Genomic DNA, 72,089 nt, shown 5'->3' on the forward strand with positions numbered 1-72,089 from the left:
AATTTCTTGTTCATAAGAAACAAATAGTTAAACTAAGGATAGGTTTTACTGTACAGTTGCTTTTATGTGAATATTCAAATAATATTACTAATTTTATTATATTCTAAATAGCAATCAAAGTTACTTAGTACTTTAACTAATTAAACAGCATTAGGTTTATTATCATTTTCACCTTTTGTTACTTAATTATCTGCAACAGGTACATTATATTGTCAATAAACAGAAGTAAACGTTTAATACCTATTAAGTAACGTCCAATAGATTTAATGATCCAATAAATTACATATACGATTAGCACTATTTATACTAATGGTTTTTGGTAGTAATAAATGTAACTGAATAAACTACAACTGCAAAAAATAAAGTTGGATTTATCAAGTATAACTTTTTTAAGCTTAACCTCATAATATATCTGTGATTAAAAGCAGGAGAGTTATGATCTGTATTATCAGTAAGAGGTTTTACACCGTCCTCTGAAGAAGTCATTTAAGGTCATCATAACACCTTTGTGAATGATGATTATTGGGAGAATGGAATCTTTTTACCAGCATTTATTGTACAAATTACACAATTTAAGCGATTTCCTAAAAAGTTTTTTTAAATATTACATTTTTAGCGGTAAATTTTTTAATCTATAAAAATTACAATTCTGGGATTAATATTAAAAACATTTATTATAAGTTAAAATACGAATAATATCAGCCAAAACTATTACAAAACAAACTTTCTGTTGTATTCAGTAGTGCTATGCACTATGGAAATTTTAAGTTTAAGAAATATAAACAGTTATTTAACAGGAGTGTACTGCCTTAATTTAGAAATAAATATTATACGTTACAACAAGCAAGTTGATGTAACAAACGTTTAGCTTACATTATATAAACTACTCAACAATTAAATATTATTTAACTAAGCTTTATCTGAAAGAAATAAGCATAGTTATTAAAATATTTGAAAATAAATTAACGTTGTGATGAGAATTTGTCTTATGTCTTCTAAAATAAGATGGAACAATACTTATAATAGTATTTTGTTTAAATCCTAATATAATTTATTTTACAGTCTCAAGGATGTAACATGTCTTACAGTGTGTTCAAGGATAGCTTTGGGGTGATGGGCGGTGCCATAATGTCTACCACATCGGGTACACTTGATTTATGGCACCACTCCCTGGGAGTGTCAACAATACTCGTACATTGTTGACCTACGAACAAAGCCTGGAGATTTCTGGTAAGTTCGTTTTATGTGAATTATCATAGTTAGTTATATCAGCACTATAATTTTAATAAGTTTTTTTAAATATTGCAGTTAAAATTCTAATTTTCTGATTTCTGTGAAGAACACCCCCCAAGTAAGTAGTTAAACTTCGGAATTACATTCTCTGGAAAGCCGAAATATACTTATTACAAATCAGACTTCGTTTTGCGATGTATCAAATTAGTTAAAAATTTATATATAAAGATAAATATTTATAATCTTGATCATTTACATAACTACCAGGATAATATTCTAGTGGGAGCGCATAATAGCAATGGAGTTATATCTCGCATTCTATTTATTTCACAAATAAAAATAGTATTAACAACCTATGTGGGAAATAAAAAGCAACTTAAGCCTCAAAATAATATAGTTGAGTAAAAAACCTAATAAAAGTTTATAATAATATTTAAACAATATGGTGATAATTAAGCTTATGTCTTCTAAAATCGGATTAATGTTACTTATAATAGTTTGTTGTAAGAAAAATAGTATAAGGAAACTATATGGAAAATGAAAAGTAATTCAACTCGTAAAATAATAAATTTTGTTCAATTATAAAATTAAACAAGCATTATTACTAGTGACAACATATTTTTTGTTTTATCCATTGTTCATTAGTTACTCATCCTTTGTTGATATTACAACTTTTGTGACCATGCATAATTTACATTGTAATTTCTACAAATTTAATTATTTTTAACCAATGTCAACATAATATTTATACATTTATGAAGAGTCAGTAACTTATACAACACAATATATGATTGTAATATAACACATTAAGTAGATGATGCTGGTTTTTTTGTTTTTTTTTTTTATTATTATTTCTAGCAATTCTAAAATGGCTCAAATCGAACATTGTATACATTTTTCAATTGATAACCTTTAAGCTTTAGCACCCGCTGCATATTAGTGTAAAAATATGTAACGATGCGTGATTAAAGCGTTGGAATATGGATGTGGTTACTCCTGTTACCACAATAGTACTGCAGTATCATTGGTTATATTTTGTTTTATGTGAATCTGTTTGTTTATTGAAGCACATGTAGATTGTTAGTTAAATATAAAAATTGCAGTAGTTCGAAAGTATCCTCCCATCAGTTACACGATGGTTATAGGCATGTGTGGAGATTATCAATCTATGACAATGAGGTAGGTTTGGGTGTAGTATAAAGGTTTCAAATGTTTTAGGAACCGATGGAAGAAAATCTTATAACACTTCCAAAGTTGTGTACAAATATTCTTGTACTGCAATATATTATTTTCAGTTTTGAGGTAAGTGGAACCAATAAATGAACGCAAAACTTGTAAATACGTTGCAATGACACTACATAATCCTTCCAAGTTCCAGTTATACACGAAGCGACCACTAGGTATGCCAGAACGCTGGTTAATTGTTAAACTGAACAAATTGTTGTTTAGTCACATGGAACGGATCTAATAGTTCTATAGTTCTTTAGGACTCTTCTGAGACTAACACAACTTGACAAAACCATTTTTGTGCTTGCATAATCTTTTCCTACGTTTAAATTACAAACGATTCCTTAGTTTCCCGCTCTCATGTCCCGCAAATCAGTTACAAATATTTATTATATTTATAATTTATTTTCATGCACAATTATTGCGTGATTAATAGTATGACAGCTCAACGAATCATGCTCATGAATGCTTGTATAGTATTATTTCAATACTGGAGGGTTACGTCTTTATTGTTCATTATAATGGTGACACAAATGCTTAATATGCTTAACATTATAGGACACGTTAAGGTATTTTTAATGATAGTATGGATATTATATAAGCTATATGATTTACTGGAGACTCTTGGAGTAATTGGAAAATACTTATCGGAAAAGTACTGTATTAATTACATTTAGTAGTATCTATATGATTTATGGCTTTTGCTTTACAATTTCAATTTATTAATGCATCACTCATACTGTGTTTATAAACATGGTATCCATTAATGTATTTATTAATATATTTAATATGGAATAATATCACATAATTTGTGTTCAGATTTAAGCAGAAGAAAGAGAATTGTTTAGCTGGTATTAAAGGCTACTATTTTATTATTATATTAAAAAACTACATCAATGAAATGTTTACTATCATAGAATACGGCTTACATTTATAGCAAGCACTTAAACCAAACGTTATTTATTATTTTTTTGATAGCAAAAATACAATACCTTTTTCATATAGATCAGATCCTTTTCTAATGAACCCTTTAGAAAAATTTATATGCCAACTTTCTTAAACAAAACCCTTCAAGTAAATACCCTAAATACCACCCATACTATAACTTATGCATAATCAGCTTAAGTAAGATACCGGACAACATTTAAAATTCAATCTTAATTAAAAATTTGTGTTGTTATTTTGTGAAAAAACGGAGGTATATAGAGCTTATAAAATTTTTAATATATCACATATGTGCTGTGTATAATCGAATATCGTACTGTATTGAACTTAAAATATTTAAATAATGATAATATATTCATTTGAGTTTTAAAATAGATTTCCTGATAAGTAGAAATAACATAACAGTGAAGCGTTATAAGCTATTTCTCTATCATAGGGTTCTAGTTTAACAAATTTCTGGGTAGAGTACGATAAGCGAACCCGGTTTTTTATATCGAAGAATGTAATCGTCGATACCTAATATTCGCATCTCAAATCTAACACTATCGATCGATATGAAAGTATCTATAGTCCTCAATAACAATCATATGTTTTTAAATTAAAAAATGAATTTAATATTTACAGTGATGAAACGTTAAAAAAATTAAAAAGTTAATTAAAAGCTAAAATACTATTTCGCCAAAGGTATAAAAAATCTGTTGTATTCAGTAGTGCTATACACACATGGAAATCTTAATTAATGAGGAAAATAAAAAAAAGATAGAAATAGTATTTTAACAGGAGTGTACTGCCTTAATCTATAAATAAATATTATACGTTACAATATCCAGCTGATAAAGGTAACGTTTCGTTTTACATTATATAAACTACTAAACCATTATATATTTTTTAACTATGCTTTAATGAATGAAATAAATATCGTTATTAAAATTGTTAAACATAAATGAAAATTGTGATATGTCTTCTAAAAAAAGACCTAACAATACTTATAACAGTATTTTGATAAATTTATAATATAACTTATGTTACAGTCTCAAGGATATAACATGTCATACAGTGTGCTCAAGGATAGCTTTGGGGTGATGGGCGGTGCCATATGTATACCACATCGGGTACACTTGATTTATGGCATCACTCCCTAGGGGTGTCAAAAATACTCGTACGTTGTTTACCTACGGACAAAGCCTGGAGATTTCTGGTAAGATCGTTTTATGTGAATTATCATAGTTAATTATATCAGCAGTATAATATTAATATATTTTAAATATTGTGGATAAAATCCTAATTTTATGATTTCTGTGAAGAAAAACCATTAAGTAAGTCGTTGAACTTCGAATAAAATTATCTGGAAAGACGAAATATACGGATTGCAAATCAGACTTTGCTTTGCTATGTATGAAATTTTGTTACAATATATATGAAGGTAAATATTTATAATCTTGATCATTTACATAACTACCAGGATAATATTCTAGTGGGAGCGCATAATAGCAATGGACTTATATCTCGCATTCTGTTGATTTCACAAATAAAAATAGTATAAAACAACCTATGTGGGAAATAAAAAGTAACTGAAGCATCAAAATAATATAGTTGATTAAAAAGCTTAATAAAAGTTTATAATCATATTTAAACAATTTGATGGGAACTAAGAGTAGTAGTAAATTGTAGGTTCTAGGACAGAATGTTATCTCTCTGCGGGGGGTCCTTATCAGTGATAACCTCTGACCTTTTCCGCATTCCAAAGATAAACACGCGCTAGATAACCCCGACCCCAATTAAAAATCAATTAGATAAGGCTTATCAAAGATAACCTTCGACTTTTTCCGGTTTGCCACGCGCCAGATAACCTTGAGCTCAATTAAAAGCAATTGACCTCAATTAAATAACAATTAGATAAGCCCGCGAGGTCGCTACTATTGTTTACGTTTCGTTATCGGCACGCGCCAGTTCGTATCGCGAATCCTTAACCTCTAGGTCACGGAAGTTGATATTATTGTTTACTTTCAGCCCACTTTGGCGGAGAAAAAACATTAAAATGTCAGAAGAACAAAGAAAAGCTCACAATTTAAGAGTTTTGAGAAGAAATAGGTATCAAATATTCTATGAGAGACTTGAAGGTGAACGAATTCGGAGCTCTTTCGTTTCATCTTCGACTTGGACGTGGGGTGATTCAAAACATTACAAAGCACAGGTTTCACGTCCAACGGACACAAAACAACTGCGTACAAGACTCTCAAGTTTCAAGTAGCAGCTAGCTCTAAGGATGAAGATTTGAGACCGGTTACAACTTTTCATAAACTTATAATTGAGAGTAATAATTTTATAATTTTTGTGTTAATGCCTTAATAAAGTTAGAAGAGCAGAAATAATCAACAGTTCAGAAGGTGATTGGTACAATTCATTAGTAAAATTTCAAATGGCAGAGAAAGAAAAAAGATTGTTGAAGATTTACTAGTAAAACAATTTTATGTATATATATATTATATATATATATATATATATGTTTAATATAAAATATAACTTTTTACTGAGGTATTAATTTTATTTGTGTTAACGCCCCAATAAAGATAGAAGTGTGAAAGATTCAACAGTTCAGAATATGATTGGTATAATATTCATTATACTAAGCTTTGATATCAATTGACCTGACCTCTGATAAATGTTTTATCTAACAACCAATTTAATTTTAATGGAAGTGGTATTGTTTGATCCACCGCTAACACTGATTATGCACCGAAACATGATTACAACTTCTGCTCTCCTGATAATATCACATTTTTATTTGTCCTTTATTTACCCTTGTTTACTACATTTTGTCGACACGTGGCCACCTTAAACCATTAGAATGATTAAAACTGCAACTTTCTATCAACACGTGTTCGCCTTTAACCTCAAACGTCAGTTCTGGATGGGTATATAGCGTTCTCCTCCTCAGAGAGTTGATCAAGTTCAATTTTCGACTTCTACTCGTTCGACCGCTCCTCACTTCACAAGTAAGTAGTAATCTTTCACTTTATAGTCAGTGTGATAGAAAATGGAAACCTTGCGGTGTTAACACAAGTTTTTCTATTACACTTTTAAAATAATAATAAGTACTTAGTTTTATAGAGCAGAGAATGGAAAACCTTGCGGTGTTAACGTAAGTTCTCTGTTTATTAGTAATTATTTTAGACCAGTGTGATAGAAAATGGAAACCTTGCGGTGTTAACACAAGTTTTCTATTACACTTTTAATTTTTTAAAGTTTGAAAATTGTTAGCTCTCGGTACATATATTAAATTTTTTAGAACAGTGTGATAGAAAATGGAAATCTTACAGTATTAACACAAGCTCTCTATCACGTTTTTAAAAAATGTTTAGTATCACCTAGTGTAGTGGATCTGAGAACGTAAACCTCACGGTGTGTACTTAAGTTCTCTGCTGTGCAATCCAGAAAGAAATATGAAGTATAAATTATATAAAATCGTAACTTTACTTGAAATAATACGTTGTTTAATTTAGATATTTTTTTTTTCAGTGGAGCAGTTAAAATTAGGGTTCCAACGTCTAACTGAAAAATGCATTTCCTCCACAACGGAGTTCAGCTTCAGCTGCAGGCTTTGACTTAAGAAGTGCATATGATTATATAGTACCGAAATTTGAGAGACAATTAGTTAAGACAGATTTAGCAATTAAATTACCAGATAATTGTTATGGTAGAATAGCACCTAGGTCTGGATTAGCTCTTCATAATTTTATTGATGTTGGAGCAGGTGTAGTTGATAGAGGACTATACAGGAAATGTGTGTGTTCTTCTATTTAACCACTCTAATAAAGACTTTGTTATTAAAAAAAGGAGATAGAATAGCAACAGCTTATTTGTGAAGTAGTATTATATCCAGACTTATATGAGATTGCAAACGTAGGAGAGACTGTGAGGGGATCAAATGGGTTTGGGTCTAGCGGTTTTACAGTAACAATCATTTTAAAAATCATGTATACTTTATAAAAATATATTATTCTAATCAACATTTTTAAAAGTTTAACAGATGAACTAATTCTATTTTTCTTTTTAATATAGAAAAATGGAGCAAATCGTTGAGCAACCAATGGTGGAATCCGATAACGAATCGCAGATTTCCGAAGCCGTAGACCAGAATACAAAGAAATCTACATCTAAAATTGGAGGTGAATTCATCAGTTTGGTAATATTAATACAAAATTTATATGCAATTGGTTTGAGTTCCTTAGAAATGTGGGAGAAGAAGACGATCTACGGGCTTATGAAATGTGAAATATTAAAAAACAATTTCTATGCAATGGCTTTGGTATTCGATCTAAGTCAACTGATGAATGCCTTTCATACTCATGTTCATACCGACTCAATCGACTTAAGTCAGGAAAAGCTTCCTCTACTGGCTGCACAAATAAGACCATACGAGGAAATAATAGCCATTTTAAAACCATTATTAAGTAAGAAACCTCTAAAAGGAAAAAAAATATGCAAGTGAAGTTGTAAATACTGTAATCCATAGCATAAACTTGATTCTTTCAGGCCCTTCTACAGAGGAAGAAGAAAAGATCTCTAATAAGAGAGGAAACTCGAAAACAGCTAAGAAGGAAAAAAATGTTAAAAAAGCTTAAAAAATCTAGATTGAGTTCAATCTCTTCATCCTCTTCTTCTTCTAGTTCCTCATCTTCATCGGACTCATCTAGCGAATCTGATGATGATGATGATGATTTCAGTTCGCTTTTTGAAATTGATAGGAGAAGTAATACAACATACATTAGTCAAGAACTACAGTTCTTGAAAAACAGTAAACGACATAAAATTTTTACCCCTGGCGAACAAGGCTCCCACTTAATCAAAATAGAAATTACATCAACTAAAGATTTTAAAAAGTTGCAAGAGTCCTAAGGACTTTTGGCAGAAGGTTTCGAAAAAAGGAGTGTTTCTTTTGAATACCGAAAATGAAGATGATAGTTCTGCTTTAGACACACTAAATAAATTATTATGTGTTTATGGTAAAAAATTAAAATCAATAAGCAACATTAAAAAAAACGGTTTACAAACCACAACATTTAGGAAAAAGGAAATAAAAGTAGATTATAGCTGAGATTTGGTAACTGATTCCAGAAAACTAGACATGTGTATTTGGGTTTAGAAATAATGTAGTATAATTTAGAATAAGAATTTTAGTTCGAGGTTGTATGACTTACCACAATTTTAGTTAGTTCTATTCAAAAAACACTCCTTTTGTCATAGAATAAGAATTTTAGTTTGTTTTAGAGAAGCAGATTAAGTTCGAAGTTGTAACTTTATGTATTGATTTTCTTTTTTTTTTTTTTATAAATATTCCTCACTTTCAGATTTATTTGTTCGTGACCTTCAGTAACCTAGCCTGCTTATATCCTCATCACAAAAATGTCTAAAAGACCTTTGTCAAGCACTTCAAGAGATGAGTCAATGGAAATTGATTTTCACCGTGAAAGTAGCAGAAAAAAAGCAACGTCTTGAAGCTTGTCACAGTGGTAACGTTTTTGTAGAACTTAAGAGTGCTTTTAGAGGAATTTTGAAAACTTATTACCTCAAAAACGGATGCGATGAGGTAAAAGACAATGCTTTGTTTTTAGAATCACATAAAGTAAAACTTATAGAATTGGTAAATCAACAGTTAAGTGTTAATGGTGCAGTGAAATTTAATCTTGTGTTTGAATGTACGTATATTAAACCACTTAGTGAAGAAACTCAGGCAAGAGCCTTTAAGACTAAGAATAAAAAGATTTTGTATGACTCTTCAATTGATTCAATAGTTAAAAGAATGTACGGAAAGATTTCTCAAGAAGAAAGCGAGTATCTTGACAAAGGAAGTGGTTGGACACTGTATAAAATAGATGGTATTCTCGTAAGATTTAGTAGGTACAGACCTCTCAGAGGTAGTACGTATATTCCACTACCTAAAATCATTGAGAATAAAAAAGCAGTAATAAATCCAAAAAATTTACATGATAATCAGTGTTTTAAGTGGGCCATCATTTCTCGATATGTAAAAGGTTCTCACCGAGAACGTGTAAATAACCGATATCTCAACTTACAGAATAAATTCAATTTTGAAGGAAATAAGTTTTCCCACACCACTTAATCAAGTAAAAAAATTTGAAAAGAATAATCCCAATGTAAGTGTTAATGTTTATAGTTTTCAACGAAAGTGAGGATGTTTATCCATTGAAGGTATGTGACAAGGAGCTTAAGGAAAATTTCGATCTGCTTCTCTTCACAAACAATATAGGTATAAGTCATTACTGTTACATAACTAATTTTTCTAGATTAGTTAGGTCTCAGATAACTAGTCATGAAACACAAGCTTCTTTCTGTAAGAGATGTTTTAAACACTTTCAGGGATCTAATTCTAAAACACAGTTAAAGAATCATATAAAAGATTGTATTTCACATAAACCTATTAAAGTTATTATGCCTGTTGACAGTGATGATTCGGACGAACCGTTGTTTTTATCTTTTTTCTAATTTTCATTACAAATACCCAGTACCTATTGTAGCTTATTGCGATTTTGAATCTATTCTAAAAAAGCCTTTAGCTGAAGAAAAGTTGTCTCAACATGTAACTGTAAAATCTATTCACGAGCCAATGAGCTTTTGTGTGTATTTTGCTTACGATAAAGACAGTCTACCTGATGAAATATTAAATAGCTTACCGAATGAACCATATTTGTATAGAGGACCTAATGCCTCGGCAAAATTTGTAGAATATATAGTAAGCATGGCAAACCTAATTGGTGATTTATTAGATGTAAACAAATCAATGCTACCTCTTACTCAGGAAGAAAAAGAAAGAGTTAAGTCAACCACTCATTGTGAATGCTGCAATTCGGAGTTTACTGAAACTTTTAACCAACCTTGTAAAGATCACTGTCATTTGTCAGGACGTTTTAGATCAGTTTTGTGTTATGCTTGTAACTTTAAAGCGACAAAATCAAAAGTTTCTTCCTGTAGTAATTCACGGAAGTTCAAATTACGATAGTCATTTTATAATAAAAAATCTAGGTTGTGATGAAAGAAAAGTTGAAGTAATTCCGAATAGCAAAGAAAAATACATTTCATTTGTTAAGCATACAGAAAGTGGAATTAAATTAAGATTTGTTGATAGCTTTAGATTTATGGGAAGTAGTTTAAGTTCGCTTGTACAAAATTTAAGCTTAGACCAATTTAATCATACAAAGATGTTTTTTAACAACGAAGACTTGTCATTAGTTACTAGAAAGGGTGTTTATCCATATGAGTTTACAGATGCTTGGGAAAAACTTGATTTAACTCAGTTGCCAAGCAAGGAATGTTTCTATAACACTATAACTCTAAATGACATCAGTGAATCAGATTATGAACATGCTAAAAAGGTTTGGAATAGTTTTCAATGTAAAACACTAGGTGAATATAGTGATCTTTACCTTAAAACTGATGTATTACTTTTGTGTGATGTATTTCAAAACTTTAGATTAGTATGTCAATCAAACTACGATTTGGATCCTGCTCATTACTTAACCTTACCTAGTCTTACTTTTGATGCTATGTTAAAATTTACAAACGTAAAACTTGAACTTATTGAAGGACTATAATCAATATCTTTTCATTGAGAAAGGTATAAGAGGTGGTATTACACAGTGTGTAAAACGCCATGCAAAATCTAATAATAGTTACATGGGTAACGCCTTTTGATCCTGGAAAAGACAGTTCATTTTTAATATATATAGATGTAAACAACTTATATGGATACGCAATGTCAAAAAAACCTATACCAAAAGATTCTTTTAAATGGTTAACCAAAAAAAACAAATTAAGACATTTGATGTTTTGTCTGTACCTGATAATGGGGATGTTGGTTACATAATTGAGTGTGATGTAAAAATATCCTCATCGTTTACATGACAAACACAATGACTTACCGTTCTTGTCAGAAAACAAATGTCCTCCAGGATCAAAGCAAATCAAACTCCTAACTACTTTACAACACAAAAAGAAATACGTTTGTCATTATTTAGTTTTAAAGCAAGCTTTGAATCATGGATTAAAACTAAAGAAAATCCGTAGAGTATTGAAATTTAATCAAAAGCACTTGGTTGAAACCTTATATAGATTTCAATACTAAAAAACGAAAAGAAGCAAACAATAGCTTTGAGAAAGAATTTTATAAGCTTCTTAACAATGCTATGTTTGGAAAAACAATTGAAAATATAAGAAAACGTACTAATCTTGAACTGGTAACTGATTCCAGAAAAGTAGAAAAACTTGTTTCTAAACCTGGGGTTCAAGAACAGAATTGTCTATGGTGAGAATATTTCAGCCATTGAAATGGTAAAGGATAAATTGTATTTTAATAAACCAATCTATATAGGTTTTTACTGTTCTTGAATTATCTAAATTGCATATGTATGATTTTCACTATAATGTAGTTAAACCTTTTTATTCCAATAAGATTGTTAACATACTTTATTTAGATACAGATTCCTTTTTTTATGAAATATTCACTCCTGATGTGTATGAGGATTTCCTCAACCCAAACTTAAAGTGCTTTCTTGATTTGTCCGACTACCCTAAAAGATCATAAATGTTTATGACGAGACAAACAAGAAAACTCTAGGAAAATTCAAAGATGAATGTGTAAGTATTCCTATTTTAGAATTTATAGGTTTGAAACCTAAATTGTACACATATACAACTATGAATAATGAATATCTTACAACAAGTCAGGGTCATAGATTGAAAAAAAGCCAAAGGTATAACAAAATCAGTTGTAGATAAAAAAATTCACTTTAATGATTTCCTGAAACTGTTTGAATAATAAAGTCAATTTAAGATGTGATGTAACATTATTTCAATCAAAAAAACATAATATCAAAACATTATCAGTAAACAAATTGGCATTAAATTATGATGATGACAAAAGGAGTGTTTGTGAAGATGGTATCAATACAATGGCTTATGGACATTACCAACTAAAATGATGTTAACAATATACATTCACCTGTTGTTATGTAAATATTGTAAATAAAACTGATTGTATACTAATAATTATGTGTTGTTATTTTTTTTCCTATTCTAATTTAAGAGTACCAAGGAAATTAAAGAGACAAAAACATTTTAAATAACATTTTGTTTATTATATTTGATTTTTGAATTACATAATTTTCTTTACAATTCCAGACAATGGTAAATATTGAACCAAAGCATCATGTATTATCAAACAATATGCAGCTGTATTAGCAGGTACTTCAGCAGAAGTTTGAATTTCTAGACGTATATCAAGTGATCCAGTCTTTAGTGTTTCTAATTGTTTAGAAAACAGTCTATAACAAATAAAGGAGTATTAGCTAAAAATGTTTTTTTATCGAGACAAGGTTGATCATCACATCCTGAATAATAAGAAGATTGAAATCTTGTATACAAGTCATACATTAGTGATTTATTCCCATTCAAGTTATCATAAGGGTAGTATTTGCTGTTGAGGTACAATTTAACATTTTCCAAACTACAAAAATCAAAATGAGATGCATTTTTAGCAGCATTGTCTTTACGATTTGTTTGAAAAACCTAGTATGACGTAGCGTGGCTTTTCCATAACTGAACTAGTTTTAAACTGTCCATGTTTGAAACTGCGAGGCTGGTAAAGATGGATATTCGTTTAACTGCCATCTTCTAAAAGGAATAGAAATGGGTTGATCTTTATCTACAACTTTTAAAAGAGATAATTTTATATTGTCTTCAACTTGTACGTAAGGTATTTTCCAAAATAACTTTTGTCAAATTTATTTTAAAATCATGTAAAGCAGCTCCACTCTGAATGATGGCATTCTTATCACTTGATGCTCTCAAAAGTACCAATTCCTGTTTAACATTTAATAAAATATGATTATAATCTTCTACAAATCCAAGAAGCAATTTAAGAGGTACACAAAAAGAAAAGTTAGTTCTATCACTTAAATTTTCTACTGATGTAATTTTTCCAACCAGCATTTTCCATCCAGTTGACATCACTTGGGCGAGATGTAAGTATATTTTTCATTGTAGTCGTAATACCAACATTTTTAACTCTATCAATTTTCTGTACCACACAGTTCGTATCGTATTTCATCAAACAAGAATGACATAGCATTATTTACCAACTCCGTAGTTATATCATCAGAATTGTCTGCAACCTTTATAATTTTTCCCTCAATCAGAAGGAAACTTCGACTTGGTAATGTGTATACATCTTGTTGGTGAACTGGAATTCTAATTTCATCACTATTCTTTAATGAATTCGAAGAGTATGGATTGTGAGAATGCCATTCAATATTAATTACTGAATCATCAAAATTTACATTTTCACCAATATCCAGTATCCCATTCATGATGATTTAAATATTCCTAGTGAGTTAAGAAATATGCGGTTCCTCAATGTTAACGGCTTCACTGTTCGAGGAATACTGACATTTGGTGTAGTATGACAGGTTTTAACTAACTTTTTTTTAGAAGATGCAGAGGTTGAGTTAAACACCAAGCCCATAGTTATTTTCCTGCTTTCTCTCTAATGTGAACGCGTAAATTAATGTTTTCACCTCTGAAATTAATTAAATCTCCGTTCTGATCTTCTAGTTTTATGTTAAATTCTGATAAATTATTTTGTTTGTAAATTGGAAGATATTGTACTGATTCAGGTCTTTTCAACAATTTTAAATCCAGGTCCAACCACTGGATAAAATTCATGTAATACGTGTCCTTCGATTCCGTTTCTATATGAACCTCCTACAATATTACAAGTGATTCGTATGATATCAACTTTGTTAATGGCCACTTGACTTGATGATACATGCCATTTATTTGCATCCAATATCTTGATATCTTTATCTATAAACCCAAGTAACGAACCTAAATTGTGAGGTTTCGAAACGTCTATTCTCTTAGAACACCATATTTCACTTTTAAGTGTATTGTTGTTTGCTTTTAACTTGAATGTTGTAGTCGGATCTATTTCTTTCAATTTATTGCTAATATACTTATGAATGTCTTCTATTTCATAAGATCCTGTTGGAAGAGATATTGTATTGGAGCCGATGTAAAGTACGTTATTGATATTTTCTTCAATATTGGGAATTGAATTGTAAGTCATTAACCCTTTTACTGCCGGCCATTTTTTTATTGTACCAGTCAAAATTGCCAAGGGGGGAAAATCGCTGTCGTGCATTCATTTACAAAAAATGCTGTATCTTTTTTATTTTTCATTAGATTTGCATGAATTTTTACTTTATTTACTCATATTTAAATGCTGTTTTTTAAATAATAAAAAGAAATTTTAATTTGAAACAAACTCATTATTTAATTTTAAAAATTATGTAAATAACAAATAAATAAAAAAATAAAAATTGTGTTTGTCATCTGATAATTTATTTTTAAAATTATACTAAAATTTTGAGCATGATATCATTATAAACTAGAGCAATTGCTTAGAACATATACCAAATTTGAAGGTGCTACCTTGAAACATAGCTGCACTATGAGGATTTTCCCAAAACTGGTAGGCCTTCTCTAGGCCTACCAGTGGAAGTTGAAGGTAAAACTTATCTGTGCCACATCCCCCTCACTATCTAATAACTCCTAATTATCTGATGAAGATAAAGTCAGGATCGTCCATCAGTGTCATCCACATCACTTTGATTGTCAACAATAGCCCTAACACTAATATCAGAATCGTTCTCGGCATCTGAATCTGACAAATTCTGAAGGAAATCGTCACTCAGTTCGTCTTGCACTTGTACACCACCATCGATTAGACTGTTAATTATTGTTTCCCTCACTCACAGGAGAGTTAGATGTAACTCTCTTACTCATTTTATCCTTGATCAACAAAAGTAACACTTCAAAAAACTTTCGATAACATTGTAAAACAACAACAATGAACGAAGATTTCAGTAACCTAACCCGATCACCTGGTTTTGACAGCTGTGTAGGTAGTTCGTCAATTCTAGTCAAAGACGAAAATAGAAATCCAAAGTTCTTCAAATGGCTTCTTTCACTATCCTTTCCTCCTAAACAACCAAAATACCGAATATTTCGGCATTTGAACATAACAGTAGCCAGTAACAATAAAAAAAACAGACGTCCGACATATCGGACGTTGGCGTTTTCGGCAAAAATGCCGACGTCCGATATGTCGGACGTCGGCAGTAAAAGGGTTAAATCCAAAAAACCCATTTCCCAGTCATTAGATCTTGATAAATCTAAAGGAGGAAATAACGTACACTTGAGATCAGACGATCTTCCTGTAACACAAATCATTTCTTCACGAACAAAAAGTCTAAACACAAATGACCGCAGTTAAAAGTATTTTCCTTCTGCCTCGGAAAGTAATTGTATTTGATTGTAACGTGATGGGGTCCACTGTTAAAATAATCCTCCAACTCGGTCGGCGGTCTTAAATTACCAAAACTGTCAAAGTATTCTACGTTATATCCACGTTTTCACATAACATACCCAATGTGTACCTTTTCCATTTATACTATCTAAATTAACAACTGCAGATTCATTATCGTTAATTTTAGGTGGTAACAGGTCTCTCATAAATACTCCTCTAAAGTATGGTAACTTTAGAAGCTTAGCACATTTTAAAATGTCAAACTGTGATAGCGGTTTACTTGGAAGCTCATCTATTATTTTCGATGAATATATATTTTTTTTTAATCCTGATCCGGAATACGGTTTTAAATATAACCCCTTTCCCTTTAAGGTTTTTTTTTCATTTGCTTTGTTTTGTTCTTGTTTGTCTTTGTTTTCTTATTTGTTTTCATCTGTTTCCTCTTCTGTACTGCTTTCTTCTTCTTCTTGCTTATTGATCCACCACTTAATTTAGATTTCGCTTTCATAATATTTGTAACTGCCCACGCTGCAGCTTTTTCACCTACACTTGAATCTGATGCTTTAAATCTATTCCAATCCTTTTCAGCTAAGATTCTGTCAGCGTATGCTCTGTGATTAGTATCTTGATATTTTAAGTACGCTATATCATGTTCCTTACAAGCTGCGTCTAAACCGTTAATTCCTGGATCGTTTCTACTTAATCTCTTTTTTAAATCTGTACCAGGACCACAGTACTGATAACCTCCAGGTAAATGTAATTCAAAAGGTAAAATGTCAATTCCTCGATTTATAATAGCACTTGCAGTTTTTTCCAATTGTACTTAACAGTCCGGAGCCACAATAACGACTGAAGCGGTTGTTTCGCACAGCCATTACTTAAATACATCTAAGAGACGTCTTCACTTACTGGGGACTCTACTTTAACTGAAAAAAGATCAAGCCAATTTATGTTTTTATATTTTATAACTTTATTTATCCATTCGGATTTAGTCATCTTGTTCTTACTCCTTTTGTGAATTTGATAATAAATTGCGTAGGTTATGTCGGCAATATTTTCTAGAAAATATAATTTGTTCACAGCATCGTACAGAAACTTAGGTTTAGACAGATTTGATATGGTAGCACTCTTTGCATCAAGTTCTTTAGTTGTTTTATTAAGTATTAATGTGTTATCTCTTAAATATTGCACATTAACAGCATGTTTATTGAAGTATTTTAAATTTACAATGTCATACTCCTCAACCGGTTCACTAGCACTGCATATAACTTTATTTTTCGCATCAAACTTTCCATTTTTAATCCTTAAACAGTCTTCGATGGAATCTTTTAAATATTGCACGTTAACTAAATCTTGTAAATTTGAAGGTTTTCCAACATTTGATATTTTTAGATTTTCTGCATTAAACAAACTCCCATCTTTGGTCCTTAACAGACTATTGTTTTTGATGTAGTTTAAATTTACAGCATCGTTCTTCTCGGTAGGTTCTCTGACATTACACAGTTTCTTATTTTGCATATCATAATTGCCTTCGATAGTAAGTTCGAACCCTTCTCCTTTTGGACCTCTAAGAACCTTAGTCGATCGTGAATGGTGACCAAATTTATCAACACTCATGATACATGTATATCATGTGAGGAATAGAAATAAAATGAACAATATTCAACTTGATAACAATATTTATTTATTTATTCACTACAACGTTTTTTGACAATACAGGTTCTAATTCAAGTAGTTCTTCAATGATTGAGTTGATTTCATTTGAATGACCTGTGTTCCCCGCTTGTTGAGATGCTAAATAATAACCTCAATCGATCTACAAGTTCATTTGGATCGTCAAAATAGACATAATTAGGTGCGGTGTTTGTTAAATTAATACCGCTCCCGGTAGCTTCTTTATTTACCAAATCAGAATATGTTGACATGTGATGGTCTTCAAGTGTTGGTACTCGATTAATCAGAGGAGCAATTATATTTTTATATTTACTTCCTCTGTTAGATCTAATTTTTCCTGTTGCTGAATAATTCACTCTATAAACGTTAGTTTCTCTCAAAATGTCAGCATATGCATTTAAATCCTCTTCAGTATAAATATAATCGTTTGGAATGTTCATAACTATTAATTCATAAAGACCGGGTGTACCTTTATATCTTTTTTCCATCTATTAAAATATCATCAACATGAATATCTATTCGTTTGTCTCCTATCATCCAAGAATCACCATCGATTCGAATACCATAATTATGGTCTAGAGTTTTACCTCCTTGTATAAGTTTTAGAAAATAATCTCTAGCAATTTTCCCCTTAAACTCACGTTCTACAAATTCCTTTGCAAGTTTTTTTTCCTTGGGGTGTTTTTAATAATTCCTGTCCACTTGTTGACTCGTATACCATTTCCTCGTCAAACTGCTTTGGCGGCGGTGGTGTATTCATTTCAATATCGTTATTATCATTTGTTAATTCCAGTTTCCATATAAGAATCATGACTTGCTAATCGTTTTGCAGTAGGAAGCTCTTCACTATTACCATCATCATATTCATAATCACTCTCATAATCAGGTTGAGTTTGGAAGATTTAGGCGAGGCTTTCTCTTAACTCCTTGAGGATGTTGAGGTAAGTAACGTTTCGCAGGTGTTTCTTCATGGTCTTCTAAACTTTTCCTCTTAAGTTCTTTCTTAACTTCTTGCTGCTGTTGTTGAAGCTGTTCACCCTCCTCAACTAGTTTTTGTAACGGTTCTGATATTGGTTTTAATTTGTTTTTCCACATATCTTCAGTTTCTATAAGGTCACGTTTAAGTGTTCTATGTTTTCGTTTTATATATTTTTTCGGAGTTCTGTAATTTCTTTGATAATATCTTCTTTTGTTTTGTTAATTTTTTCATTCTCAATTGGTTCACATTGATCGTCCTCTGTTGCTTCACTCTTCATCTTTACTCCTTGATCGTCAAACATCGACTGAAGGAGTAAATGAGATGCAAAACGATTTGTAACCTCTCCCTTTATAGCGTTACAAACGTATCAAATCCTGATCGATAACGTCCTTTATTAACTTGACTTTCTCTATCGATAACAATAAATTTATTGTTTCCTTGATCCCATACCCTAAAGCAAATGGTTCTAAATGTATCGAAAACTCATGTCAGGGTTTACATGATCATGGTAGATATGTTGCAAGTTACGATCATCTTGTTTGAAAAACAACTATAAAATTAGCATTATCACGTACCAACTGTTTTGGAATGTAACTGTACGTTTGACAAATATAAAACGTATCAACATCATTATGTCTTCCCATGGAGAAGTAATTTTTTATATTAGTTTGTTTACCACAAGCTACATCATCAAAAATCATTATGGAATTCGGTTTCACTTCACTTGGGTGTGGGACTTCATCGTTGTCTGAAAACGAAAAGTATCCAATCTCAGGAAGTTTTTTTAACACACATTTCAAAAACTCATACTTTGATTGATACAATGATTTCGAGAATATATAAATATTCTCAAAAAACAGACCTTGCGGAGAAAATAATAAATTTAACATTAAGTTCGTTTTTCCGCAGTTGGAAGGACCGCAAATTATACATCTTATAGAATTAGGTAATAATTTACCATGATGTTTTTTGTATTCTGAATTCTTCTCCTTTATTATCATATCTAAATTTATAACAGAAAAATTATTTTTTTGTTTTTCAAACTTCATTATAGAAGATCTACTTTATTAATCCAACTGTCATGTGATTTATCAAATCCTAACCAACGCACTAAAACTTTATCACCTTTTTTCCTAACAATCTTTTCTACTAAATACGTTTCTTTGTAATTGGTTTTGCTTAGTTCCTCTTGATAGAATCCTCCTTTAATGACATTTCCTTTATCATCTCTTAATATATATGTAATAGGTTTCGTTAACTGTACTTTATATACAGTATATATTTCATTGCTCCATTGAGGAAAATAACCTTTAGTAAACACTTTAGATTTTTTGCTTACTCTAACTGGATCACCAACTTTGAATCTTTGTTTTAACTGAGGAGTTTTACGGGTTTTAACAATCCTTAATAAAATATCTCTCTCATTTAGATTTGATACATCAACAGGTTTGACTCCTATAGTTATGTGAACAGTATTGTTATATACGTTTACAAGCTTTGGTAATAAACCGAGCCAGCGGTAACTACCTTGTTCACTAAACGCTCTCCACATTTTACTTTTCAGTGTGCGGTTTAAACCTTTCAACGATTACAGCTTTTTTATCTGAGAATGTATGATAATGATTTATGTTATACCTATTTAGTAACGATTTAACTCTAGAATTGAACCATTCAGTTCCTTGGTCAGTCTGAAAATGTTTCATAGGATATTTTAATAATATTGGTTTTAGAGCTTTCTCAATTTCAATTCCCATTTTAGACTTCAACGGTATAGCAATCGCAAATTTACTGAAACAATTAATGATTGTCATTATATATTTAAAACCCTTATTTTGTTTTTGAAATGGAATCATTTCCACCAAATCAGCTTGATACAGATCATTAATACCCTTAAGTTCAACATGACGAGTATGAAAATTCCTACGTGCTTGTTTATGCAATTCTCTTGCTATACCTGCTCTTACGCTTAATGTATTCATCATGAGGTGTATAACAAAAGTGAAAATAATAACGAAATATATTACACATAAATACTATTTATTTTACACTTATGTAACAAGTTTACAAAATGGTGAACCTTTCCTGTGTTCTTCTTGCGGATCATCTTGAGGTGACCAGTGATCCAGTGTAACGCCACAGCTGATACACGTAGTTGCATCACCATCTCCAGTGTAGAATAATCCTGATTGTACCATTTTCTCCACAGAAGGGTAAGATTTAGGCCAACGCATGAAAGTTTCTCTCATCATTTCTTCTGTTTCCAAAACAGATTTCTTATATTTATCATAATTACTATAATCTTCTTTTATAAACTTGCTCATTTCACAGTCAGGATTGTTGATTTTATGTATAAAATTTACATGTCTTATGGTGAGACTTGAGTTATCTGACTGCCACCCGCATCCACAGCAAACAATATATTCAAAACATTTTGATCGGTAAAATCCTGACGTTATTAAATCCTTTTTACTGAAAATTGAACATTCTGCAGCACTCATCGTAGCCGTTTTCTGTCATCGTTGTTTACAATTAGACCGGCAAGCAAATACTGTCAATTATTTCACAATAGAGTTCATTTATCTATGAACTTTGTACAGATGATGATGATGCAACCTTCTTGGTTAGACAATAATTGCAATGCCTTCTCTTCGGAGTGTTTGTATTATCTGGATAATGTTCCGTACACTTCATACTTAATAAAATATCCACATCATATTTCATTTTATCCGGAAGCTTATCATACACGTTTTCCACGTCCTCAGAGTGGTTTACAATAAACTCTTTTGGAAGACACTTGACTAGTTCCACTGTCATATTCTTGTATCCTTTATAGTAACACTCTTTAATAGCCAAATTTACTTTTTCAACTCTTTCCTCCACCAATTTTTGGTTTTTCAACCAATTTAACAAAACATGAACATTAACATAAGCACAGTTGTGAAAGGTATGATTAAAATTACATTGTTTCATCAAGGATGGCTGGAAGAAATAAGATCTTAAAGTTGCTAAACAAGGACAACCGAGATCTTCTAAATTCACAACATTTACATCAAAATCTGATAGTAAATTAGTGATAAACTTCTGTTTTTCATTTCCTTTCACGTAAACGTTACCATTTAAATTCAAATTTTTAAATATATCCTTCAGTTCATTGTATTCTCTACAACCTGATCCCCAAAACAGTCCATGATATTTTCTTTCTAACCAAATTACTTGTTTTTGAAGTTTATGAGGAAGTTCATCAAAATCACATGGCGGTTGTTGAAACAGATGAAGTTCATATACTTGTGCATCTGTAGATATAAGAGCTAGTTCTTTCACTATAAACTCGTTGGAAACATTTTTAAAACCTTGAAAATCTATAATAAACTCCATTTTTATCCGTTCAATTCAGAGCCAGGTCACAGAATGATATGCAAGAAAATACAAAACACGATATAAATATCTATATTTTAAAATTACGTCATAATATGTGGTTCAAAGGTTTCTGATAAGATATAATGCATAGTTTCATGTTCAACCATTGCGATGATGTCTATTCATATTTCTCTTTCGATAGTATTTACATCTTGATCTTCCGGATTTTAATTCATACAATTCTCTATTCCTTACTCCAGCATCATGCTCTAATACATGTATCGTCGCGTTCAACCTTATAATTACACCATTTAACTGTTGTATCCTCGTAATATAGTCTTCAATGTCTTTTTTAAAAGATTCATTAATTTCTAAACATTCATCAAATTGTTGACAACAATTATTTTCCGAATTCGAATTGTAATAAGTGTAATTGTCTTCTGATGTTAGGATCTCTTCAGAGGAGTTCATTCCTTCTCCAACATATAAATCATTTAAATCGTATTCACTGTCATCTTCAAACGAAAGTGTTGCTCCAGTGGGTTCATCTTTATGAAATTCACCACTTTTCTCATGTGTAATATTTAAATAATTCAAGCTTAGTAACGGTTGATCAGATGATTGTGGCGAATAGTATAAATTTATTTTTGTTTTGTTTGGTATTGCGTGAGCTATATGTGTGCTCCCATTAATCCAATGTTGAGATGTAAAATTATGTTGACTATAAACAACACAAACAACATGAAGGAAGAGTGCGTATGTTGCACTTAATATCACCATGATGGAGCAAATTATAATAATAAATACCATTGTGAAGTTTTCCATTTATAACAACTAAATATGATTAATAAAGCACATTATTATCGACAATGAGTCATAGCCTAACTACGAACACAATCGAATTGCACAACAAAAACAGTAAATTCTGAAAAATCTTTAACGAGATACCGTTCACGCTTGTAATTGCTGTTTGGTATATTCATATTTAAAGTTTTTACGCACACATTTTTATACCCCTCATCTAGAGGATTAGGAGGCACATGATCGTTAACTGTCGTTGCTTTCACTTCAAACTCAATGTCTAGTATATTAGATTTGGGTACTGACAATATCTCAGTTCATTAAAAGTGATATCATCAATGTTCATGAATCGAGTATCCACAAACTCTTTGTTTTTTATACAAACGGATCGTTACCCACGCGTTCATAATAATAATAATAATGATATTGAATCACAACGCGAGTATTTTTCCTCACTAGATGAAACTTGAGAGTTCTGAGTTGGTTCACTGCTATTACTGTCCGCATCTGACTTGTTTGCGTGCGCGGGGTGAGGGGGGGCGAGGGTGAGGGAATCCCCTCCACAGACAATACGTCACCGTTGTCCCGGCAACGGCGCTACTAGTCACCTCCGCACATTCGCCCACGAATACCTTGTAGTAGAGAGTTGTGATTTCACCAGTGCACCTCAAATTTGTATTATTACGTTTTAATGTATAACATAGTGTAAATTCATTAGATGAAAGGAAGTTTAATTTAATATAGTATATATTTGTGAGTTTTTAGCTTTTTAAAATGGCTTCAGTTCGCAAGAAGGGACAGACAATTCACAGTGAGGCAAGGGATGTTATAAGGCGAGTAATTCAAAAGTGTGATGAAGAATCAAATACGGGTACTCTCCAACATAGACTGAAGCAGAGTAATATCCGGGTAGCTAATTACACGGGTATATCAGTGCGAAGTGTAACATCTATAAGGAAAGAAGGTGTCGAAGCTGGTAATGAAGCCTTAAGTACTCCTGGGAAAAAAAGACCATATTCAGAGGAAAAAAAATTTCACATCGATGAAATTTGACCAGAGAGTGATTCGTGATACCATTAATGATTTTTACATTGTACAAAAGAAAGTACCAACGGTACATAAATTATTAACGGCAATTAAAGAAAAGATTAACTTTCCTTGGGGAGTACACACTTTACGACGCTTACTTCATACCATGGGGTTTAAGTGGAAGAGATGTGGAAAAATCAGGAACGTTTTAATAGAACGGCCTGATATAGTAAACTGGCGTGCTCGTTACTTGCGAGAGATACAAAAGTGTAGACACGAGGGTAAAGTTATTGTGTACCTAGACGAGACGTGGGTGGACAACAATTTAACTTTTGGAAAATGTTGGAGTGGTCCTGGTGTTCCTGGCGTCTTGACAAACACGAGTTCATCTAATAGACTAATAGTGGTTAGTGCCGGCACGAAAGATGGATTTCTTCATGACTGCAATTTAATTTTCAAAGCTGGCAGAGCTACCGGTGATTTTCATGGTCAAATGAATGGCGTTAATTTTGAACGATGGGTTCACGAAAAACTATTGCCACATCTTCCAAAAAACAGCGTAGTTGTCCTTGATAATGCACCATATCACTGCCTTCAGGACAATAAACCTTCTTCTAAATATGCAGTTAAAAATGACATGGTTGAATGGTTAATTAAAAAATAATATAGCTTGTTCCACGACTATGAAAAAATTTGAACTGTACGATTTAATAGTGCAACACAAACCTCCACAAAAGATTTTCCGTGTAGATTCTTTACTAAAGACACATGGACATTTAGTAATCCGTTTACCACCTTATATGTGCGAGCTAAATCCTATAGAGTTAGCCTGGGCTACCATGAAACGGGAAATTAAAAATCACAATATCAAAGGTGATTTATGTTTAACAAAACTTGAGGAAGTGACAACACATGCTATGAACTCTGTTACCAAAATAGACTGGGAAGGTTTTACAAATCACACCCTAAAACTAGAGCAGGACTACTGGATAAAGGATGGATTAATAGAAGATGTCATTGACCACTTCGTTATTGAACTTGGTGGCGTGGACTCCAGTGAAAGTGACAACCCCGATGACGACGACCAGAGTTCTTCTGAATCAGATCTCGCATGTCCACTCGACTAAGGTTAGAAAACAAAACGTATTTTGTGTCATATTTTGAAAAATATACGGACTTTTCATTATAATAAGTATGGTTTCAAGTCCCAACATTTTTCAAGATAGTAAGTAAAACAACTTCATGTTGCTATTGTTTGAATAATAATTTATAATTTAATTAACTTTACAGTTTTAGGATCAGAGTAAACAATGTTATAGCTCATGTAAAAAATGTCATTATACCCTAAATATAGAATTACTTAAATACACCAATTTCCTGGCGGTATAATGTGACAAGGCAAATAACTAATAGTTTTAGGGCCGGGTAGTAGTGCGGGAGGTGACACCTGGTCGACAGCCTCAGCCAATGGCAGGTGCATTCCTTGAGCTCGCAAACAAGTCAGATGCGGACAGTACGTGAAGTGGTTTGAAATGTTTAAGCCTTGTACCATTTAGAATCTCCGAAAGTCCACTTGGTAGACGATACGAATCCACTCTGAACAGGTCGAATTTCTCCAGTTTTTTTCTATTATAACATTAAATAATCGTACCCAAGCATCTCACACAAAATTTTCTTCTTGTTGACAAGTGTAAACAATAACATCACTGACGTCAGTAACGTCCGTGAACCTGAGATCAGTAGACCGCGATACGAAACGTAAACAATAGTGACGCGTGCTAATCTCCGATAAGACGTATCAAAATGCTTTTTAATTGAGCTCAAGGTTATCTGGCGCGTGCCAAACCGGAAAAAGTCGAAGGTTATCTTTGATAAGCCTTATCTAATTGATTTTTAATTGGGGTCGGGGTTATCTAGCGCGTGTTTTATCTTTGGAATGCGGAAAAGGTCAGAGGTTATCACTGATAAGGACCCCCCGCAGAGAGATAACATTCTGTCCTAGAACCTACAATTTACTACTACTACTAAGCTTACGTCTTCTAAAACATGGTTTAATGTTACTTATAATAGTTCTAATAAAAACAGTATAAGGAAAATATATGGAAGATGAAAAGCATTTAAGCTTTAAAATAATACATTTTGTTAAATTATAAAATGAAACAAGCATTATTAACATATTGGGACTTAAATAAAGTACAGTGTTATTTAAATTTGGTAGTATTTATATGAATTACGGCTTTTCATTTACAATTTAAATTTGGTAATGCACTCATACTGTGCGTAGAAACAAGGTATCCATTAATATATTTAATATAGAATAATATCATATAATTTTGTTCAAAAATTTAAGCAGAAGAAAGAGAATTGTTTGACTGGTATTAAAGGACTATATTATTAAAAACTACATCAATGAAATGCTTACTATCATAGAATCCGGCTTACATTCATAGCAAGCACTTAAACCAAACATTATTTATCATTTCTTAGGTAGCAGAAATACAATACCTTTTCAATATAGATAAGATATTTTTCTAATGAATCCTTTAGAAATGTTTATTTGCTAACCATTTAAACTAAACCCTTTAAGTAAATACCCTAAATACCACCCTTACTATCATTTATCACTCGCTCACTGTGCCAATGGCGCAGTGTAGCGGGTACGGCGGTTATCGCAAGATAACCAGATCAAGCAACGCCGAGCGTGGCCGCTGTTTGGATAGTTGACCGCTGAGCGATCCTGTCCTTGCAAGCGGCCCGCCTGCCCGGCCATTGGTGGTGATTCGGAAGTCACCTTTAAGCCGTTGGTCCCCAGGTTTAAGTGTTAGAGAGGGCTTCTTAGCCCTAACTTCGCCTGATAAAATAAGACATTCTTTACTTTTTTTTATTTATGTATAATCAGCTTAAGTAAGATAACGGAGAACATTTAAAATTCATAAATCTTAAGTAAAAACTTATTTTGTTACTTTGTGACATTACGGTGGTATAATGAGCTTATATAATTTTTATATATCACACATGTGCCCTGTACAATCGAATATCGTACTGTATTGAACCTAAAATATTTAAATAATGATAATATATTCATTTTAGTTTTAAAATAGATTTCCTGATAAGTATAAATAACATAACAGTGAAGCGTTATAAGCTATTTCTCTGTCATAGGGTTATAGTTTAACAAAATTCTGGGTAGGGTACGATAAGCGGATCCGGTTTTTTATATTCTTAATATAGAAAACTATTTAAGTACGTTATCTGTTACAAGTTACTACCTAAAGCTAAGGTATCGTTTAACTTCTAACTAAGCGTGACAGTTATCTACACTTAATCCTAATCCTACCATATAAATCTTGGCTTTACTAGCAATAATATCTCTCTAACACTTATGCTTAATCTGTGGAATTTATTCATAATTATAGCACAAGTTGCAGTAGGTTTTAAATTGTCAAATAATTATTTTATACTCTAAAATCACAACCAATATCATTCATCATTCGTTTTTCAAATAAACTAGATAGGAGTATGCCATATTATATGTAGCGTTACAAACTTGATTAATGTTTAATTTTGTGCAATTTCCTATTTAAGTTGAACAGAAACATTTTTAGATTCTTTGATCTGTACTCTTGAGATGTAAGTCAAGCGTATGACATAAATAAATTCTAGTAAAACTATGCTTGGTGATATGTTATAATCGTTGAAAAATGACTAAAGGATTAAAATAAAATTCTCCATCACATCCAATTAAACTTTATTTGCACATTGAATGGATATTCAATCTATTGTCTATACTGCTTTACCTATTAGGTGAGTTATTTTCTACATCAATTATTTTGATGTTTGATCACAGGAAGATTCATCTAAATGCTAAGATGTCACATATACTTACTATCGGTACTAATATTGTTTTAAAATAAACACAATGTGGAGTGACAGGCTCCATTGCAGTTCCATGCAAAAACAATTAAGTCCATAGCTCTTTTTGAATTGAGAGAGATAGAGAGTGAGAGAGATAGAGAGTGAGTGAGACATAGAGAGTGAGAGAGATAGAGAGTGAGAGAGAAAAAGAGAGGGAGAGAGAAAAAGAGAGGGAGAGAGAGGGAGAGAGAGGGAGAGAGAGGGAGAGAGAGAGAGAGAGATCTAATCGCTAGATCTGTTACTACGTATTCTCTAAACTCAAGAACGGCTAGGCTTATATGCCAAATTGTTTTTGAATATTCGTCCTGTCGTCCTAGAAAGTTTCCTATGAAGAAAGAATTTTTGTATTTCTACGAATACCTTTTATTTGTTAAAATTATTATTTTTATGTTATATAAGCCTAGTTTACCTGATAGCAAACACCTTTAGAAACTTTCAAAAGAGGCTGAAAATAGTTTTGTATGGTTTATTATTAGTTTATATTAGTATTCTTAAAAACTCCATCCTTATTGTTTCAAATTTTCCTTTATTAAGGTAAGAAGATTGTAATTTTATAAGTAATACATCAAATGTTATATTGAGTTTCGTTATAAAGAGGAAAGAGAACTGGAGCTAAACTCAACATTCGCATTCCATCAACCCTTCCCACCATAGGCACGTTATGTGTAGAAAACTCACCATTCTTTGAGGTTGTGTCAGTTGGCATCGTAGTGCACTCAATATTGTGCACATAATGACACAAAGAGAATGTATGGAAATGCTTAGTTAGCGAAAAAAGACTAGCGAAAGATTTCCTCCCCGAGGAGGAAATGAAACCGTACTGAAACCGTTAGAACGGTAACTAAGACAAAGATTTGATCGTTTAAAATGTATTTTAACCGATAAAAATAAATAAGGTAGGTCACTGAACCGTAAGTTCCTTCGTTTTTGAAATAAATTGCTTACAAAACAAAAATGTATTGTTAAAATAGGTTTTTTTTATTGACGCGTTATAATTTCATTAACTAGCTACACAATGCATAACATCTATAGAAAGTTTGTATAGTTTGTAATTCTAAGAAAAATTACGTAAATAAAGTTAATTTTTTAATAAATTATTAATTAGTTAATCAGAATTTAATCGTAGAAAACAAACACTGCAGTACAATAATTTTGAACAAACTGAATGCCAAACAGCTGTTACTGTAGTACGTCAGCTGATCGATTTCAATTAAATTTTATTATTCATTGTTTTATTACTATATTACATAAGCTACTGGTGGCGAGAGAAAAGAAGAGACCTGGCCCGTGCCGGCGCACAGCTGTGTACTAGTGTGTTGCCGCGCGGTAATTTCAGGCGCTTCTCTCCACAGCCAACCCTGCGAATCGTTTATCCTAGCAATGGAACAGTGAAACAATAATGGAATTACGAAACGAGGCGCGGCAACATACTAGTAGTACCGCCTGCAAATTTCAAATAGGCCAGAATCCAGGTCTCTTCTTTTCCCTCGCCATCAGTAGTAGCATTGATCGTTGTTCCTGTCGTTGGCTGCTCAAACACAGTATGACTTATTCGTATGCGCTAGGTTACTTCAGTTGTGATTTATCATTTACTGTATTTATCAATAATTTAAAATAAATTACTATTCACTTTGTACATAGAAATAATTTGTGTCTGGTTTATGTGCATGTATTTAGTTTTGGCGATGTTACAGTTTCAGTTGCAGAATATCATCGTCAGTTTTCCCACTTTAGAGCACTAAATTATATGGTATATAATAGGACTTTTATTAATCTTAGTGAGTCTGGTTGATTTACTAGTGCATGGATTTTATCTGACCAAGGGCTTCGACATAAATAAAATTCTTAAAGTATTCTTCAAGCAGTTAAACGTATTCCCACTACAAAAACATCTATGCGGTGAATATCTATGTATCTTTATATACAAATAACCGTTTATTGTGAACCTAACACTTTTACAGATAGCATCCATTTTATTATATATATAAAAGTGTAACGTTTTTTTCCAGAAGACATTGCTGCACGTCTCAAATTCTATGAATGGATTAAAACGCATCGTTGTATTATTTCAAGAATATTTTTTTTTGACGAATCTAAATTTACTCGTGATAGTGTTAAAACATAAGGAATTTCCATGTGTGTGATTACTTATGGGAACCTCATGCTACAATTGACAATAAGTTTTAGCGCAGATTTTAAGTCAGTCTTTGGTGTGATACTAAAGATGATTAATTAATTGGCCCCTTCATATTAGAGAACTTGCTTGTACAGTAATATAGATGGAATTTTTACCAAATGAATGTTTTTACTTCCCTAATACACAACTTGTAACACGAATGAATATGTATTTCAACATGATGGCGCTCTTCCTTATAGTGCTCATCAACGTAGAGAATTTTAAATAACTACTTTGTAGGCGAACTCATTGCTACTTGTGGAGTTATAAACTGACCACCAATATAATAACTTACCTCACCAGACGAATAGGGTTTGGATGAAAAGTTAATGCACGAGATGAACTGATTACCCAATTTTTTTATACAGTTTTATAAAGTTTTTGTACAGTTTTATACAGGCCTCATAAAGGAGATTACATGTTAGTGCAACAGCGACACAAAGTATTTGGATGCGCGTTAAAAGTGTTTATACTGTAATGATGGAGTTTACGAACCTTTGTAATGTAATGAAATTAGTTGTCTATTCAGCGCTATTGATGGAAAATAAAAGTTTTACCAGATTAAATTTATTTATCGTTTAATATAATAATACAGTATTGTAACGTTTTTGGATAGTAATACAAGTTACAATTAATTTGAATTTATTACTTTACAATTTGGTTCTTATTGACTTCATTTTATATAAATATTATAAACTCGTCAAACTCATCGTAATAATTAGTTTGGTTAGAATGTGATAAAATGATAACGTTACTATAAATATAAAGTTGAGGTTGACCAACTATTAGTAGATTTCTTTCTTAGTTATATATACAGAAAACTATAAATTATACCACACAGAGGGAAAATATGCATTTATAAGTTTCAGAGTGCAATAATAAGGTTTAAAGAGTTATACAGAGGGTATTTTATCGTGTGTATCCTTGTAATTGTCTTATATGTGGTGTGTATATCATCCTATTACACACAGCATCATAATTCGATTACATAATTATAAAATTTTTAACATAGATAATACACTCTACCTACCCGTATCCTACTAGTAGTTTCAACATAGGAAACATAATTAATATTAATAAACCCATCAGAACACTTAAAATGGCATACTAGAAACAGTACGTGGTTTACCTTATATGCAAAACTTAACTTTCCTTCGAACACTTCAATTGTTATCAATTAGCTTAAACTAATATATAAGTAAATATACTATGCGAAATGTGCCAATTTTATTATATTTCTTTTAAATTAACATTAAGTGTTATAAATATTTTAGATAATTGCACACTACTCGTATTCAATTAAACGTTTTATTATCCTTATTGTCTATGAAGACTCTTTGCAAAAATGTAAATTTTATATTTCCATTTTACTTAATTCATATATACAATTTATGGTGTTAGCTAATTAAAGTACTGAGTCTGTACTATAATAAAATTCCTTATCTAACTGAAAGAAAAAAGGATTTTGTCATTTATCATCGTTATTTTAAGAAAAAATGCGTTCCTAGAATTTAAATCAATAGTACAAAAAGTGAAGCAAAATAAAATTAACATAAGGGAAGGATCTTGCCATCAAGTTGCCAAGATGTCTGACGACAGAAATATTTGTACGTCAAATGATTTAAGCTTTTAACTAGGTTCATAGTTATCTGTAGAATCACGAACAATAAATACAGGCACACTATACGTAACAAGAAGATGGCTGATTACCTAGTCGTAAATCTTTTTTTAATCACAACACATATTACAAATTTTATTATATGCAGGACTCTGTTGTTTGTAAAATTATCAATGAGAAGGTGACTAAATGGAAAAACCAGAGTGTTATCCAAACTAACAAAACTTAAGAACAGATTTAGAAATAAGTTTTACTAAACCAGAGATAACAAGATATGCCAAAATAAAAGGTATTCAGAAATAGACTAAACACGTAACAGTAAGAAACCTTTGTGATTAGAAACCTTAACTAAGAAATTGTTCTAATATAAGGAAAATTAAATACGCAGAATTTATTAATTTTAAAGTACTTACGTACCCTATAATTATATTTGCAATGAATGAAATAAAATCAAAGCAGTGGGCACTGATGGGATATTAACTGGTTTAAATATCCCAGTTAATAAAACATTATATCCCTGTATTTGTTCCTGTATTGTGGGAACAAAGATACAGTTTACAAACCGATTCTTAGCTAGGAAAAAAGAATTGTTCATTAAATGCCAAATCTTGACGTGCTGTAGAGGCTAAAATCTTAGAATCATAACATCAAACATTTTCGGAAAGCTATCCATCTCTAAACCGAACTATCCATCGTAACATCCACTGCCCTTAACGAAATGTTTAGCGATTTATTCATACAAACAATAAAGGACAAATCAGTTCACTTGTGAGCCGGATTATTTTCAAGCTTTTTACGCCATTAGTCATGAGAAGATGTTAGGAAAGCCAAATAAACGAGGAATTAAGTCGAAGACTATTTACGTAAGCGATTAGAAGGATAAAATCACATTTTGTTGGTCATTTTAGGACCAAGTGTTCAGGTCTACAAACTTATTTGCAGCCAAAGTGGCAAAACTTCAACTTAAGTTAGAATAATTTAGTGATATAATAGTATAATGTATAAAGCGTAAATGAGTTAACATAAAAAATTATCTTTTTAAAATATTTAGCTTAAGACGAGTTTAAATAATCTTTATATATCTGAAGAATTATAACACAGAGTTTAAGACCGAATAAGACCTAAAATAGAGAGTTTAGGAAGGAATTCGGGGAGTTCTAGGAAGCGTTTGCGTCTCATATGTAAGAGCGAAACGTTTCGCTCTGGAAGATGTGGTAATGAATTAAGAAAATTCTATCACTGTTCAAGGTATATTATGTTAATTTTCTCCTACAGAATTAAAAATGTTTAATGCTTGATTCCTTTATTCCTATATTCCTAATAGACGGTAACATCATTCAAAATTAGTAGCTCAAAAATGAATTAGCACAAAATGTCACATCTGAATTTAAATTAAAAACTAAATTCATATTTTTGCTAGGCCTAAATATAAATTCCAACTTTTGGTTTGTTTACATTGCCTTTAAATTAACGAGTTTAACCTCTACTCACTATTAAGACTTAATAAGGATCCATGTTCAGATGAGAAAGGTTTTCAGGCACAAGGAAATCGACTAAAATGAAGATAACAAAGATACAGGAAGTTAGATATCGTGATCCAACTATGAGCAACGTAAATTCATTCAATTCCTGTAATCAATTCGTAGGCCTATATCTTCTTAATTGGTAAATCTGTCTCGTAAGCCTTTCGTAATTACTACTAAAATAAACACTTTGCCTTTCGCCACGCAAGGAATTAAGAGTAGGGTCAGGACTCTGGTTTACGGAGCAGAAAACACGCTTTGATGCCGGCTTGTTTAAACCAATGCTGCTGGATCTACCGTAAGCCGGGTAGACTTTAGTTCCGTGCCAAACAGTTAGTAGTCATGACTTTGCCAATAATGTGATAAAATAAATTACTTTTGTAAATATTAAAGAATTACATTAAACTCTAGTATCTTAATCAGTTGATAGTAGAATACAGAAAACTGTATTCTTACAGTGTTATAAGTTATTATTTGTATAGAATTCCATGTGCTCACTAGAATACATCCTGTTTTATAGCGAGAAAATCTTTTATGCTACCAAATAGAAAGTTATGTTATACAGATGAATCGGATAAGGTGTTGTACACATAAATTAGGAAAAATTTTAGAGGATTAATAACGTAAAAATATATCATCCTTGAACCACATACTAGGAATATATTTCAATTATTTTCATAAAATTTAAGGCACAAAGTAAACTCATAAATTTTATACAAACTAGTGACATATGATCAACCGTATTAAAGCTCTAGTTAACATAAACATAAATAAAACTCCTTATACTGTTTTAAAAATATTTACAAAAATATAACAAAAATTGGCGTTTTAAATGAAACTAATGACTTTTTACAGTTTCAACAATATAATAGTAAAACTTTCAAACTCTTTATCTGAATTAGTACAATTTAAAACGATCATGTACACATTTTTATTAAATAATTCTCATTAAGAATATTTGTTTTTGAACAATATCAAATGGAAAACATAAATGAATTGGTAGATCATGTTGTATCCGATATTAAACATCTTTGATAAAGGAACATTTGATACAATTAACTCAAGTTTATATCCTTTTTAGATTCGAGTGAGAATAAAATCTGTTTTTTAAAGTTGATTATTAAACGTATCCTGTATTACTGTAGATTATGACTATTAAATTTTAATCCCTTACTCCTGCAACATGGTACGTTGTCTTAACAATATTACAATGAAGATCATGTTGCTATAATTTTTTTAAATAACACAATCGTTTTAAACATGTATTTTTGTGTTTCCTTAGTATTTAAAAGAATCAATTAATAATGGTAAACTTTAATATATAAACTTTATCTTTGTAATGAATTTTTTACAGTCAATACGTAACTTGAGCATATATTATATTAAAATACAATATAAATACTATAAAAAACTAGTAATAAATTAATTATAAAGTATTACATTATGAGGTACACCATAATAAACGTCTTTAAAATCGAAGGTACTTTACATAAAATCTCTCTTTTAAATGTTACATTAAAAATTATATAAAAAATTTTTAACGAATATATAATATTTTATGAGTTAATAAATTCGTAGAATTTCTAATTAGTTGGTCAAATATGTTATATTTTATTTATAGAGATGTTAATACACTCCCTACAGAATAATATATCTTTATTTTTATGATTATAAAGATAATCTATTTAGTAAACGATTTCGACGCGATATTACGTTATCTTGGTAACGTTCTAATAACCTTGGTTTCAATGATTTTTATTTGGAAGTAGAGTCATTGTAACCACAATGTTGTTTCAACAGTTATAACCATACGCGTTGGTTTTGTGTAAAACAAAGGTTGGCCTTCCGCCACATATCCAAGATGGCGGCCCTTCCGGACTGTGATATGTTCTGATAAATGGCGCCGTAAATAAACCAACTGCTGTAAACAAATATAGAGATTTATATAAGTCAAATTTTCTAACTATTACGGTTTTTCCAGCAAAGCGAATTGAGTAAACATCGCCCTATATTAAAAAGCATAGGAGTGCTCTTCTCTAGAATTTTGGCCTTTGATTACATGTTGTACTATCTTAAAGTAAACAATGCTATATTTTTATATATTTATGTAAAAGTAGATCTTCATGTTGTTTTATATAGTGTCAAAAGCTTTATATTGTTTTTATATTGCTTTTATTTTTTATTGTTATTGTTAATAGTCAAATTATGGTTTTGATCATTACAGAATAGTAACTATACTGTGAATTCACCTTGACTAAACTCGTGAGTTTGTTCGCGAAACGTGAAGTCAAAGAAATATAAATTTTCTTAGTCTTACTGTTTTGATGCTAGATATAAATCTAAATGATTTGTTTTAAGTATATTGCAAGCAGAAAGGTAGATTATTTGACCAGCCTTAAAGTATTCTAATACATTTATAACTTAGTTAACAATAAAATGGAAAAAATAGTTTTGAAGAAATATTATGATATGCTGATTAAATGTATGTATGTAAAATAGTTTTGAACCTTATCCTTTCTTAATTAATAAGTTTACCACTTTAGCTTAAATTGCACTTTGCTGCTATGATAATATTTATGAATTTCATCTATCAATAATTAACTATCGCTCGTTCAGAAATTAAGATAATGGTATATAAAACTGACAATAGCCAAATAAAGGCTAAGTTTAATTCGAACTTACTAAAATTAAACTTTGAAGTCGGTATGAAGTTGAGCTTAATACATATTTCACTGACTACTCAATATTGTAAGATCATATTGCAAAGTTAATATCCGCTTATAATAATATTTGTTCCATGGTTCATTGATCAACTGAGGAGGCAACACTGGAAATAACAGAAAAGAATACGATTTGAAATTTAATTTCAGATAGTCCTAGTTGTGACCTAACTGTAGTTTTTTTACCTTCTTGTAGATACAATACACAATATATACGAGTAATACTCGACACATACAAGTATGGGAGAACTGTTTCGAGCACCGTCTAACATGCTATATCAAACGTTAACCTGGCATTAGTCAGCAGCACGGTCAGTGTAATGAGATCGGCAGTACACTGCAGGCTCTATTATCAACTGAGCTGAGAGACTGGATAATTACTTTGCTACCTAATTTGTAACACACTGGGTAGACTGTCACAGACTCTTTATTCAATAAGTAAGTGATAGATTATAGGACATAAAATACTATCTCTGACTCTCTGGCCTTTGTGCAACTAATAATATGAAATAATTGTCTGATGATCGAAACTAATTCCATAGCTATTTACAAAATATAACGTAAAGGCTGTATGATAGTACGATAACGAGATTGGTTATCATGTTTTATGTCTATTTGATGGTAAATTATTAAATATGAAATTTAAAAAGGCACTGAACCTCAATCCTGGAACCAATGTTGAACCTCAGAACAAACGTATAGTGTGACAGTCAAATGCTTGTCACTTATGGACATACAACTTTTTATATCACGTTAGAGGTTGGTTTATAAATTCTTATTAATTTTTAAATTATATTTTTTGTGTATGTTAACTATATGTTCAAATTTAAATACCTGGGAAAGAGAAAAATTGCAATCCTAAAACAGAGTATTTAAAATGTGAGTGCAATTATGTTACCATATTAAATTATACATTTTCAATAAAAATCTTTAAACAGAGAATTACACGATCTGTCATTGTGAATGTTCAAAATAAAAACTAGAACTTATAGAATAAATATAACCTATAATAAAAGTAATCATTAGAAGTTTGTACAAAATAATAGGCTAATTATATTTTGGCCGGTTTGAATCTATAAGTATTCTTATTTACTTGATGAATACGCATTGTTAATAGAAAGAGATATGTAAACCTGTCTTAAAATTATAAGGTATAAAAATGAGGATGTTCGATTATTTAGGTCTCTCAAATGCTAAGGGCACAAGTTTTCAAGCTATGAGGTCATTATTTGCTTCCACCAAAACCCACGAAGAGTTACATCACTGAGCGCGAACACATAATTTACGACATTAGACTTACAAGTCATCATTAAAGACAAGTCAGTTCCGCCAACCTCGGGCAAAGAAAATCCTGTACCATCCTTCGCTGTATGCTGACAGGATTTTCTGGATGCTGGGTTATAATCTAAACACAGATGGTATATGGTAAGTAAATTAAGGTCAACGTTCTCGACACGAATTTCAACATTTATCTACGATCAGATCAAAGTTAGATGAGATGAATTAGTCCCTTTGAATTACGCTGGAACCGGAACACTAAGTTCCTTTTTAGGCTTAGATATGAGTCTAATAACATTAATCAGAAAAAAATCTTGGAAATATACTCAGCCCATATAGTTTTTTGATATTAGAACTTTTGATCTATTTTTGTTTGTAAACGATTGAAACGCGTTTATTTAATTAATATAAAACTGTATTGTTTCAATCGTACAGGTGTTAATTCTATAATAATTACAAACAAGAGGGTTTTAAAATTGTTTCAGATGTTGTTAAACAATGCTAGTTAATTTGAAACTGTAGAACAAAGGCAAACTTTCTCGGCAGATAATGAACAGTGTATAAATAGAACTAGATACAGATCTGTTGCTAACATTTGCCTCTAATTTCTTTTCTCAAAGTAAGGATTACAGTAGGAATTAAAAAAAAAATTCAGAAGTAATAATCCTTTAAAAAATATTTAATCTACACATTTCCATAACACACAAAACATTAAAAATGTTATAGCTTTTTTATTTAGAAAATATTAAGGTTTCAAAGCAATGACGTTATAACAGTTAAATTCTAGTAAATTACGAGGTAGTATTGTTATGATGCAGTGCTCAATCTTCCATTGGATATCATTTATACTGCTTCCTTCAACTATATCACAATTATCTTTCTTCTGGTGAAGAATTACCTTTCATCTAGATTAATTCTTTCTCAAAGGCCTCAACGTCGTTAGGGGGGCTATAAAATTACTACCTCCATGGTTTGAATTTGTAACGTCCATCTAGTGTTTCATAAAGGTGTAGTATTGTAAATATAAACTGGCTGAGTGGATTTACTGTTTAATTAACTATACATTACTTTTACTGCATAGTACACCATCCTTCACGCCTAGATGCTTTACCATGTGTAATCGAAAATCCCAAAAATAAGAGTATCCATACGATTTATTAAGCCAATCTTCTTATAAATATATGTAACCGCCATTAATATTCGGAGACAAGATAAATTTTGATCAAATGATAATTTTGAAACGGTTTGTAAATACCAGACATCATTCTCTGTGGTAATGCTCAAAGTAATGTATACATGAGGAATAGAAAGGTTTCTATGACATTTTGTGAACCGAAATGTAAGAAACTGTCCTAAAAGTTCTTGGAGTTTATGTTCTTCCGTTTTAGGTAGTTTTAACTGATTTTCTGAAACTTTCAGTTTTATTTTTTATAAGAGTTCGTTTATTTATTCATGTAACCATCAGCCGAAACGTGTTTAAACATATTTGAAACATGAAGTTCCCTGTCTTTCGTGATCATTACGTTGTCATTATACTTATATTGGCGTTGACTTTTATAGTATACACGAGAATCTAAAAGAATATATCTAGCAACTAATCAAGGGGAAACTTGCACACATCACAGTTATCCTCGAGCAGTGTATGTAATTTAATTGCTTCACAATTGGATACAAAAGAACATCATTTGTTAAGATCGTAAAACATCTTGTAAGCTGCAATGTTACTTTTTATTGTTTTATTTAATAACGACAATTGTATATGTGATCACTGTACTATCGAATACATACGTACGCTCTTCCATATTAACCCAGAATTACAAACAAGTTTTTCTACAAAAGCAATTCATATCACTACGAATCACAAAAACTTGAACAGTCTCAACGAAGGTAAATAATATTTACAACATTCGAGTAGGCTTATGCAGTGAATACTATTCATTAGCACATCCAAATGAAAGGGTAAAACTCATGGGCTAATAACCTTCATAAAGGTCCTTGCCTTTAAATTTTGATAGAACCTTACAATGATCACATGAAAATGCAGTACAAATCATAAGTTGTTGATATTTCTCAAATGTTCTACTTTCTAAAAATGTATTATGTATTACAAATGCTGTGGCTCAGTTAATATACGTCAAAAATTTAAATGTTACAGCGTACATTACACAAAATCTGTTGTTATTTTATATTACTGTATAAACTAGTAGTTCAATTATGAAATGCGTTAATAATGTAAATAACTATCATTGAAAGAAGTTACCTTTTTTTAATGCAAATGGTTTTTTATTGTTATTCCATGGACAGCAACTTGAACTTCTAGGTAAAAGTGTTTATTAATCTTTCATACAGTATATGTTACAGTCATCCTAAAGAATAACATACTTTCACATGATAAATGGGTGTTAGTGTTTGTTTATTGTTAATTCCGCTCAGGCTAACCGATCAGAGTTTCATTAGAGCTACAGGCAAACAAGCCATCTAGGCTTTAATGTACAGAGCTACAAAATTTGTTCCCCATTGGTAACGTCCAACAAGGTTGGTGGTTTATTATGGTAAATACAAACCGTAATTTGTAACAAGATGTTACGATTGTCGGTATGTTCTGACTTCCGACATTAGTTTTGCGTATTGCCCATACAGGTTAAATGGGTTTCGTCAGCTAATAGTTGTATATATATATATATATATATATATATATATATATATATATATAATGTGTTTATATATATATATATATATATATATATATATATATATATATATATTACCAGGTAAAAGGCAACTGAACCATCTTTTACAATTTAATAGGTAAAGAGAGATTAGTTAACAACTTCGTACGGCCCTTTAAATGTACGACCGCTTAAAGCTAATTAATATATTAATCGAAATGTCATGGTAAATGGTAAAACACTGTTAATGGTAAAAATGTCCATCTCTCCTTCTTAAACAACCATCTGTTTGGCCTTTTCGTCTGCCCTCAGCTATTGGACGAAATAATGCTTTCCTGGAGAAGGACTCGAGCCTTGGTCCTCAGGCTTCCTTGCACAAGTTAACTGTGTGTGTTTACGGTTGTATGTGTAGTTATTATCATTAATGAGTTGAGTTTTCCCGGTAGTATCAATATAAATAAAACTATATCCTTTTTTATTGCTATATATTATCATAGCATAACATTAGCATTTGTTTTATGTATGTATTTCTGTTATTACCCACCTTAAATACATTTAAAGATCACTATAACCCAATTATATTACAATTTGTTAACTGTACATTACTTAGAAATTTACCGAGTCTGTGCAGGTTTATACTGCTTCCACGCTGGAGAGTATTATTATACTAGCAGTTATCCCTAGCTTTGCACACATTCTCTAAATCCCAATCCATAGTATTTTTGGTAGAAACTTGAATTATATTTAGTATTATAGATTCCAATGTAATTTCCAATTTTAATGTCCAAACACCTTCGTAGATACTTATCAGATTCTTCTCAGTCTTCATGGTTAGATTAGAGGTTATGCGGCATTGGCTCTTATTTAAGGCTTAACAGGTGTATGAGCATTTCAAGGTCGAATGAATTATATTTCCCGCTCCACAGTTGAATTGACTTTGTTTCCCAAATATATCAAACATATGCTTAAGTGTATACTTAATATTTTATAAAATTAATATTTTTCATAATTTCAGTCTCTTTTGCAAGTCTTAACACATTCACTGCTGGCAGCACTGAAGCCTGTACAGTGCTGCCGGACCTCAAGAGTGCCGCGCGACCAAACTAAACTGGGAATGTCAGTATCGATCTAATGATCCGTTGAGGCGGTTGTAGTATTGTGTGCGTGTTTATAACATCTGTGGCGACTCTATGGACGGTCTGGTTCGCACGGTGCGGCATGGCACTCATGAGAGCCATATTGTACAATATTGTCGCGTTGTGTTCGCGTGGTTGTGGACGTACTGTGGTGTTATTACCTACGTTTAGTGATAATAAGTTACTATAATAATGGCAACTAACGGCCCTTCTACATCCGGGACAACAAATATTCAGCAGGTGGATGAAGTGCGTGAGGCACTCCGCAGTGCCAACACATGGTGAAAGGTGCGCAGTGCTGGGGGCACTCCGGAGTACCTCCATTTTTAACTGCCCCAAAAGTCAAAATACAACTAACTTTGGAAGCTGCTTTTATACATCGCAGACATCTAATTACAGCATAAAGGTAAGATTTATTTTATAACAAATTTCCAGCAAGGATATGATGTAAAATGTTTTTTACATGCAGTAGTGAATGCGTTAACAGAAATTTTAAAGCTGCTCAGTGTTACTTAATGTCGGAACATTTTATATAAATAATATAATTATGCCTCATAACTTTATAGTATAACGGAAAACTTTTCTGAACTTTCTGGGATATCATCTAATATGAATACAAAATAATTAGACGTCTTCCAGATTAGTGATAAGCAACACGTTTACTATTTATTTGTATTTACCAGATACATATTATGGTAACTGTAGTTTTACTACGTGTTCTAGTGCTAGATTTGTGGTTTTCCATCCTCGCAACTGTACATTTATCTTTTACAGACTTTCATACATATATACATTGTAAAATTATTGAGTGTTCCGTAAAAAAGTAGATTGATAAATTAACTCTAAATAAGTAACGTGTGTGCAGAATGTAATGTATAAATATATAAAATAATAGTTATATCTTTTAGGCTCTCTTCCAGTTATGGTGATTAAAACATTACTATTAAAAAGAAAATAAATTGAAACATCAGTATTAATATATGTCTTACAAAACTTGGTTTACTTCTCCAATAATTTAAAACCAAGTAATGGACGGAGACTTGTAGAAGGATAATATAGCTTGGAGTCACACGGGAAAAACATTAATTCACTAACCGAGCACCGAAGCAGGTAGTCTGCCCTCTACATCAATGGTATCCTTGGCTCTGGGGAATGTACAGAGAAACTGCTGAAAATGTGTGTTTTGATACAATAAGACAGCAACATTCTTTGAACTTACACTCTAATATTTCTTCAAATTATTTTTCTTGCTGCATAACATTCATTATTATTATTTCTATCAGTACACAACTCATCAACTTAGAATTCGAATATTTCATCAAACCTAATTTACTCACTTACTTTTACCATTATCATATATCAATATAATTATATTTGTAATATATCAAGCATCTATTTATTTTAATATCTAATACTTTTTGACACCAGTAACAATTTGAAATATAAAAAGGTCTATTAAAAAAATAATGGCTTACGAAGAACTTAATTTTTTAATACAATTTGTAACATTTATAACACGACTATTACAATCCTGGTGCATTAAACAGTTTTAATTTTTAATATTCACACATTTTATCAAGTTTACTTAATAAATACTGTGTTTACTGTGTAATATTTATGTTACATTGGCTTTTACAGTTGATTTTGTAAGTAACATTGTTGTAACAATTTTAATGATTTTGCCCCAATTCCTCCTGATTTCAGTCTAATATTTTGTAACAACTTCTATATTCCTATGTATGAGCAGGATAAAATATCTTGCGCATATGAAAATGTGCACAGGTTCGTAAGCACATAATTTTCCAGTATGAGACCTCACTGTAAAACTATCTCCAAACACTATTTCACTATATATCTCCAAATTATGTTGGTTAACGCTTCGTTGAAATTTTTGGATTGAAATATTTTCTAGCTTTATTAAGTGCTTATCTGAAGATGCAAATGATAATTATTATGAGTTCAAAATTATCATAATCATGCATTAGTTTGGTGCATTACAATTGTACGAAGTATGCTTATTTATTCCAGAAGATTTTATGTGATGGTGAATGAATAAAAACATACTCTGTAATTAGTTGTTCAGAAAGGCCATAGAAAGTTTTCCGCTGCTATTCGCTGTAAGCATAAAAATATTTCTTTTATGGAAAAAGTTTCTGTCTGCTAGCGTTTTTTTTTTTTTAATAAATTTTAGGTTAAACATCAGAGAAAAAAACTTCAAAATTGCGTACGTTTTTTAACTAACACGAATTTATTTCTTCTGTAATGTATAGCAAAATGTCACAAAAATCAAAGTTGCTGGAAAACCAATGCTTTTATTTGAACTAATATGTTCAAATCAAATCAGATTTTTATTGCCGGAACATTCTATAATGCATGGCAAAAGTCAACTTTTTACTTGCTACAATTTTGTCATACACCCCACAATAGATCTCATTCAGACATACAATTTACAAATTTACATACATCAATTCATTCGCCAATGATTCCCACTTCCAGCGACGGATTCAGTCATTCTTTTTAATTGGTGGTCTCCCAATCAAATGCTAAAAACTCGTCTACATTATAAAATGCTTGTGACACTAAAAAGCGTTTCAAACGAGTCTTTAACACCTTGGGCGTTGGAGCGTTTTTTATTGAATTTGGTAATTTGTTGACGAAATGAACATCTGCCTGTGAAGGCAAGCGTTCATAAACCACCGTTCTGTGCCTACCAGTTCGGTAGTTATCTCTGCCTCTAGTCTCATACGCATGTATGTCCCGGCCATTCGTCATGGTACATTTAGACATACAAAACAGAGTTGTTTCCAAGATGTAGAGACTGGGCAGCGTCAACAGTTGTAAATTTTTGAAGGCTTCCTTGCACGACTCTCTAAATTTCAACAGAGCGATAATGCGGATCGCTTGTTTTTGCAGCTTGAACATTCTCATAAATTGATTGTTTGCACAAGCTCCCCACAACACCAACCCGTAAGTGAGATGGGGGTAGATCAAGCCAAAATACGCTATCATTAGAACCTGAATAGGGCAGTATTTGGCTAGAGACCTCAAAACATAAATGCCTGAAGCCAATTTGGAGCAAACGTGATCGATGTGATTATTCCAAGTCAACCCTCGATCTAGGTATATTCCCAGGAATTTCGAGCAGTAGACTTCTTCCAGCATTGTGTCAGCCAACATAATAACTGGCTCGTCATGCCTGTCTACTGATCGCAAAGCAAAATTTAGAAAATTAGATTTTGCAGAATTTGTCTTAAGATTGAGGCTGTTGAAATGTTGGACGCAGTTGTTGATCTCAACAAAACTTTGCTGTTTCAGAATCAATTTTGATTTGCTTGTGAAACAGAGAGTCGTGTCATCAGCATACTGCACAAGTTTTCCGTGCAGAAGTGATGAACCTACGTCATTGACATAGATCAGGAAGAGAATTGGACTGAGAATTGAGCCCTGTGGGACACCATAGCTCAGTGAATTGGTTCAGATAATTTGTTTGCGATCTGGACAATTTGGGTTCTGTGGCTTAAAAATGACCTGAGCCACTGGAGAGGCACGCCTCGGATGCCATGAGATTCAAGTTTGTCAAGCATTGTAACATGGTCAACGCAGTCGAATGCTTTCGATAAGTCTAGGAACACACTCAATGTGGGATCCCGACGTTCTAGCCCCTCTACAACCATATCGACTAGACGTACAACTGCGTCTATTGTCGACTTACCCTCTCTGAAGCCAAACTGGTCTTCAGATAGCTGGTTGTGCTTATTTAAAAATTGAAGCATTCTTACCAAGAAAAGTTTTTCGAATATTTTGCTCAAAACTGGCAAAATTGAGACAGGCCGGTAATTGTGTGGGGAGTGGGGATCATCTTTCTTAAAAATCGGGCTCACTTTCGCGGTTTTTAGGAGTGAGGGGAAAACTCCTTGTTCAAAAGAGATATTTACTAATTGGGTTAAAGGTTTCACAATATGCTTTGAACATGTTTTTATTAGCCACATCGACATTAAAATTTAAATCATTTGATTTTTTGGCTGGGAGCTGCTGAATTTTTTTTTCAAGCTCTTCCTCAACTACAGGTGCCAGTGCCATGGAGGCTACTGGACACTGTCTCCGTCTTGGGATTCCTTGTGGCGGTGATGGGCAAGGGCCTTGCTCATAAGCAACAGATCCAAAGAATCTGTTAAGCCTATTCGCAACCTCAACCGCGTCCTCCACAAGTCTGTCACTATTTTTTAATTTGATTTGATTAATTGTTGCATGATTTGTTTTTATTGTTGATGATGTTCCAAGCAGTTTTAGAAATATTTTTTTGAAAATATAATTGATTTAGAAACATCATATGCCTTTGCCACCTGGATCACTTTTCTGTAAATTAGTTTGTAATTTCGAAAAAATCGTTTGAATTCTTTATTGTGTGATGTTTTCTGAATTTCTGAGAAAAACTTTAGTTTTTCTCTAGAAATTAAAATTCCTTTAGTGATCCATTTGTTGTTTACCGTTTTGGGACAAACTTATATGGTTTTGAGAGGACAGTACATGTTAACATGAAAGTTTAGTGTATCACTAAACATTTTAAAATGCTGTTCTACCGAAAGACTTGATTCTTGGAATTTCCAATCTTCTTTGGAAAGGGAAGTGTTGAGGAAAGCGATGTTTCCTGGCCTTAAGTCTCTTATTGTTTTAGTGATTTTGGGCTCCCTCTCGATTTTTACTCCACTATGTTAAAAAGTATATGAGACTGTATAATAAACACTAACTCTCACATTATTATTGTTACCTCGGGGTGACAATAATTATGTTGCTTTGTCACTGATTATAGTTCGGTTCACATCTGATGATTAGAGTGATGACATATACAGAGTGTATAAAAATTTTAGAACCACCTGTTATGAACGGGATCTAATAAAAATTTCAAATTTACAACACTGTTGTAAAACTGTTCTCGCCATTGCATATTGTAAGTAATTCCATTTAGGCATAGTCGAACTATTGGTCTTATGAAGACTTTGATTTTCACAAACCGGAATAGGATACGGTACCAGTACCGGGATCAATGTTTATGAAATGTAGTAGTTCACACAAAATCCCGCCAGGAAAATTTACCGGCCCGGGATGAAGCGGTTGGGAATGCAGTCCTGCTGTATCCAAACCACCGACTTAAAACAGAACATTTATATTTTAATCGATTATCTCAACCGAACAGGAGCTGGGCCGGCATCCGAATGCCGAGTCCAATGCTTTCTTGCGTGCATGTTCACACAGGTTCCGAATCACAGTAAACGGTGGTAGTAGATAAGCTTGATTTTTTGGTATTGATTGTGCATCTGCAGGGGATGTCTTAGAAAAGTTTAAAAAATAATGTTAGTATCCCTTATTTTACTTTTAGAATCTTTTACTTTTAGTGATTTTGATTGTGGTAAAAACACAGTTATGAGTTATACTGAATAAAATTGCAAAAAATATTATTATTAATTTTTTATTTATCAATGAGTGTGTGAAAATTATCATAAATATAACGCACACTTCAAGGAGATAAATCCAGCAATTTCTATTTATCTTGAATTCTTCTCTTCATACAAATGTATAAAGGGGGAAGGCGAGATACCGCAGGTTATACCCAAGACATATCTACTCTTCACATTAACAGACAACAGAACTATTTTGAGAGTAGAATCTTCCAGCTATGGCTTTTTCCGGCATGCGTGCTTAAAGCCACAACAGTGTTTTATGCCGGTGTAAACCAACCACGGTAGATTACAACTGTGCCAGAAATGGGCAGTCTTTTGGGCGATAGGATTTTACGGCGGGTCAGAGTTCAACTCACGTAATGTATTAGGTATTCCGATATAGTCTACTCCATATAGATTGTACAGAGAATAAATAAAAAATTATATTGAAAACACGTTTAGGTTTAGAAGGTGACTAAATATTAGTGTCTTCACCGTCACGTTAACAACTTTTACAACTATGTTTAATTAAGGAAAAAAGAACAAATAGTTGATAAACAATATTATTCCCCAACTTCATTAAAGAAGGCAAAGGACAAACAAGCTGAAGATGGGCTTGGAGCTGCGATAAATGTGACCACTAGTCTTGGGGTACCAACATAAATGAAGAAGCATCTCGAACTTTCGATTCTTGACTCCTCATGGCGGCGATTCCTTCCATTTCTAAAAAAAACATTATACAGTACATTAAACAGTATTATTCACAAATAACGTGGAGCAAAGTAAAGTAGAAACGTGCAGAAGATAAGCTTGAGCTACGGCAAATCGCGGTCAGTCTTGAGCTAACACACACGCTCCAACAACACTTAGGAAGGTCAGGACCAAAACACAGGACTGAAGGCGGCTTTAATCCTTCCGTCGCCTTTCTGTCCCATTGTTACAGATGACACTACGTGGTGCTGATGAAGAGCCGAATTTGGCATTCTTCTTAGTTTTATACGACACTGGCATTGATTGTAAATCATAACTTATGATAACGAGACCGTTTAAAACGCATCTTCAGCGATGGCGATATCAAGTATTTCTTAAACTACCAAAACGCTAATAAAAAGTTGTGTACTGGTTAGCTAGTGTAATGTTTACTTTATGATATATTAGCGCTGGCAGGTATCCGGTACGTGTTAAAGAAACGTTACGATGGCTGAACCAGTTTGACGCAAAGCTTTTCTTAAGGAATGAGTTTTATCTAACAGGCACGTGATCTTATTCTCTTTTGAGAACTATTTACTTAAAACGAAATAAATATACAAGACAAAACTTAAATTTATAATCTGATTATGACTTCAGAAACCAAAGAGTTTTATTAAATTATTTACTACATCATTTAGTATTTAATCCGTATTTAATATTACTAATATGAATACCTACCCTCACTAACACCACTTTTTATTGGTGGCCATTTGCCTTGTGCTTCTGAAGAGGGGATAACCTCCAACAGTAGCACGCTGAGACTCACAGCTAGCACTACAGACCACTTCATGCTTTCACTGCAACAGACAGAAGTATGTCGTGGATAACTTTACGGGAGGAGAGGCATTAGAAACAGGTCTACGAGTTTCACTGCAACAGACAGAAGTATGTCGTGGATAACGTTACGGGAGGAGAGGCATTAGAAACAGGTCTACGAGTTTCACTGCAACAGACAGAAGTATGTCGTGGATAAATTTACGGGAGGAGAGGCATTAGAAACAGGTCTACGAGTTTCACTGCAACAGACAGAAGTATGTAGGGGATAACGTTACGGGAGGAGAGGCATCAGAAACAGGTCTACGAGTTTCACTGCAACAGACAGAAGTATGTCGTGGATAACTTTACGGGAGAGGCATTAGAAACAGGTCTACGAGTTTCACTGCAACAGACAGAAGTATGTCGTGGATAACGTTACGGGAGGAGAGGCATTAGAAACAGGTCTACGAGTTTCACTGCAACAGACAGAAGTATGTCGTGGATAACGTTACGGGAGGAGAGGCATTAGAAACAGGTCTACGAGTTTCACTGCAACAGACAGAAGTATGTCGTGGATAACGTTACGGGAGGAGAGGCATTAGAAACAGGTCTACGAGTTTCACTGCAACAGACAGAAGTATGTCGTGGATAACTTTACGGGAGGAGAGGCATTAGAAACAGGTCTACGAGTTTCACTGCAACAGACAGAAGTATGTAGTGGATAACGTTACGGGAGGAGAGGCATTAGAAACAGGTCTACGAGTTTCACTGCAACAGACAGAAGTATGTCGTGGATAACTTTACGGGAGGAGAGGCATTAGAAACAGGTCTACGAGTTTCACTGCAACAGACAGAAGTATGTCGTGGATAACGTTACGGGAGGAGAGGCATTAGAAACAGGTCTATGAGTTTCACTGCAACAGACAGAAGTATGTCGTGGATAACTTTACGGGAGGAGAGGCATTAGAAACAGGTCTACGAGTTTCACTGCAACAGACAGAAGTATGTCGTGGATAACTTTACGGGAGGAAAGGCAACAGAAACAGGTCTGCGAGTGTTGAGGCTCACAGACCACTTCATGCTTTCACTGCAACAGACAGAAATGTGTCGAAGGTGACATTACGGGAGGAGAGGTGGTAGAAAAAGATCTGCGGGAGATGTGACACAACTAGCGCTTTGGACAACATGATAGTTGAACTACAATATAACGAAGTATGTCATGGATACACAACGGGATGGGAGACAGCTGAAAAAGGTTTGTGGACATGAGATTTATGGCTCATACTACACACTACATTATATTTGGGTACACATGAAGTATTTCAAGGTTACAATTATAAAGGTGAGGCAGCGAAATCTCCATACAAAAATTGTACCCCTAAAAACATGTAACATAGATGGGTGCCGTGAACATACAAACGATATAGAAGCTCAGAGAGTATTGCTCATAAGTGACCAGCTAAGGGTAGATGGCAGCTTTTGGGAGTACGTCTACGGTACAAGGCATATTGAATGTGGGGTCGACCAGGATGTAGGGTTTAAATTATAAGACTTCCGGGAAGTTTTGAGTGCGTGGAAGTTGAAAAGAAGAGAAGGCCTTTGTATGGAAATAAGATTGAGAGAAGTCGACAGTAATCGTGTGAGAGCGTTTAATACGCATGCCTAACTAACAACTATGCCGCGCGCTTACTCACAGAATTTATCATGTATTTATCATTATTATTTATCAGAGAGAGCATGGAAAACCTGAATGTTTCCATTAGAGATAGTTATTTGGATGAGCTCAGGGTCTTGTTTTTAAAAGCAAAAAGGAGGGTTGTTCCGTTGAAAAGTGTACGGCACGGTGCGCGGCGTTGGGGTATGCCGTTCCCTCAGTGGTAATCATAGATATCTGAGAGAGAGATCAAAGACTTTGAGGGTTATCGGGAGTGCAAAGCAGAAGGTTTTTCAGAAGCATTATACGTTTATTCTCAAATGTGGAATAAGAGGCCGTTGCATTAAGAGATAATGTGAGTACCAAGGCATGATACACTACAGCAATACTGTGAGATTCGCGAGGAGTTTAATATAATTTTAAATGATTATATATTTATAAAGATATCTTAAATAAACTATACATACATATAACTAATCAAAGTTTCAAACATTTAATAATTACACAAATTTTTAACTTTACATTTTAAATTTCAGATCGGCTTGTTCCAACCAGTCCTATAAATCATTGTTTTAAAATTATATTCTGTCATATATTTCGTAACAAATAAAGTCTTAATAGTTTATATATTTGTTTTTTATTAACTGTGTTTTCATTCTATAGGTAATATTATTATGTTCTAAATAAAACTGTTACATTTAGACAGTTGATATTGCTCAAAACTTGAGCAATTTTATTAGTCTTGATATCGTTGGATTTATAGTTCAATTGTATAACTCAAATATAACAGCTGTTACTTTTTTACTACGCCATTTTTTATGCTAACGCTTACATTGTGTTAGAAGCCACCTGTTTGAAAATACAGGTGGTAAAAATTTAAATTTTATCTTAATTAGGCATTTACTTATAATAATATCTTTACCCAATTTCAAATTGTAATAATTGTTCTCAAATAAAAATTTGATAAGTGAAAAAACTTAATAACGATATTCCGGTTTATTCATGAGTTTTAGAAAGTTTAAATATTATATGTTTTATGTATTTGGCCCAGGATTACCTGAAAACGTTTTTAAAACTATTGAAAATGCTGCATGTTTATTTAAACCATATACTTAGTTTTATAAAAGTAAAAATTCATATAATTCAAATTTTGTGCAGTTCGATCAGTAGGTAACACAATCACTATAAAAACATCTCAGTTTGTGTTGTTCCATTAAAATTGAGTTTCTCGTGCACCACTGAAAAATAAAAATATTTTTATTTATAAAGGGAAATTACTTAAAGAATATACATATACATTTATGGAAAAATGTAGTTTTTACAATTAACTATAACCAAAAGAAGGTTTTCTGATATTATAAATTATTTAAATAGATTAATTTTCCAAGTAAAGCCTTTATTTATAAATGTATTTACATCTCATACTTCACCGTCTAGAATTTAATCTAATCTTACAATTTAAATATATATAGTAAAATATATTCTGATCTTTTCTAAAATTAACGTTGCTTGAAACATTTTCACTTCGCGCCAATCACTATAATAGTCTACATTATTGAGAATATAACTGAGATACTTTTCCTAGATTGTACTTAATGTACTTGAAATGTTAACATATGAAATATTTTGAAATGCAATGTTTTGCCCGCTCACTCTTGTTTGGCTACAAAAATTTTGTTTAATCCATTCATCAACATCTGTAAACCTTAAACAAAATGAGTAAAGATTGTTATTTTGGAGTTTTTTCAGTAATGAAATAAAACAATGAGTACTTCAAGCTGTCAACAGCGGTCCACCCAACAACCAAATACGGCAAATAATAAAGACTAGTGAATATAGCTTCCACAATTTTAAGGAATTCAATTAGGCAACATCACTTTAGTCAGCCCAGCAAAAATATTTTTTCATATCTAACTCAACCCAACATTTAAATTGCTTAATATAACTCAGTGCTGTTACTTTCACTCTAGCTTCGCCTTCTAAGACATTTTCTGCTGTAAGATGAGTCTAAAAATTTCCAAAACTTTGAGTATTTACCCTAATATGCATTTAAAATATAAACATGGTAAAACAAATAAATCATTACATCAAGAATTATGCTTTTAAGCGAGACATACTATATTACAGGCCGAAGTGCCCTATGCCCACAGGCTAAACAAGATTAATGTCCACAGTACGATCATACGACGTTTAAGAGTTCAGATGAGTCTATGTAAGAATAAGGTTCTAAACATGGACTGAAACACAAAAACACTATCGCCTATTCAACAATTCAACATACACAGTGCATTATAATACAACTATCTAGCTGTTACTATCCAAAAACTCTTCAACACTGGTAGTTCTAATTCAAAATACTGTGTTCCATTCATAAGTATTTAGTTAATACTTATATTAAGATATTCAATAAATGCTAAAGAGCTACGTGGTAAATTATCATATATAAAAACTTACCTTAAGACAGGGAATTTTGTTTAATAATAAACTATCGGTTTTAAATGCTTTATATACACAGATTGTACATCTTTGTGTAACTCTTAATTATGTATGACCCATTGACTGCAGTTCAACATCATTTACTCACCATGAAGATGTGTTTTCACTAAAGAGATGTTGATAGGAATAATGTATATTTATGAGTTGCTCCTGGTTATTGAGTTCGTTTTTCAGTGAAAATTGCGTTATAGTTGTAAATTTTTGTTCTGATTGAATTGAATTTGACTGTAATTTGTAATCTGATAAAGTAAAGTGAAATTGTTTGATTTTCTTTAATGATCAGTTACATGCGAATAAGTTGCGGTGAAACGGAAAATATACAATCAAAAATATCCTTTGTTATTCTTAAACTAAAATAATTGATTGATATTTATACATTTTTAAAACTACGGCTGAACTGCAACTATATAATATGTAACATTCTAGATAATTATAAATATAATATTTATTATTTTTAGAAAGATTAAGTTCTATAGTAGCAATTCATCGTCATTTGATTGGATAATACAGAAATTAAATCATACATGTTGTAATAAACTACAAGGCAACAACTTTAGTCAGTCAGTTAGAACACAAAATTGAGTAATATATAAAAGTCAGCATAAAAAATTAACCAAATATATAAACGAACATTGTAAGATGAACACCAAAATATAACGACATAATGGACATTTCGAGAATATACAGGGGTAGAACGTGTTTCCATAAATAAAAAGTGTATTACATTGCACTATAATTGACGTTATTTAGTGTGTGGCTAAGGAGAGGGTCATTTTTAGAACTTAGCTGATTTTCAAATGCTTTTTGTGAACCTTCTTGCGTCCATCACCATCATCGATCTTTAAACGGCTACTTTTCGTTCGAAGCCGTGATCTCTTACAAATAGATGTGTTATATAGTTCTAAATTCAGGTGATGATAAAGTTGAAACCTAATATAATTGGCTTGTTCCCAACTGTTAAATATATATAAACCTTGATAGAAAGAAAATTTGCTTCGAGAATTTATAACAGGAACACGAGTTAATATTAAAATAAAATGTACTCTTTGGTCTGAATAAAAGATGAATTGATAAATAGTATTCATTGTGTATACATGTTTTCAAAATTATATTTATCTACTTTAAAAATCATTCTCTATTCTTGGTAGATATTCCTCTTACCTGTTAAGGGTAAAGCAGGGTAAGCAAAATAATTTATTTTTCGAACATAGGTTTTTTGTATTTCTTTGTTCTCTGATGTATTCTGAACATTTTTTATACACTGTATGATAAATAAATATATATATATATATATATATATATATATATATATATATATAAACATTATGTAAGTCATATTTATTTCAGGTTCTATGAACACTGCACACGCCCAGATTGCCCCTATGGGCAAACCAGCACTGAAAGTCGTAAGTCATCTTTGTTATAGTACTAATTTAATTTATTGTAAGATTTCATTTAACTTCTTTGGTTGGCCAACATGGTAATTGACATCTTGAATCATCATCTGGTGGTTTGTTGATGTTTTGTTTGTGGTTCGTCTGCTAACCTGCACTTTTATTACTTACAAGTGAAATTCCTTTTGTGTTATTGTTGGTGCTTATAAAATGCATAAAGTTGGACGTAGGCGGACTGTTTTCAAGTAAAGAAAACATGTAGGTGTTAATAAAACTTCTGGTGAGGTACAAAAAGTTAATGTTTATGTAATTGAAGTAGTAAACCAACCTTCAACCTCCACAGGAGTAATCCTAGCCCAAATTGCGAATCAACAACATTTTTTATATAAAAATTCACTGCCTGAAATAGTTATTAGGGAGTTTGAACGTATTTTGAATCGCCTAGCCAAAGCTGATCTGTTTGTAAAAAATGTGTTCATGTAAAATCCCAAAATCCTAACATAAACTACGTCATTCAGAACCGCCTTCCCAAAACTGTCTTTGTCGCTAATAAAACATTGCATTTTGGTAATAATTATGCAATTTCATGTTTCAATGATGGTTACATAGCCAAATGTGAAATAAATGTAACATGGAAATAAGACTATACACAATAGAAGCAATGAAAAGGTTGGATAGGGAAGGAGTATACTTTGCAAAAAAAACAAGCGTTAGAGATTACGAAAAAGGCTAGATGGATGAGAAGGCAAAAAAATGGAAAATTGAAAAGTTCGCCCATAACAAAGCAATATACATGTAATAGATACTATAATTGTTTTAAAACTTGTTAAATAAACAACGACAAAAAGCAAAGTGGCTGACCGTCAGTGGTTACCGAGACAATAATTAATTTTGGGAACATTTAAGTTTTTCACGAGTTTTAAAATCTTTTACCACATAAGCCAGGAATTTCCATGTATACAACTGTGACTGAGAAACTTGGATATCGTGTATTGGTATCGTCCCATTGGTATCAACACTAAAAAAAGAGATTAGGATGAGGTGTGAAATTTCTTAATCAGTACTATAAAGAAGGTGACGCTTTTATTAACACATAGACACTGATGATGAAACAGGGGTTTCTTATCTAAATTTCAAACAAAAGATACAATCATTGGAGTAGGGTGACCTGTTATTGCCACGAAAGTACTTTGACAACTTACGTGCATAAGCGGTGGTACCAAATTATTAAATAAGGTTTGAAAACTTGAATTGATGTGCCATAAGTACTCAATCTAAATAGTAACTTTATATAATTTAGTTTAATAGTTATTTTTTCAAGTATATGTCATAAAGAATGAATGTATGTAATTTACATTTCTATAGACTTATCTTACAGTGATTAATTACCTTAAAAAACAGAATCACCTCCTTCCTTCTCTGTTGGTTATTTTATAATTGTTTTTAGAATACTGACAGTGACAATGTGTTCATCAAACATTCAATGTATATCGCTTGGCCACCGAATGTGCTATACGTGAGAATGTGTCCTGATTGAGCAGATAATTCCTTTTCAGCAAGATAATAATAAAAATGGACACCTTATTCGAGAGAGATGTATGCAATAGCAAAAAGTGTAAATAAACAAAATAATGCTACCTGATCAAGGATTTATCTTGTATTATGGATACTAGCCAATATTTTGGATTTATATTTGTTTTGAGTAAATCGAAATCTGATTTTATAGTTACAGTTTGTAACAAGCTTCTCACATTTATAATGTAGCGAGTACCTATTCCTATAATATTATATATTATCCTTATTTTTATAAATAATATAAATATACTATTTGTTACAGAAAAGACGAACAATAGAAAATACCCCTTATATTGAACATTTTTATTTAGGATCTTATTTTAATTACTGGAATTCATTATTTGTTCATTATATATTTAAAGTGTACATTTCCTTTTTATCTAAGGCATGCTTTATAAACTGGAAGTTACAAACATTCATGTTATGGTGAACTTTGAATATTTGATACTGTATCAAATATATCCAGCCAAACTTTCCGAAATCAAAACCTGAATATGTCTCTGATTGAATAAAGAAGAGTTCTGAACTTTGTCACTAAGAGGTTTGCTACACCAACTTTGGAGCAGTCATTTCAAGTAACGCCTTTGTAAACGACGGCTCCAGCTTAAATTGAATCTCTTTCACCCTGAAAACTCAATAGAAAAGCTACACATCCTTCAGGTAAACCCTTTTTGTATTTTCAGTAGTGATTTACCTTGTTGCATGGTTTTAGCAACACAAACACAGTGTATTCATTACTACTAGAGATTATATCCATAATGCAATGATTATAAACATTACGATAATACTTATGACAGTTTATAAAATATAAGCGTACCAATTATATACTTGCAAACCAAATATACCCAAAGCTACCAGTTAAGTCAACGACGATTTTAAAATTAAATTTTTCCTACTACAACTCACTAAATTATAATTTAAGACACATCGGGAAATAAAACTAGATCTTGCAAACTTTTGAAAGGGCATAGAACGTATTATTTAACAAGAAAGTACTGACTTAATGTTTAAAATAAAATTTGAAGCCCTTTTTGTTAAAATTTATACTATTGCCGTTATATATGTATTTATTTCAATATTTAGTTTCAATTTGTGTCTCTAACATTTAATTCAATTTAAATGTTAACAAAGACTGGTCTTACATGGCAAAATTAAAAACTCAAATCTTAATGTAGGCTTCATGTATAAAGTTTAATAGCAAAAAGATTATAAAACTGAAATGCATAGACATGCAAGATACGCTTTACTTAAAGTATAAATATGTTAAAAATTAAATAAATATTTTAATGAAAATATTCAGGTCCTTTATTATGTATGTCTCAATAGTTTCATTTCAATAAAATGAGTTCTTTGGGGGCAATGGGTGTTGCCAAATGTCGACCACATAAGGTAATGTTGATTTATGTTACCACTCCCTGGGGGTGTGAACAATACATTGTTGATCATCTTTCATAGCCTTTATCATTTCATCATCTTAGTAAAAATCATCCTGTATTGTTTTAGGCAAATGATAATTTTGAGATTGTACAGGTTTTTTTTAACTTTCCACTGAAAGTGTATTAGTTTAGACTCGCAACATATTAAATTTATTTCCCAGAAACTGATATAAGCGCGAAAAATAAAATTTTAGTTAGTAATATATAAAACTTTATTGAGTAGTAGATTTAATTGGCGAAATTTGGGTGAATGTCCAATCAGTTTGGAAGAAGCAGATATAAAGCATAAGGGTCCAGTTTCAACCTGGAAAAGATTTTTCAGATTACAAAGATCATGTAGAAATTAAAAAATATACTTTTTCCATACAAATAAGACTAATATAAATACTAAGTGTTGGTGGCTGAGCTGTCTAAGACATAGGTCTTTGGATGTAAATAACACAGGTTCAAAACCTAGTGTTTCTTAACAGTATCATCAATCTTGTACTGTATCGACTCACCTATTTATTTTCTTTGATTATTATTAATTTATTATTCTAATTATTTTCCTTGGGAAGGTCCCATAAGGAGAGCCAATAGTCTTGGGAGGGGATTTGCCTCTCCTTAAAAAAATTTGTAAACGTGGTCCGTTCCATTACAACACTATTGAAAATGATTATTTCCTGTATTTGTTTTGAATGTAGCCTTTATTTTAATGCTAGTTTTTTGTGTTTTATATAGGTTAACCATTATTAAAAATCATGTTTAAACATTAAAATTCTGAAAGTATTTTGAAATTAGGATATTCTTTAATTATTTCTAGATTTCTGTCATTACTTTATACAAAGACAGTCTTTTTACCATTACATAGTTATTTTCTTTGTAAAGTTACGCTTTACTCGATGCAAATACATAAACGCTCCATACAAATCTTAAAACACTAATATCTATTAATTTTTCTTAATATAACTCTGTAAACAGTTCTGTGCCTGTGCAGTAGGGTATAACATTGAAACGATGCCAAAATAACTCTTTACGTTTTGTATTTGATCTAAGACGTAAAATTCATATCACGTATATTTATATTACAAATTATATTCTAAAATTGGCCGATATAAGGCTGTTATAAATGATAAAATTTGTATATTCTACTTGTAACTATGAAAAAACTAGATATCTGGGTGACAAATTAAAATATATTAATCTCTGAAACAAACGCAAGAGACACAAATGGCCTTGTAAATACTTCATATTACTTGCCACCGATGTTAAGTTAAAATAAATCCTTTGTCACTACTGTTTTCCGAGCAAATCAGTCGTGAGTCGAAACCAGTTTCCAGCCTTCCTGAAAGCGCAATTGCTAGAAAAGATGTCAGGGATGGGTTAATTGGGCTAGGTCTTTGAGGATGGGTGGAGTGCGAATAAATGTACGTATGAGTGAATTATTCACAGTAAATGTTAAAGATATAGGTCTCTAATTGAACATAACTTAGTTCAAACGCTCTAGTAGTTTTACTTGACTTAAGAAATTATACTAGGATTCATCGTAAGACAGGGCTTTATGGGCCTAAGTCTGCCCATCTGTACACTATGACACAAATAAAGTTATTTGTCATAAATTTCATAATGCAGTAGTATCATCTGCAGTCCCACATTTAATTTAGAAATCAAACACAGGACAAATTATATTTGTGTCAAAATGTTTGTACAATTAGTACATACATAACAAACACTCTTTATTTTGTAAAATGACAAATCGTATGATTTCTTTAATCAGTGCTTCTTCAATTACTCATAATGCCTATTACACCTAAGGTTATGGATCACTTTTTTAATAATGATGGATGTATATTGAAGTATTTCAGATAACGTCCAAGTGCCAAACACATGTTGCATGTTAATAGAACAATCTGTAACCAAATGTAATTACGGCTTTGGCATATGGTTGCGGTTACTCCTGTTTTCCCAGTATTTTTTGCACTCCTGTTGGTGTTCTCAGTTGGTGCTGGGTATACAGTAATCAAAACGCATCATTTGTACGTATAGAAGATCTGTAATGGCAACACAGTGTATTTAATCAAACCTTTATTTAAATACAAAATTGGTGATTAGTTATGTTATAAATTTAGATAAATTTCAGTTTCAAAATAATTTTTGACAAATCGTGAATAACTTTCTTATAACATTTATATCTAATTTATTCCTTTATTCACTATATAATATATAAGGAAACTAATGAAAAACTTTTACAATTAATATGAATCAAACTGTATACAAGGCAAACCTTTTACCCCACTATCTTGACATTTGCAGTTAGTGTTCCTTTGGCGATGGGGTTGCCCAGATGTAAAAGAATCAACAGTTTTTACCATCCCCATTGCAGGTTCAACTGGAAGTTATAAAGTGCGAAATTGACGGTTCTTCTGGGTAAATATACAAAAACTGTTTCAGACCACCTGTCTTCAATTCCTATCGACCAAACGGCTAAACGAAGATAATTTAGTTTAAACGAATTCCCCACTCGGTAATTGAAAGGAAATGGAGTTTACTTGCATTTCAAAACACTTGGAATTTTTTTAACTCAAGTGACCTCACAAACAAACTAATTAAATGCTTATATTTAATTAGTTAATTACTTAATTTACTTAAGACGATAGGCAGGTTTTTCATGCAGTATAAATACTTTTGAAAAGAAAATACCGGGTGTCCCACGAAGAGGTTTAATAGATTTTATATTATTTGCTAATTTATGCACCGAATATTATAAATTTCAGCTCTCTAGCAATTATTGTTGAAAAAGATTGTGCCATTTTTTTTAATGCTATACTTTAAAAACAGTATTATTGGTTTTATAAAACTATTTATTGTCATATTTTAGAGAAATAAATCATTTCAGTCAGAGACTTAGATCATAGCCTAACTGTAGTCCATCCACAACGACACACTGGTAACAGCGCTTAACAAATGAATCGTAAGCTATTACTAAGAAATTCTGCGGTATCCGGAGAAGTTCCTCTCCAATTGATTGTTTTAATTCCTCATCATTATTGAACCTACGAGTATAAACTTTTCCCTTTCAGTAACCCCATTTTTTTTTTTTCCTTTGGGATATTGGGGTGGATTCCTAGATCCTCACACGTCAACCTGAGCTTATTGTGTGCCCCTTTGATGTTAGAGGGGTAAGCCTATCTTCGTGCCCTTAATTAGGCTAAGAAGCTTTTCCCCCGATACTAGCATCTGGTTCGTCGCCTGGTTGTTTTATCACCGAAAAGAGCCCTTCTCCTTGCTCCCAGTCTCTCACAGTCCAGTATTATGTGTTTTGCAGTCTCTTCAGACTTATTGCAGAGTCTACACACTCCGAGTCCTCATTTCGTAAACCTAGAGTGTTTAGGTGTTTCCTGAAGTGGCCGTGTCCAGTGATCAAGGCAATCACTTGCTTAACCCGATCCCTCCCCAGCCCCATCAGCCATCTGGTGAATCCGGAGCTAGAATCGGCAAGCAGTCTTTTGCCGAGAGCTTGTCCTTGGTGACTCTGCCACCGCAAGCGGTGTGTCTTCCTGGACCATTTGTTTATACTTTGATAAGCGGCTGACTTGCTTATACCACAACTCGGTTCTGGACCGGTGTATGGCATGCTTGCTCCGCTTTTGGCAAGCCTGTCGGCGCATTCGTTGCCACCTATGCCTGTGTGGCCCGGTACCCAACCAAGACGCACACAGTTGCGTGATCCAAGCTTGCAGAGAGTGTTAAAGCACTCCCACACAAGCTTGGATGAAATGCTGTTGGAGTCAAGAGCTTTAAGAGCTGCCTGACTGTCTGACATTATACAGATGTTCATTTCCTGGTACCTTCTGGTGAGGCCTAGGTTGGCACAGGCTAGGATACCATAGATTTCGGCTTGAAATATGGAGCAGTTCCGACCCAAACTGCCGCTAAGGGCAGTTCTAGGGGATTGACTAAACACTCCATATCCAGTTCTACCCTTTAATAAGCGAGCCATCCGTGTACCAGACAAAGCTCTTTCTTATTGTTGGGATGTTATCTTGCGATTTCCACTCATCTCTGGAGTAGAAGTCAACAGAGAATGGCTTATTGAATACGAAACTCCGTTCTCATTGTGTCGGAGACCATTTCGAGAATAGCGCTTGGGTTTACAGCTTCAGTGATGGCGCCATGGCTCGCGTTAGACGCGCCATTCCTCCACAAGCCAGCAACCATCAGCCGATAAGCTGACTTACGCGCTTCAGCTTTTATATGAACATCAAGAGGTAGAAGTCCTAAAGCCACCTCGAGGGTCGCTGAGGGACTGCTCCTGAATGCTCCGGTTACAAAGATTGTGCCAAGCCTTTGTAAGCTTTCAAAGCTTGGCTTTGGCAGTTACCTGATTCACCTTTGTCCACCAGACTAATGAACCATAAGTGATTTGAGGCCTTACAACTGCTTTGTAAAGCCATAGTGCTATATGGGGTGTTTACGCCCCATGAGATTCCTGCAAGTCTCCTGGACGTCATGAGCGCCCACTTTGCTTTGTGCAGGATATTATTAAGATGATCATTCCACGTAAAGCTTATGGTCTAGAGTCAGTCCTAAATATTTGACTGTCTTTGACCACTCCAGCTGAGTGGATGCGAGTTTCAGCCTAGAAAGAGACTCTAGGTTCTTTTTCTAGTGAATGGTACAACTACTGTCTTAGAGGGATTTACTTTCAGTCCCTCTCCCTGACACCAGTTGTGTACATGTTGAAGGTTGGTATTCATGATATCAACAACAACATTTGTGTATTTTCCCTGTACCATAAGGACTATGTCGTCTGCATATCCTTGGACATAGATTCCGTTTGTTAGTAAGGTCCTCAAGTAGACCATCTACTACTAGATTCCACAGTAGAGGTGACAGGATGCCTCCTTGAGGACATCCCCTTGTGGGTGCGATCACAAGCGATACTTCATTGAGATCGGCCCCTGATCCGTCTGGAGCACAGCATGGCCCTAAGCACCGGCACAGAGCTGGCTCGAGGCCACGTCGCTGTGCTCCACTTACCATTGCAGTGAATTTGGCATTGTCGAAAGCTCCTTCAATGTCTATGAAGGTGCACAATGCCAATTCCTTGGCGGACAGGCTATCCTCAATCCTACTGACTAATTGGTGCAGTGCTGATTCACAGGATTTGCCTTGCTGGTATGCATGTTGGTTGCGATGAAGGGGAGTGTCTGAGAGAACTCCCTTTCTCAGGTGCCTCTCCACCAGTCTTTCTAATGTTTTCAGTAGAAACGAAGATAAACTGATGGGACCGAAAAGATTTAGGGACAGAGTAGTCCGCTCTCCCCCTTTTTTAGGGATGAAGACCACCCCTGTTGAGACGCCAGACAGACTTGTGGTATGTACCCATAGGCTAGGCTCGCCCTGAATAGTTCACATAGAAGGGGTAAGGAGATTCTCCGGCCCTTGTTGAAGCAGGGCCGGAAAGATTCCATCCCCTCCTGCAGATTTGAAAGGGGCAAATTTAGAAATTGCCCATTTGGCTTTAGAGAGAGTGACAATCCTTCTGGCAATGGCCAGCTACCCACGACAAGCTCTTGGCCGTGAGCCTGCCTCGTGATTACCAGACGTTCCAGTGTCGTCATTCTCAAAGATACAATCAGGGAAGTGAGTCTCAAGGAGAAGTTTGAGGCTATCACTAGACCGGAAGTGTGTTGACCTCCCTGGGACCTTAAAGATCCCAAGTGACCGGTTGGACTTGAGGCTAGCAAGCGTTGCAGTCTAGCTGCCGCGCTTAACCCCATAGAAATAAATCACACACAGTAAAATCTGGGGATCGGGGTGGCCAATTTAAACAATCACTTACACGACCAACCAACGGCCATCAAGGTTGTCATTTAGTAATAGCTTGAAATGATTTGCGAAATGAGGAGGAGCCCCATCTTGTTAGATGATTGCTTGAGCCATTTCTGGAACGGCAAAATGAGGCAAAACATGTTCATTTAAAAGCTGTTCATACCTATTCCCAGTCAATCTGAACGTCTGAAATGTCGTAAGATAGCACCCCATTTCAACTGACAGCTATCTAAACGGTAATTCCTTTTGATTTGAGTAGCGTCTGTTTAAGTGTTGTAAATGTGTTGTTAAGGTGTTGTTATACAATTATGCCTATTTACAGCACCATTGCGGTAGAAAGAGGACTCGTCTGAAAAAAAAATTAAAGTATGCCAATTAGGATCTAGCTCATGAAACTCAATAATACGAGAACCAAATTTCACTCTCCTGTCTGGATCATATTCAAAAAGATTATGGACTAGGTGAATTTTGTAAAATTTAATTTAATTTTCTTAATTATTCTCTATACTGAAGACTTTGGACCACCAGTTCTAAGTTCAACCTTCCTTAGTGATTTCGATTTACCCGGAGAGCAGAGCATATATGCGCATACTAGTACTTCTCTTTCCTCCTTTGATCCTCTAGAGTACTTTCTTACGGCACTTCCAGTTTCTAACAAAACATTTTTCCACTTGGTTATAATTGGATTAGTAGGTGTTTCAACTGCTGGGTAGGCAAGCTGAAATTGTCTGATTGCTTCTGTAGTGTTTCTCGAACTTCAATATCAATAAAACCGTAATATATGAGGATTTAAACTTCAACGCAGTAATAAAATCAGGTAGTTTAAGAAATTAACTTTTGTGGGAAGCAAAAAGGTACATTTTTTAATATGGCACCATTTAACTTATACAATTGTTAAGGTACTTTAATTTTCACAGATCAGTTTTAAACCCTACTTTATTAATTGTGAGGAGTTTTTAAAATATTTGGTTCATAAATGGGCACGATGGGTATAATCGTGCCGTAATAATATATACAGCATTCAAACTAATTTTACTTTGTCTTAAATAGTTTACAGATTTTTATATATCCCTAAAGAACATACGTGTCTAAAAGTCACGATAGTACATATCTGGGGGTAAATACCTCAAAATTTATACACTGAATGTGTACGATGTGTAGTTAACTTATGATTTAGAAAATATAATGAAATGTTCAATATTTATAATGAGCCTCAAGAAGCGCTAAATAAGCATACAAGTTGGCCTAAACCACTTGTCAACAATACAGCGTTATCAACCGTCATGGGAATAAACTACTGACCCCTTAGGGAAATTAAATCTGTGAAAGTCTCTCTAGGGCATTACCCTGCTCTGTTACTCAAACATTACTCGTAAGATCTAATGTTTAATTATATAATTGCTTACAGTTTTATGATAGTTGCAATGTCTATTAATTAATGCTCGTAAAAAACTGGTTTTACATTATTTTTACTGCTTACAAATATCGAAAATTTTGTAGATGGTTTAATTTTCATGAAATTTAATAATCGCAAATTATCGCACACGATTTTTTGCTGAATAAAATATACGTTATAAGCATATTATTCTATAAATGTTATATCAGTCAACTCTATTCTTCATTCAGATGCTGTGATATTCCGTGCTGCAATATTAAACTATACCAATATGAGGTACGCTACGGGAACATATGCGAAATATTTTTAAATATTGCTACAACTATTGTTAGATGAAGAAATGTTTCTATCATAACTGGAAGTTCGATGAATCCTAAATGACTTCTTCATGACACCTTTTTATAGTCTAAAGTAGCTGTATGTTTAATGATATTTTCGTAAGTCTAAAAGCTAACATTTACGTTACAATTTTCAATGGAGTCATTTTATATGAGAAATGTTAAACATCGTTGAGCTGACGGGGTGAAAATCACTAATACTAATAGTCAAGTTTCTGCATATGTCTAGGAAATCATTGGGCTTTAAAAGAGGATAATGATTTAAAACGCGGATAGTAGAAGGATTAACCTCTATTAATTTTTTACCCTATAATATCTGAGGTTGACAATAAACAAACTACCATAAAGTTTTTAGTTTCTAATATTGTCTCAAACACTTACGTAAGAGTTACATTACCAAACCAGCTGCAGGAAACTAAGATGCTCATAACAGTTTAAAATATGTTTTTCATTCTGCATAAATAACAGATGTTTGATTCTTAGGGTGACAATACAGTTAATGTGTTTCGTTACCTTATAACAGTGATCTGGAATGTCAGCTGGTTCACAATTCACATGTTCTCTGTGCGGTAATCTTAAACATTGTTATTGTTTCTGCAGAGTAAATACACAGATTTCTTTTTCATCTAATTTAAGCCTCAGCGTCAGCTATGCTGGCTTCAAAGTGCACTGGTTTTTGTTATTATAACATTTTTGGACCTCCGCAGGATTCGAACCAGTGATCTCTCGGTTAGAGAGCCGAGACTATAACCACTAGTCTACGGAGGAGGACTGAATACACATATGCTTTTGATATGTAAACCTGATATTTTTACTATGTTGAGTTATTACGTAATAAAAAATTATACATGTAAATTAAAATTTAGTTTTAAGTATGAAACCATGGTTCACCACAAAGATTAAAATTGTCTTTACGCGCGTAATTGTATATCCAACCTCAGATTAGCTTTTTTCGTAAAACACGATTGCAAACCGAAAACATCACTTTATTTTTTAAGCGAAAAATTAATTGTTTTCTTATTTTTTTCTCACAAACCAAGTATACACTTTATTAAAGTTATGTTGTAAAAGTTTTTAATCGTTTTAACAAAAAAAAATTATATTTCAGTGGGAATTCAATTTCATCGATCCAGAAGTGCTCAAACACGCGCAGAGCCTAAGAAATTCCGTGCGGAGCCGCGGGTAACTAAACATGTTGTGCATTATATCATTTTACAGATAAAGACTAAAATTGTTACTAAGAGTATATTTACAACGATACATTTTATTAAGGGGGTTCGGTAGGCCTAATTCTTAAAAAATATCGTAATTTTTTATTGCATTTTTGTATTCCTCTGCATCTTAGTTTTAATTTAAGAGCACTCCCACTATTGTATTATAAATACAAACTGAGTTATTTAACTTTACGTAGGACAATGTCATAACGTTTTTCCCTTTTCATTCGCCTGCCACGCAACTAAAAAGAAAAGAAAAATAGCCAACAAAGAAAAATATGACCACCGTCAGCACATGCACATACCTGAAGCTATTATGACTGCCATAAAACCTATTTTCCAGGATCTGTCAGACCCTAATCTACTAAAGAAATGCCTTCATGGCAAGTCACAAAACCCTAACGAATCGGTCAATGCAGTGATTTGGTCACGACTACGTAAAACAGTATTTGTAAGCCTGAAAACCCTAAAATTTGGAGTCTTTGATGCCATTTTAAATTTTAATAAGGGCAATGAAACTAGATGTCTAGTGCTAAAAGAACTTGGAATGACTGTTACTGATAATACAGCCTCAGTGATGTGTGAACTGGACAAATTACGTGTACTACGAGCCGAGCGAATGCTTTCTAGTTTATTGAAAAAAGCCAGACAACAAAGCAAAGTGCAAAAAGAAAGCTGGAAGAAGCATTTTTAGATGAGGAGGACCCAGACCAGCCATCCTGTGGTGCAGGAATGCACTAAACCCCTCTTTATACAGGTAATAAAAGTTTATTTATACTTTATTTGCGATTTGCCGAAAACTTTAAATTTTTATTCAAATGACCCGTTTTCTCAGAAACTATAAATGATACGGACTTGATATTTTTTACGACATGCTAATTGAGGTATAATTTAAACTTTAACACAGGGGTTTTAAAACAATTGGCTTAGTTATTATTTTACATGCCAAAACGTATTAAAAAATTAGAAATTTTTATAAATAAATTTAAAAAAATTTTAATTACATATCAGGGATAGATAAAAGAAATTGCCTGTGTTAAAGTGTTAACGATAACCCATATATAAAGTGTAAAAAATTTCGGTCAGATATCTCCAGTAGTTTCTAAGAAAACGGGTCATCAATATAGTAAATTTAACATTGGCAAGATAGGGCCTACCGAACCCCCTTAAACATTGAGTATGCAGTGATAGGTCCGTACTGTAAAGTAAATATATACCAATGACAAATTTATTATAATTAGAAGTATAGGTTAATGTTAAAAACTATTAATAGATCCATCTTAGTTTTTTTACCGAAGTCGTCTGGTTAGACCTACTGATTTATATCAAGGAAACAAAGAAAATGAACTTTTATACCAGAAATATTTTATACTGGAAATTTCAAAAGCCGAAAGTAAACGCTTTAGGTCCTTAGCAGGCTTTTCAGACCTATGTATTGTATATATTATACATAGGTTGTAAAGAGTAATAATTAAAACTAAAATAAATACAATACATGAGTCTGTAATCGTATGAAACAAAGGGATTTAGATGTTATTGTTTATGACTAAAAATAATCCTTAAACAACTTGTGTTAATTAACTGAAGAATAACTTATATAAAATTGTATGCAAGTAATTGACCTACACAGTATCTGGTAAATTTATGTACTTATTTCCCGTAATAGGAAAAACCCCACTATTCATAGGTTATTTAGAGACGTACCACGTACAACCTGGCTTACGCTAGATCCAGCAACATTAATTTAATACCCACAGTCACAGCGTGTTTTCCGCACCGTAAAACTGTGAATCACGGTCCTACAGGAATTCTCTGCACAGGGATTGTTGTACCCTAAATTATCACATGCAAACTAGCGAACTTACTTTCTGTTGGCGACCGTTAAAAGAAAAAATGTGTCAGTAATTGTTTTTGTGTGTCTTTATAGATTCACACTTTACCTCAAGAATCAAGGTCTAGTTACATTAAATTATATTTCGTTTTGATAAATAATGTTATTTATCATACGTATACTGCCTTATCCTTTGGGCTTCATTGCTTCTTAACTGAATCACTCACAAAAATTTTAAGTATACCTAAAGCGATAATGAAGGCAATAATGTGTGTGTGTATTTAACGGTAACAACCATGAATATTTCGAAACATAAAATTGGAAATATCAAAGGATACAAGAAACAGGTAGAGCGAGGTCTGTAAGAACAATAGATGCTGTGTTAACAAAATATTTAGGAAGGTCTCAAAAAGAAGTAGTAATAAAATTAAAATAAAATTGCTTAAATCTAAAACACTGCTTACTATACTTAATATTAAGTACTTAAACTTAACAATTTATTTATTATTTTTTATCCTTCCCGATCTGCGAATTTCTTTCTATGGAAATACGCAATACAATAAAAATATACTGCTCGTGCTTTTTTTCTTTGCCCGATTATAAATCAGGATCATTCTTCCCCTCAACAGTGAAAGTAAAAAAAACATTTCAAATAATGAAATAAATAAATGTAAAAAGCAGAATAAACGTAAGTCCATAGTTATTATGTACAATACATTTTATAGTTTTGATATTTTCTTAAACAAATACACTTCTCAAATTAATGCACAACGTTGACAAAGAGTACATAAAACGTTAAATAAAATTTTATTGGGTAATATTTTACACTGTCTGTTTATATAGTTTTCAGTACCTTTCAGAGTGAAGAAAAGGAATTTTAGTTATTAAGGTAGACAGATAGAACGCGGTCGCACCATATTGTTAATTCAGGTCAGTTACACTAATCTCAGCATCATTAGAGTTACTGACAGCAACCGCACTGTGTTTTAAATATGGTCAAGCACTTAATTTATTTTCCTTTGGTAATGACCAACTGAGCAAATGAATCATTACGTCAGAATACGTAATTTCATTAAATTACGTGCAATTATTTACTGTATGCTCCATGGATATAAAGGACAACAATTTATTTTATAGTTTCAAAACTTATAAAATGTCGAAGTTATTCTTAGGTTGCTGGTAAATTTAGATAACAGAAGTGACTGACTGTCTTAAACGGTAATTTTTTATTGTTCTAAATTGAAAACTGAAGAACTAATTTTTCACAGGAATCAGGGCATATTAACATATTTTAAATATAATAGGTAGTAATTCGCGAGTCTGACCGACAGAAGTGACTACTTATTTTTAAGACCTTCCTAAATATTTTGTAAACACAGCAGCTATTCACCTTACAGACGTCGCTCTAGCTGTTTCTTGTATCCTTTGACTTTGCTAAGTTTAACTTATCTTTTAAAAAATCAATTAATCGTTTTGACGTTTCTTCAGCAATTTTTTTATTTTAAATATATTTTTACGTAATTTATTTTTAATTGAATGTAAGATGACGTTCAATGTAATTGAGTAAAGGTAATAATTATAATCTACATACAATTTTAATTGTGTTTAGGATTAAATTAAACAATGGAATTTTTAGCTATAAAAGATCTAAACAATTATTATTTAGATAATTTTTTTAATTCTTGTCAGGATGAACCTACTAGTAAAAAGGAATAGGAATTAGGATTAATAGTGCTAAAATTTTATTTTGAATCCTATGACCTTGAAATAATAGTATTAAATGATTTAGTAAGTTACGCAGTGTACTTTGAATTCCTTAATTAATAAATTATTTGTTCGTGGACTTATTCAAAACAGTATATTATGATATGTTTCGGTCATTTTAAAACGATTGTTAGTCGCTGGAAAGTCTTTAGAGAATTAAAGTCAACATAGCTTTTAGGAGCAAAGTATGAATTGATCTTTTAAACGTGAATAGCTTTTATTTTGAGGTTAATTTGTACCGTTAATTGGTTAATTAAATTTCATATAATGTAAAATTCACAACCTAGTCAGCCAGTAGAATTTAATATTATTTTTATCCAATGTTCCGGAACTAAATTATTGGGCGGAGTAACTACCTAATTGGCACGCGTAAGAATATTTTCTTCTAACACTTTGTAGCAGCCCAACTATGTGACCGAGCAGACCTCGCGCGCTTTGTCCGTAAGTAAAAGTTATCTTTTCGTATTATTAAATTAGCCCTTTGATGCCAAACATACAAAAAATGAATGTAACGTAAAGTAAAGTTGTAAATAGTAAAGTAACGTACCCTTGAAGATCTTTTATTTGCTTGGTTGAGATAGATAAAAGTTGTGGCGTCGTCCATGGCGAACACGTTGTTATAATAAGTAATTTGTATCATTAAATGGCTAATACCGTCGCGAATTTGTTTTAGGCGAGTTCACGTAGCTCACGTAGCTGATGTATCTCATGTGTTGTTTGAGTAGATGGCTACCACTTTCCCAACTTCTACTCCTCTTCTAGAAATAACCGTTCTTAGACTACAGCTTCAATGTCTCGTGCCAAGACGCCGACACCCGGGTGGTGAGCCTACATATTGCGAAGGGAAGTGAAGTCTTATTGTTTTACAAAGTAAAACATCGTAGGCATAATTCCATAGAACATTGGATATTTTAGGCCCACCTAGAAAATATACTTTTTTAGTTCTTGTATTCTAAATGGCAGCAACGTGGCAAGGCATATATTTAATTTACCATCCAAAAGTGGTGCTTGTAAGTTTCACAAATTAAAATATACTTATAAGTAAACTTTGCAATTCGATTATTTATTACTACGACCTCAGAAGTCACCACCCCCATGTGTAATCGTCAAACGGTACAAATTAACCTAACCTAAATAGTTCCATAACCATGGAAAGTCTGCAGACAGAAGCAGGGGTAAATCAAGACACTGGGATTATTCGGAATAATTACGCCAATAATAATATGAGTAAACTTATCGAATACTTAGAAAACAAATCATTTTAAATCTATAGTAGATTAGAAAAGTATTTAATTATTTTCTTTATAACATATATTATTATAATTATGTTATAGTAGTTTATATTTCCCTTTTAATTTATAGTAACATATTTTTTAGTAACTTCATATTTTGGTGGTTAAGATAAGATGTTTTTAATGGGTTTTCACGTTAAAGCTCTCATTCGACTTTGAAAGCATGTGGAAATGTGTACTATAATGTGAAAATGTACGTGTAAATACGCGTGACGTGCAAGGAAAGTTTCTCCTTCATGCAAAACATACATATGTATACGCTCAAAGAAGTAATTACATATACAGTACATTATTGAGCGCTTTTCTACATATAACACACAAAACTAAAAATTGAATGTTAACGCGTTAAATGTACTGGAGTCATTAATATCAGTTCACAATTACTCACTTGTTGAGGTGTTGAAGATGGAGCTTGTATTGGCTTATTCTTACATTATTTACTACATTTTGTACACACCAACAAGCCCTAATAACTTTTTATCACTACTTACTTGCCTAACTAAGTCTGTTATATAAAAAATTTACATAAAATAGTGAAACCAGGTTTAATGTATCGTACCATATTACTGCAGTAAAACAATAGCAATATTGAAGGACAGGATAAATCAGTAACTCCTGGGATAAAGTTTTGCAAATTTTGTCAGTAGATCTATATATTACAGTTAATAGGCAAATCTTTATTGTAAGGACAATGCAATTGTACAGTAAAAGTCATATTATAATGAGTTATACTAAAATTTGTAGTTTCAAACCACAATTCTCTCACACATACATACTTTTTTCTCGTTTTCAGTAGTTTATCCCAAAATATTCCCACTTCAATCTCTTTCAATACAACCTTTTTTATCTCGATTTCTCAACGTTCTGTAGACAGTGCGGCATAAATCATATTTGAACTCCAGCAAACCACTCAGTTTAAATTGTGAATTGTAAAAGAAAAGAATTTTTTTTTTCAAATCAAATGTTGTAAAAACATTAGTTTAGTAGATTCCTTACATTTTCACTTATTCTGTAATATCGAATACATAAAATGTTACAGCAATACAAATTACATTTGTAAAAATTTAACAGTTGAAGATTATTTATTCGATATGTATTATTAATAGTTTATATTACATTTGACACATTTGTTCCTTGTGTTCCTAATTGCAATTTTTTTTACTAACATATTCTAATTTAAGATTATATTGTATAATACGTATTATATAGTAAATAAGGTCCTACTCCAGTTCAATTAACCCTGCTTTTAGAAACATGTAGTGACAATTGATTAATATTTTAAAGTATATTATAAGCAATTGGCGTGGTTAATCTCATTACTTGATCTTACAGAACAGTATTATTCCTGTCTTATATCATGAAGAATTATTAATATAAATGTAGAATGAGTCTCATATATTTTTAAAATTAACGCTCTCAATTGAAATGTGGACATAAATTAAATTTTAGCATTCTGTATCATCAAGTATGAGGATTAATATTAGTAATAGTGAGTTATATTCCAATTATTCTCACAAAGAGTGTTCCAATATAATTTAAATAGACAATACACTGCAAATTTGTCGTCCACTATTACATGAGAATATAGTATGTGTATAATTCCACTTCATTTCGGAGTATATTCACAGTATTGTATGTAACGTCAGTATCCATAATTTTCATTCGAGAATGGAAAGTAATTCTTGGCAAAGTTCCACAATTATAACCACAATTGGCGTCGGTTTTGTATAAAACAAAGGTTGGCTCGTCGCCACACAACCAAGATGGCGGCCCTTCCGGTTTGTGATATGTTCTGATAAATGGTGCCGTAAATAAGCCAACTGCTCTAAACAAATATACAGATTTATGGCACTTATATGTTCTTTATATTTTGGAGAGGATTATAAGATAAAAATTTAATATTAATATAATATGTTACAATAAAATATAATAACAACTTTGTAATATGGTTTAGATTCTGTCAACATATTCCCAAATATTTAACAGACCACAAGCCGACAGCCAATATATAAAAACAGTATTTTTCTAAAGAAATAAATAGATTATCAGCTGCACTAGTTATGATGGAGGTTGATATAGGAGGATATTAAGTTTGTTAAAAACAAGAAATAATATTTTTAGAGATAATTTTTTTAGCTTCACACACGAAACCAACCTTGAGACAGTAAATACAAGTGAAACGTGCGTCAACTAACTACATGATGATCTCTAAAGTAGCGACTTTCAGTCTCCTTATCTAGTTGACTGAAAGTGTTAAACTAGTACTTTTATGCCTT

Source organism: Homalodisca vitripennis, chromosome 6, assembly GCF_021130785.1.
Source record: "Homalodisca vitripennis isolate AUS2020 chromosome 6, UT_GWSS_2.1, whole genome shotgun sequence".
NCBI lineage: Eukaryota > Metazoa > Arthropoda > Insecta > Hemiptera > Cicadellidae > Homalodisca > Homalodisca vitripennis.